We start from the raw sequence: 71,365 nt of genomic DNA, 5'->3' as shown, positions 1-71,365 counted from the left end.
GTACACAAAATAGCTGTATTTCACCTTTTCCTTAAACTCCTGTCGTGGGTGGTAAGGCATGGAGGAGTGATGATATTACAACACCAGACTATTTGCAAACAGAACTCACCACCCCTGCCCTAACAAATGCTTCTGCATGGCGTGAGTTCTACAGAGTAACACTCTCCTCATAAAAGTGTACAGAAAGGAAGTGCAAAAATTCCAAGGCCCAATCCTGACACACACATTGTACTTAGCTCATGTAATGCTTGTATTCCCACAGATATACACACGAGATTTTTCCTCAGAAACAAGGTATAATTGTTTTTCAGATTAATTCTAAAATATAAGTAGTCCCATGCTTACTAAAGGTAGGGGGTACACTTTCAGATTTATGTGATCTCTTAGGGAATGAATGTCCAATGCAGTCACACCTATTTGGTAGCTGCTTCACTTCTCCTAACCCACGGTTAGCCTTTAATTAGTCCTTAACTAGTCATCTGTTGCAGTGGTTAATAAGGTGAATTGCCACTCAGGAGACCTAATTTCCCTCCTGCTTCTTCTGTTGTGTCTATATGGAGAGCAAATTCTTTATACTAAGGATGGTATGGAGTGCATCCACCTATTCCTGGGTTTTGTACCTATTTCCATGGCAGTTCAGGCTGTTCTCCAGGACAAATGAATGTTTTAAATTACTTTTGACTAAAATTTTGGTCCGAACCCAAAGTGCAGCTTATAATCAGGTGTGGCTTATATATGGACAAAGAAGGAAAAGTTGCTCTTTTAGTTTGGAGGACAGGCGTCTACTGAGAAAGGCAGGAGCCTCTCTTTGCAATGGAGAATGTAAACCCCCTCCCTCCACATTATTATAGTTAACTCCTCTTACCCTTTTGCTTCACACACATCTCCTCCCTGTGGAGACTGAGAAACATCACCCCAGCAGGGCAGGGGAAGCATGAAATCACTCCCACATCTCTCTTCTCTTTTTCTTTCACAGGACCTACAAGACACTATGAAGCTTGAAAATTAATGTCAACCACACAAAAATCCCTGGCTTAAAATTTTGCAGGCATTTAAATTTTGCAGTATTAAAATTTTGCAGGGAGTATTATCTGATGAAGGTTGACAATAGAGGAGGGGACCAAACTGGAGCCAGGTACCATCAGAATCTTCCTGGTGGCTAAAAGTTTTGGCCCTGCCTGTCATTTCAGGTGCTATTTCCCTTTCTCCTTGCTTTATGCTGTCCATCAGCATTGTCTGACAGCATGATGTGGTTCATTAAAAAAGGGAGGGATCAGGTGCAAGATGAATTCTCCAAAAGATCTTCCAAACGACCATGTGTAGAGGCACAGAACAGCTTTCTGAAACAGAGTTAATAATTCCAGTTGTTAATAATGCTCCACTCACAGCTGATGCTGTTCCCAGCACCCACAGCCAAGCTGTGCAGATCCCACTTGTTTGCAGGCAGGTTGGGAAGGAGAGAGAAGTGATTCTGAATAATATTTCATGTGACATTTGGCATTTAAGAATATTATGGCATTGTTTTAAAACACTTCATGATTTCTAAGCAATCCTGCCAGAGATTGCATGTATGAAAATGTGCTTATTTGTTTCTATAGGTTGACTTTGCACATGTGATCTCCCCAGCTTTTCAGAGCACTTTTTTGGAACATTGGGACACACCACAGACTTCCCCAAATTAATTGTGCAAAGTGCACAATGTTTTGTAAAACTAGTTCCTAAGTAGATACTCGGTATTGAGTAGGAAAGGTAAGCGATTGGGAAAGCACATGAGTTGCTATTTACAGCAACTGGATTTCAAAAAGTTTTAGCAAGTTACAAGCCCTCTTGAAAACAAGCAGGAAATATTCCACAATATTCCTTCAATTCAATTGTGATTATTAAGTTGGGGTTTTTTAATGACACGGCTTTTAGCAGCTCAGACCACCTGAAGTGGACCCTCTGCTCACTACCCTGGCCAGCAGGGCTGCAGAAACATGGCATGAAGGATGATCAGGGCTCAGGGAGTTTCAGGGATGTGCTTCAAAGAGCTTTTTTATTACTCTGCTCATCATCTTCAGAGCTGTGGGCACTGTGTCAGGCTCTCAGCAAGTGTAGAACGGTGGGAAAAAAAAAAACAAAAAAAAAACAAGGACAAGGACAAGGAAGAGGGAAGATTGTGTCTGTAATTGCTCACCTGCCAAGAGTAGAGTGCCAGAGAACAAATAAAGTACCTTGTTGGACGGACACGATAAAATTATGGAGGTGGGATGTCTTTAAGAGACGATATGCAGCTCGGACTTTGCGTTGGTCCCCTAAAGAATACCTCTGCTGCCAAGAAGAGGTTTCCCTCGCCGCTAGCAGCAAACTAGTGGGCGTAGGCAGAGGCAGAGAGGTACCCTGGTGAGCCTGAGCCTAGTCATGTTCCACCGATTAACGCATACCCAAGGAACTCTGCAAACCCTGCGGCACAAAGCCGTAACAATGAGTGTGGGGGATGTCCACCGATTAGCACCCCGACTCGCTCTGTCCTGGCCAGCTGCACCCGTAAAGCAAAGGAGGAGTACAGAGCATTTAACGGCACTCAGTATGTGAGGTGTAAATAGGGAAAGACAATGATATGCTATAATCTCAAAGCAAGACATGAGAAAGGGCAGTCAGAGACATTTGTTCACAATACCCAGAAGAGAAATGCCAATCGAACACCTCTTCCCACTTGTGGACAATGCAATCGCTCGGTGTGGATAGGGGGAAAACAAAAGTCGGTGTATGTAGCTTATTTTCAGGTGAATGAGTTATGTTATGACAATACCCGATTAAATATGTGTGTCATAGAAGGAAAAATATATTGGGTGGGCAAAAATCTTAAGTTTGAGTATGGATTAATCTCGGACGGTAAACCAATCATCATCGACCTACTTGAAGAAAACGACAAACGGGTTTGTGCCCAATTCAATAACACTTTTTGTTTCTCCAGAAACAAGGAAGGCATGGATCCTGAAATAGCCTTAGAACAGAATGTTGTGTTGAAATTGATTATAGAAAAACTATAAGGGATCTTGCTACAGAAATAAAAAGGGTGGCACATGTCCCAGTCCAAAAGTGGAATTCCATTCTCCAGGCATCTTGGTGAGAACAGTTATTCTCGGGAGCATAGTGGAAAAAAAAATTGTATTCTTTATCCTGTGCTCAGTAGCTGAAGTCATCTTCCTACCATGCTTGATACCTTGTTTCATCAAATTAATACACTCGGTGGTGCAGAGCATGCAAATAGCCGCTATGCCCACATGTGGAAGAGTGAATAGTAAAGCATCCAAATTACTGAAATCGGGAGAAGGAAAGGTTAATACCAGTGCAGTAAAGGCACTTACAAAATTTGAAGAACAAATACGAAAAACTAATCTCCCTTACATAAATTATCGAGAAGAGTCAATGAAGGGATAGAATAGAAGTGATAAATCTGAAGAAAATTTAAAAAGGAACACAAATTAATTTGGTTATATAGAAGGGGAGGGATATATGTTGTTATAATTCGTGTTTATATATAAGAAAGTTGTATAAAATAAATAAAGTAAGAACTTTTTAGCCACTGCCACCCACACCCGAAGCCATGGACAAAGGCCTTAATTAGCATCCCAACAAACCTAGCTCAAGGATCCTGAAACAACCAGACGGGAAAGATCATCGACTGTCAAGTACCCCATATCAGAGCCGATCACCGGCTCCCGTAAGTGAGAAAACAGAACTCCCAAGGAAGTTACACATGAATAGGGAGCAGACACAGCCGTCATCGACGGGCAGGAAGGACTTTTGTCAGGGCAGCACCAAGAAAAGGTTTAATTTGAATATGAGAACCCTCAGCAGAAACAAAGGGAGCTCTCGCCTCAGGCCAGAAAAATCTGTATAAAAACTGGGCATCCCGGGATGGCAACGTGAACACAGCACGATCTGATGCCTGCGTGTGTGACCAGCCCGCACCGAATTCCCGGCCTCGGTGCTGTCCTGTTTAGTTTGAAGCTTCCCAAGACCGTATTTTTGGTTGCTGTTTTACTATTTAATTCGGCTTGACTCGGTTATTATCTAATACAGTGGCTTGGGATTTTTTTTTTTTTTTTAAAGAAATAAGACAGAAAAAGAACAAACCCCAGGAAAACCCCGGAGAAACCGAAAAAGGAAAAAAAAAAAGGTAAATTGCCCGAAATAACAAGGGACAGCCCGCTGGGTTAAATGATAGAACACGGGGAGGGGAGTCCCGATAAGAGAAATAAGTCTAAAGAAAAATTAATCCATTATTGCGTAGAGATTTGGAGAAGAGGGGGGGACAGCTGCGGGTCCCCTGTATCCTCCACTTCCAGAGCGGGGGGGCGGGCAGTAAAGGCGATTTATTTAATTCGGCTTTATTCGGTTATTATCTATAACAACTAATGAATGAGAAGTAAAAACTAGATTTTTTTTTTTTTTTTAGGTATTTTTGTGTGTGTGTTAGCCTATATAGTTGAGAGAGAGTTTAGGGGAGGGTGATAGAGGATATTATATTATAATATCCTTCTAGTACGCTTTATTATTTTATATAATCAGGTATATGCCAAAAGTAACGCATTTTAATTGTATATATACATTTAGTTTTAGTTCCAGTAAAGTATAGATGGTGACCGTGCTCTTTAATAAATAGTGGTATTTATATTTGGTTTTAATTCAGTATTTTATTTTTTGGTGGTATATAGTGTGTTGTTTTATTTTTTGGTGTTATTGACTATGTGCAATTTTGGGTTTGAATGAAGGTTACTTTATGGATGGTTTTGTATTTGAGGTACGATTAATTGAAGTAGGTTTTTAAAATAGACTTTTGATATGTATGATGGGAATTTTGGGTAGGTAGGACCGGCTCTGCTGGTGGAGTTTTGGCTGTGAATTTATTAGATGGCTTTTGTTAGACGCAGTTTTTAATATTTGAAAGTTTTTTTTTTTTTCAATGTAGAGCTTTTAAGATGGTTTTCCATAATATAATGTATAGTTTTGTTTTGTTTATACATGGTGTATGATAAGGTCTTAGTTTTGGTATTGGATAAGGTTTTCTTTGAATTGTGTTTTACTGTTGGTTTTTTTTGGTGGGGTGTTGTTTTTAAAGGATATGTTTATAAGGTTTACGATGGTGTCATGGGCTGTAGCATAAGGCGGAGGATGGGTTTTTAATTATTTTGTGACAGCTTTTATTATTGTGAGTATGTAGCAGTTGTTTTGGTGGGTTTGAGGTCATGTCATAGCTAATTTATTAGGATTTTTTTAATAATATAATTGGAACATTATATATGGGGTGTTATTGTATGTTTATGTTAGTTTATTATTATATCATAGGGGTTTTATTTATTTGGTTTGATTGTATTAGGTGTTTTATAGTTACGGATAATTTGGGAGATACTCTTTATGGTTAAATTTATCTTTTGATTTTGTGTTTATTTATCAGGGGTATTTTTGTTTTGATGGTTTGAGGCATAACGAGTTCATTGAGTTAGGAGTAATTTTAGTTTTGTGTTGTTAAGTTAGGTTTATTTGTGCTATTTTTATTTTTGTAGTTTGATTGATTGATTGATTGATTGGCTGTTTTGGTGTCTTTTATTAGTTTTATTTTAGGGAACATGGATACTTATAGGGTGGATTTTTAAAGTAGGGTTTTGGTTTGTTTTTTGGTTTTGGTTTTTTTTTCCGTGATAGTGTTTTTTTTATTTTCTAGTACTTAAGATTCTTTTAATGATGTTAATTATTTCATTTATTATATGAGGGGTATGTGATTTATGACTTTTTCCATGGGGAACATGTGATATTTCACTTATTACGTAGGGGGGCATGTTTCATATCACCTATTATATATAGGGTGAGCCGTATATCACTTTTTATATTTATTCTGTCCATGTGTGTCTGTTTCTGAGTGTCCGAGTGTGCATGAGTGTGTCTGAGTGTTTCTGAGTGTGCACGTGTCCGGCTATGTCTGTGTGTGTCGAGGTGTTTCCGAGTGTGTGTGAGAACACAGCTGCAGAACACAGCACTGCCAGCACAGTACATTGATTTTTACCATAATGGGAAATACACCTTTGTGTCTGGGCTGCTAAAGGCTTGTTTCAGTTCTCTTGAAGCTACAAGGCATTTGTCATACTGTGTTAGAAACTCTCAGCTGTAAAGTGCCTGTAGGATAAAAGACGTTGCATCTTTGCTCGTTTATAGTTATGGATATAACTCAATTTTTTTGCTTAAAGCTGATTTTAATTGTCAGAAAATCTGATTTTCAGTTGATGAATCTGGGGATGCTTTTATAACTACTGCCTATGTGAGAGCTGCCTCAGCCTGGATGGGTGTGAGGATATCCAGCTGTTCCTCAGGCCTTGGAGCAGGGCAGGGTGCAGAGCTCACGGTAAGTCTTGTTTAAACACTTTTAATATCAAAATAAGTTCAAACAGACTTTGCAGTAATAACATACAAAAGTCCATTGCAAGCCTAGGTGCAAGCTGTCCTTATAAAAATCCACACTGACGGATGTTTTGTCTAACTACTCTGAGGACAGAATGTGTCCAAAGCTTTGCTAACCCCTTGTCTTCTGCTTGGTAGGGCAACGCCTTAGCCTTTAGGAAATACATCCAAAAAAGGGACTCCGCTTTTGCTGTAGTTTTCCTTCCTGTTTTCAGCCGGGCTGGAAGGACGGGCATGGCCTGTACTTATCACACGAAAGTGATGTTCCTAAATTTCTCCAGAAGTTCTGATTAATATTATTACTCATTTTCTGGCAGAAAACACGCTCACTTTGCCTTTCCCACGTTGTTTTCTGGTGCTGCCCTGGTTTTGGGGGTTGGGGGGCTTTGTTCCCCTACTCTTTCTCGCTGTAGCATTTCTACCCATTATCATGCTAAAGAAAGCTCCTCGGGCCGCACCCAGCTCGTAATGGGCCATGGACAAGGTAATGGCCCATGCACAAAGATAATGGCCCATGCACAAAGATAATGGCCCAGGGACCAAGGAGGTGGCGGGGTGGGGATCGCTCTGTGTCACCTGTCCTCGGTGGGGGTCGGCGGGGAAGGCAATGATCCGGGAGTTTGGGAGAACAAGGGTAGATCCAGTCAAGTTTCAGCCGTGCCACATCACCTCGTCTCTTCTTAAGCCAGGCCTACCCTGCTAGGACAGTGTCAGCCTCTGAGTGCAGCTGAAGGATGTGCCCTGAGGCTCCGGGCATTCTTGGGAGATGGTGAGTGGTGAAATTATCAGGGTTTGGCTCGTATGCTACTGAGAGAATGCACTGATGCCTGGTTTTCTTTATTGTAGCTGACTAGGAGACAACAACCCAGTGATGGCAGGAGTTTCCCAGAGGGTGGAACAGCTCTTCTCACCTGATGTGGATTCTAATACCTTGATCTCTGACAGATAAGTGCAGGGGTTCAACCCACAGTGGGGATGGGAATGAGTCTCTGGGTCTGGAATTGTCAGGGGGGATTTTGGGAGTGCCGGGGATGGGTCGGGATCTCTGTGCGGTGATTGCTGGGCAGGCGGGGTCTCTGTGAGGGCCCCTCTGAGACCCCTCCTCAAATGCCCCCATGTCTCTCCCCAGCATCCGTGGGACGCTGCACTCGGTGGATCAGGTGAGTGGGGGGTCCCGGGGGGGTCAATGGGGATTTTCTGACCCCTCTGACCCCCCCCTTGCTCTCTCCCCAGTACCTGAACATCAAATTGATGGACATCAGCGTCATGGACCCCGAGAATACCCGCACATGGTGCGGGGTGGGGGGCTCAGGGGGGTTCTGGAGGTTCTCAGAGGGTTTCAGTGAGTTTTTGGGGGCCGTTCGGGTTCTCAGGGGGTTCTTGGGGGGTCTCAGTGGGATTTTGGGGGGAATTCAGGGGTCTCAGTGTGTTTTTGGGGATCCCACCTGGTTTTTTAGGGGTCTCACTGGGTTTTTTGGGGGCTGTTCAGGGGTCCCACCGGGATTTTGAGGATCCCAGCGGGTTTTGGGGGCCTCATTGAGTTTTTGGGGGCTGTTTGGTGGTCTCAGTGTGTTTTTGGGTATCCCAGCGGAGTTTTAGGGGCCTCAGCAGATTTTTGGAGGGTGTCACCCGGATTTTTGGGGTCTCACCAGGGTTTTTTGGGGCTGTTTGGGGTCTCAGTGAGTTTTTGGGGCCTTTCTGGGGTCTCAGAGGTTTTTGGGCTCTCACCGAATTTCAAGGCCTGCTCTGGGGTCTCATTGAGTTTTTAGGGGCCCTTTGAGGGTCTCAGTGTGTTTTTGGAGGGCCTCACCGAATTTTGGGGGCCACTTGGGGGGGTCTCAATGGGTTTTTGGGGGGGAATTTGGGGGTCTCAGTGTGTTTTTGGTGTCCCACCTGGTTTTTTAGGGGTCTCGCTGGGTTTTTTGGGGGCTGTTCAGGGGTCCAACCGGGATTTTGGGGATCTCAGTGGGTTTTGTGGGTCTCATTGAGTTTTTGGGGGCTGCGTGGGGGTCTCTGTGTGGTTTTGGGTATCCCAGCGGAGTTTTAGGGGCCTCAGCAGATTTTTTGGGGGGGGTCTCACCCGGATTTTTGTGGCCTCACTGAATTTTGGGGCCCCTTCAGGGGTCTCATTGAGTTTTTTGGGCCCCCCTTAGGGGGGGTCTCCCCCTGCCCAGCTGTCGGTCAAGAACCGCTTCATCCGCGGCTCCGTGGTTCGCTACGTGCAGCTCCCGGCTGACCCCTCCCCAAATTCCGGGAGCCCCCTCCACAAATTGGGATTTTCTCCCCCCCCCCCCCAAAGCCCCTCCCCACCCTGAGGGCCTGCTGGGCACCGTGGCTGCAGCCGTGGGCGATGGTCTGGGGGTCAGCCATGCTCAGGAAGCCCTTGAGGTGCCCCCTGCCCCCCACGGGCACCATGGACACCGTGAAGTCCTGGGGAGGGGGTGTGTGGGGGGGGTCAGGACCCCCAGAAACCCACCTGGAACTGCTGCAGACACCGAGGAAACCCCCCCTCCCAAAAAAAAAACCCCAAAAAACCAAAAAAGACTCCCTTACAAAGCCCCCCCCCAAATTTTCCCCAAAGCCCCCCCGCAAATTTCCCCCAAACTTCCCCACAAAGTGCCCCAAATTTTTTCCCCTAAGCCCTCCCAAAGTGCCCCCAAATTCCTCCCAAAGTGCCCCAAATTTTTCCCCTAAAGCCCCCCCAAATTCCCCCAAACCCCCCAGGGCTCTGAACCCCAAAATTTCTTGGGGGTCTGAACCACCCAGAGCTCCCTCAAAGCCCCCTAAAACCCTCCAAATTCCCCAAGATTTCCCCACAAAGCTCCCCAAATTCCCCTAAGATACCCCCAAATTTCCCCCAAACCCCCCAGGGCTCTGAACCACCCAGAGCCCACCCAAACCACCACCAAAGCCCCCCCAAATTGTCCCCAAAATTCTCCAAAGACCCCTGAATTTCCCCCAAGATCTCCCCAAACCCTCTGCAGATCTGAACCCCCAAATTCCCTCCGAAATTCCCTCCAAACCCCACCCAGAGCCCCCCCAACCCCCCCAGGGGATCTGAGCCCCCCCAAACCCTCCAGGGGTCTCACCCTGAAGGCATCAGCCACAGCCTCAGCCCCTCCCAGGTTGGTCCAGGGCGAGATTTCCACAAAAAATTCCCGGCCTGGGGAGGGCAGGGGGCAGTTGGGACCCCCTGGAGGGTCACGGGGGGATTCCCGGGCGTCCCAGACTCACCGGTGAACAGAACGTCCCCCTGGTCCAGCGCCGCCTTCTCGTCCGTCACCGACAGCGCCCGGAGCTCCAGCAACTCCCAGAGCCCCCCCGAGCTCAGGGGGGCAGGGGGAGATGGGGGGTTCGGGGGGGAACATGGGAGCGTGACGGAGGGGTACAGCGGGCACGACCCCCCAGAACCCACAGAGACCCCTGAACACACAGAGATCCTCCAGAGCCCCCCGAGCTGGGGGGGGGAATGGGGGTTCACGGAGGGAGGACACCGGGTTAGAGCCCCACCAAACCCACAGAGTCCCCCCCGGATTCACAGAGACGCCCCAGAGCCCCTCGAGCTGGGGAGGGGGACACGGGGGTCATGAGGGGGTCACACAGGTGGGGGGACAGCGGGCACGACCCCACCACAGAATCCACAGAGACCCCCGGACCCACAGAGCCCCCTGAGCTGGGGATGGGGACAAAGGGTCATGAGGGGGGGATACTGGGCACGACACCCCCCAGAACCCACAGAGACCCCGTAGAGCCCCCCAGTGCACCCCAACCACCCCTGAAATGTGGGATCCAAAAAGAGAGGAAAGAGGGGGCGGGGCTCAGAGGATGTCAGAACGCCCCCCCAGCACTCGGGACCCCCAAAGAACGCCCCCCAAATTCCAACCCCCCTCCCCATCCTCGGAGTCCCAAAGCAGCTCCAGGACCCCCTCGCCCCCCTCACAATTCCAACCCCACCCGGTGTTTCCCCGGTGGTCCTATCCCCCCCAAACCCCCTCCCCTCGCCCCCCTGGGGACCCTCCCCTCAATAATGCCACCGCCCAAACGCCCCCAAGCCCCCTCCCCATTTCACCCGGTTCCTCCTCGCCGCGGGGGGGTCCCGGCAAGGTCAGCAGTGCCATCCCCCCGCTGATAGCACCCCCCAAGCCCCCTCCCAAATCTCCCCCGGGGGGGGGCAGCGCCCGCATCAGGGCGTGCGTGAAGTGCCCGAGGAGCTCAGACAAAGCCGGGACCCCTCCCCAAAATTGGGGACTTCTCCCAAAAAACAGGACCATCCAAAAACGGGACCCCTCCCCACACGGGACCCCTCGGCCGGGCGCGTAGTTTTGGGGTAAAACGCGGCGTTTTTGGGCTGCCCTAGGAGGGTCTCACTGGGACAGAAGAAGCACGAGCGGGAGGGGGGAGGGGGGGGAAAGAAGAAGAAAGGGCGGAGCCTTTGACCGCGGCGCCGTGGGGGAAGGACTGGGGGGCGGGAGGCGTCGCTGATTAACGTGGGCTCATTAGCGATACTTACTGGCGTGCGGTGGCTCCTTGCAAACGTCCATCGTGTACAAAAGTGCACAAAATTTAAAGTGGGACTCCCTCCGAGCCTCCCCAAAAATTAGCCTCCCCCCGAAATCCACAGGCCCAAACCCATAATGCATTGCGGCGGCCCCCTACCCGTAATGCATTGCGGCCGCCTCCTACCCATAATACATTGCGGCCGCCTCCTACCCAGAATGCATTGCGGCCGCCTCCTACCCATAATGCATTGCGGCCCCCGCCTACCCAGAATGCATTGCGGCCCCGCCTACCCAGAATGCATTGCGGCCGCCTCCTACCCATAATGCATTGCGGCCGCCTCCTACCCAGAATGCATTGCGGCCCCCTACCCAGAATGCATTGCGGCCCCGCCTACCCATAATGCATTGCGGCCCCGCCTACCCATAATGCATTGCGGCGGCCCCTACCCATAATGCATTGCGGCCCCGCCTACCCATAATGCATTGCGGCGGCCCCCTACCCATAATGCATTATATATGATAATTAATTGTTCTAATTTTGAAATCAAGGGGGTTTCAGGCAAAAATATGGGAATTAGGAATAACAGTTCTTTTCTATTGAAATTAAAATAGAAATACAGTACTATAAAGAAACAAACCCCAAACCCTGACAAAGTCAGAGTACAACCTGACACCCCGTCAGGCAGGGTGTTGGTAGCAGTCCCATTAAATGGTGGCTGCATCCTCCTGCAGTGACAGATGTGGTTCAGTTGGAGCAGTGCTCCTGTGGAAGGTGCAGTTTCCCTCCAGAGCTTCAGTGGTGATGTGGAGGAATCCGGTTTTCCTCTGGAGTCCAGTGGAGAAAGGGGCTCCCTTAGTGTCCCAAAACCTCTGTTTTTATCTTGGTAAGAAATGTTGGGCTCTTCCCCCTGGCTGGAGTAACTCCCAATGGGATGCAGTAATTTTATCAGTCCCACAGTGGGACTCAATGGCCATTAGCAGAAAATTACTCTCTGGAGGAAGGATGGGTTGTGAAAAGATAAAGAACAATGCCCTGCCTGGTTTCAATGGATGGCCCATTAGCAGAATATCTGCCATGGAGATAAGGATACTGCCCCCACCCTCAACAGATGGTGATGGAATTGATACCTTTTAACACACTCTGTATTGTAACGTGCGGCTTATGATCAGGTGCGGGTTATGTATGGACAAAGAATGAAAAGTTGCTGGCAGCCGGAAGTGAGGCTTATACTCAGTGTGGCTTATAATCGTGAAATTACTGTGTATTTCCCATAAGCATTAGCTCAAGGGACTGTATATGGCAAATTTACAACTCCTTCCATTTATCTATAGAAGGATGATGAGCATGACTGCTTGTAAATAACAGGCTTGAGGATATAAATCGTCTCACTGCTTCCATCCCACTGTCCCAGAGACTCTGAAGCCAAAAACACACAGGTCATTACCATTTAGTTGTTATTTGGCCAAGTTTCAAATAGCACAAATGTGCATTTTCATGTGACAGCTGAGAATCAGCTCAATCTTGTGCTGTGCATGGCAGCAGAGGTCATGGTGGATGAAAGGGAGTCTTTGCAGGTTCTGCATGTGCCCAGGAGACCTCAAGAGATTGATACAAGAGGGGAAGGGATAGTCAGCCTAAATGAAGTTATTGCCCTGTCTTTTCTTCTGAGCTCTGCAGAGCCAGCACCTTGCCCAAGGGGTAAGACAAAGCCATGGCACCAGATAGAGATCATTGGCATCACAAATATGAGGGACCCAAAACAGCAAGACCCACATCCAACTGTACCACAGGTTTCTATTTGATCACAGACATGACGCTCCCTTCCATTCCTCCTTTTGTGGTGACAGCTGTGCAACTTTTACCTCCTTTCCAAATGCATTGAGGCTTAGCACATTGATTTGTGTCAGGAAGAGGGCAGAGCAGACACCACTCCAACTGCGAAGCAGATGCAGGTAACCAGCTGAGTGATGGGTGCTACAGGAACGCTCACAAGTAAACAATAAATCTGTCTGGGCTGTGATGCACATTGCACAGCAACTAATGCTTTCCTCTGCAGAGATGATGCTGAAGAACAGTGTCTGGCTGTGTGCTCAGTGGCGACCTGCCCCTGAACACAGGATAGCTGTGCGGGGCCCCACCGTACTACCCTGACTTTGAAGAATATTATAGTAGCTTTAAAGCTCTCAGATATTAAGAGATCATTACTCACTGTCTCCTCAGAGCTGACAGAGTCCTTGCCCTACGTGTTCTCCATTTAACAAATGTCACTGTTTTACAACACACTTCACTGAGGAACAGAGGAATCTTCCAGTCCAGACAGATTTAAACAGCCAGGAGCGCTTCGCGCTTGCTTGGGAGCAAAGCAACTCTGCAGCCTCAGGTCAGGGTAACAAGCCCGGAGAGAAACTGCCCTAAGCAGAAGGGCTTTGGCTGGCAAACCCTGCCCTCCCTTGCAGCCACTTACAGCAGTGAGGCTGAGATGTGTCCAACATCATGCAGGAAGGCAGCAGCAGATTTAGGGCTCATATATTGCAGCTTCTGCTCAGCTGACCAGCACCATATGGCATGAGGTCTGGATAGGAACTGCAGTCAAGCCTCCGAGGTTGGAGGTGAGAGGGATCTTCCCATCTAGGCAGCACTGGCTCAACCACGCTGTTGTTTCTACTTCTGAGCAGTGGGTGACTGAGCTGACATCAAATCATCACTGTTTCTAGCAAATATGAATGTTTTCCCCATGCTAACCCAGGAGAGAATGTGAAACCCTACCAATTTAGTCAATAGTAATCACAAACCTATATATCAGTAACACTGCAAAGGACAATTAATAATTGTACTTCTGTGAATACAGAAAAAAGTTTTATCATAGCTAAGTAATTTCTTTAAAATCTAAACTCAAGAAGGATAAAATGGCACAGAAAATCTACAGTATCATAAAAGCTTCCATTCCAGTGCACAATGGATTTAATACCATTATCTAAAGATAGCATGTGTTCCTTTTCTTCTGAAATCATCCATTTCTCATCTATGGTTAATTACTTTATATGAGAGATGCTTAAAAATTATTTCCCCCATGTGGAAAGCTTGGATGAAAATGAGAACATTCTGCTTTAGAATCAAAATCCTCAGTAGAGAAGTTGGGTTTTTTCCTTTTTCTTCATCTGTTCACAGCACTGTATTAAAAGTTTTGAGTTTTGGTTTTCTGTAAACATCAGCTTCTCAGGCTTTTTTAAATTTATTTTTTTTAAGAAAGCAAATGCCCTTCATAACTTGCTGTTGTCTATTTCAAAACTAGAATATAGTTGGCATTAGGTCTAACCATGCATTGTGCTGGTCTCAGTGCTACCACAACTGACTAATATCCAAAAGAACTCGGAATTGCTGACAGACACTTTTGTTTTAGTGCCTGACACTGTGTCTTGCATCACTACCACTACCCTAGGCTGTGCCCATTGGAACAAGTGCTGTGGAGGAGAGATGAATTTGCAGAATCAGACTCAGGGACAAGGGTACATGGTATTTTTGAATACATCTCCTTGTCCCTTCAGTATTGTGCCAGAGGCATTTTGGCAGCACTCAGCCCTGGTTTCTGGAGGCAGAGTGATTCTCTGCAACCACAGCATGAACAGACTTTTTCACCTCTTACCCTAGAACCAAACAACCTTCCCCTGGGCCTTATCAGAGCCACCCACTTGTGAAATGGTTGTGCAAAAGGGACCCAAAAGGCAGGAGGAACTTGGATGCTATTCCAGCTCTAATGCAGTAACAGAGGTGCTGCTCAGGAGTGATGTACTATGTGTCCCTCAGTCCCTCCAATATCCCAATTAATACAATTCCATTAACTTCGAAAGGTGTGCTAAGTAGTAATGCTCTGGGCCATTAATTCTGACAACGTCAGCATGCTCTTGCTGTGACATTTGCCTTAATTAGTATTATAACCCACTACCTTGACTGCAAGTTTCACAGGTAATAATTCACACTCAAGTCCCCTATAAACAGAGTTCTGTGTGCTCTTTGCTAGAAACTACACATGGTAAAAAAAAGCACAGAGGTACAGGATTTAAAATGTAAGAGAAAAGAAAAGGGGTTTAAAAGGTGTTGTCAGAGTTATTGTATCTCTTTGAGCCTCAGTTACCCCCTAGGGGTCCAAAATTGCCCATTTATGGTGTTCTTTAGAGATCCACCAAAAGCAATAGACTCAAGAAAGTGTCTCTGCATGGCTTTAGTCTGTAGCAAACTCTAGGCATCTTGTAAAATCTTTATATGGGTTAGACTGAGCTCAAAAGGATTTGGTCTCTTGAAAATTAAAAGCAAGGTCCCCATCTATCCTGAAAACAGTCCCTGAACTACTCAGACTGCTGCCAGAAATCTATTTGACATGTGTGACTTTGGTTCTGCCTCAATGAGAACAAGGTGGTCCCCGGGGGTACAACCCTTAGGGGGTATTTTCAGTTTGGAATGGGCAAGTACATATCCCATAGGAGAACATACACCTGGAAGAGAAAAAATAGAAACGATGCCAACTTTCCCATAATTTCTTCATTTCTGCTGTAATTTAAAACAAAACATTCTTACAGAAGGGAACTGATGATAAATAGTACCCAAGAACATCACTGCAATAAGAAATAGGTGAGAACTACTGACACACAAGGGAACAAGCAGCTAAGGCCTGTCCAGCCACCAGGCACCCACATACAGGGTCTTCACAGTCATCTGCAAAAGTAGCAGCCAGAATTCCCATCTTACCACAAAAACAATTTCCACAGGCCAAAGGATCAGGATACCTACCTTCATGTTAGGATCTATTAGATATATGAGCCTGGCTCACTTTTCCCCACAACTTCTAAAACTTGAGAAGTACTAAGTACTGTAAACAGTCAGCAAAGCAAATACCAGTCTAGGCAGCATTTTTGTGAATGAGCCAACTGGGAGAAACTTAGGAGAGAAAGAGCTGATGATGCCTTGCAACATCCAAGCTTTTGAGAAGGATACAGTTTGGCTAGAAGTATTTGAAGGTCAAGTCTCGCAGAACATGCAGTGTTGCTAAAGGGCCGGATCTCAAGCAAGGCATGCTGGCAAGGCATCAGCACAAGAGGACAATGATGCCAGTGGATACGGCCAAACAGTCATGCAGAAAGATGTAGACTGATGGAAGGACGTGGATATTGAGTAAAGACAGGAAACTTAAACAAAAGATATCAGCTCCTTCAAAGACAGTCTGTTGGGGATTGACTCCAGAAAGTGACAGAGGTTGGGATGCACAGTGTGTCTCCTAAATGCTCTCTCATCCTCCACCCAGACACCACAGATGTTCCTGGTAACAATCCGTCTTTTAGCTAAATGATATAACATGGATGGCTGAGGAAAATGCCAAAAATGTTGTTCCCAGATCACTAATTCCTTGTTTTTCCCACTACGACTGCCAAGAAGAGAGGCACTGTCTGCCAGTTAGAGTTTCTGAAGGCAACACTACTTCAGAAAAAATTCAGATGAGACCAAACAACTCATTTCCTCCCAGGACTTCATTTCCATCACCAGGGAGGAAAATGTAATCCAACTCCACAGGCCTTTGATGCTGAAGTCTGAGGATCCCAGTCTGGTCCCTATTATATTCATGGAAATCAAGGCCTGTTTGTGCCACAGAGCCAGTGACATTTCACCACTGCAGAATTAATAAGGCACCAGATATCACCTTCCCTGGTGTGCATACAGAAAGGAGATGGAAGATATCTTGAATAAATTTGCTGACATTTTCTTTATATGTGAGACTAAGCCAATTGCTAAAAGAAAGGAAGAAAAACTCTTGATGTCAAAGATGTCTGTGCTGGTGCAGGACCTGAAACAGGTCTTCCCCATATTAGACCAGTGAAAATTCACTGGATGAAAGGTTAAGAGAAATGAGTAATGACACCAGTCCTTATCTCTCACCTCTTTGCCACAGAACTTGGATTTCACATTATCAGCACAGTCTCCTGCCTTCCCTCCAGCTTCATGACCTATGAATGACAAGGAGGGAGCATAGCAATGCTTGGAATCAGCCCAGCAATCCTCCACTTCCCTTCCCAGCACACAACCCCAGCACATGAGCTCATCACTCATGGGGTGTTTGGACTGGGGCAGCATCCACCCCACCAGACTGAAACCCCCCACACACCACACACAGCATTCTTCTCCCTTCCCACCAAGACTCTGAGAGCCTCAAAGATTCTGGTCATTCTCTAGCTTTCTGCCAGAAACAAATTGAGGAACAGACCAGAATAAAACACTTACTTGAACCTCACGGAGTGCTATGTTTTGATGATGGGTTTTGCAACCACCAAGGGATCAGTCATAAACATTCATTCTCTCTAATGCAGTCATGAGCAGTTACTCTCAGTGGATCTGAAAAGCAATACAAGACACAGGCCATCAGCAGGTTAAATGAAAAATAAGCAAAAGACATGGGCATAATCCAAATTATTGCTCCAATCCCACTGTGTTCAGTGCTAGAAACAGCTCAAACAGAGGTTCAAGCCACAGGATTTCCAAACAGCTCCCTGACCCTTTGCACTTTAGGAAGGCTGAGACTGTCTTCTGTGGCTTGACTTTTAGTGCCAAAATTTTTAATCTCAGGGGCTGGTCCAAGTCTGTGGACTGTGCATCCTGCAGGATCCAAAAATCTGCTAAAAACCACTCTACCTCTCCTTCCAAGTGCCAGGCCCATTTCCCAGTGGGGCAGGCCATTTGATGCCACTCATGCTTAAAGAGAAAAGGTTGTGCTTCTCCCATCTTCTGCTTGGGAGAGGAGAAAAGTGGAAGCATGTGAGGAGAATTGGCTCACCTCGTTTAATGTGGGACTGACAGGTACCTCAGTAACATCAGTGGGTCAGATCTCTCATGGCTGAGTAGAAAAACCTGTAGCAAATATCTATCCAAGCTCAATAACAGCTCCTGCTCAAAACCACCCATAAGCCTCAGGAACCTCAGCCTGGATTATGATAAAGATGGCAAAGGCCCAACTATACAATTTTCCACCTTTCTGGAAAAATCCTATCTGCTGAGAAGAGAGTCACTAAAAAGTCATTTGTTTCAGACTCACATAGCCATTTCTGGAAGACGTTAGCTCTCATATAAATTAGCCACCATAAAAGAGAGAACCCAACACCAGGAAAGAAAAAAGGAGGAAATAATACAAGAGGTTTTTCTTGGTTCATGACTGGAACAGCTACTGTCATTTAAATTTTATTAGGAAAGATTAAAAGGAGCCTTGGAGTGAAGCTCCTGTGATGAAGTGGCCCCAGGGTCTCTATAACCATGATTGGCACCATACTGATGTGTCAGCCTGACAAAGTTATGATAGTTATTGCACTGGCCCTAAAACAGACCCTTCTGCCTGAGGCAAAATAATAAAAAATGGGGACGAAACCTTCAGAATGCAGGAAAAAATCCACCTGAGCACAGAGATAGACATTTGCCTCAGTTTTATGGGTTTTTTTGGAGGTGACATGAAGTAGACAGTCAATACTGCTAAATCTGTATGTGGATGATTCCTTTTAATAAATATCTTTGTATTCCTGTAAGTGAGGTCTGGTGTATGGTTGGTCCTATGGAAGCAGAGCCCCTAGGACACAGGAGGGAGCAGGATGAGGAGCTTCTCGTTGGTTCACAGCAGCACCTACCTTGCCCATCCTGGCTGTTTCTGGCCCTGCAAACAGGCTCTGTGAGGCAGACTAAGCACTTGCTAAGTTGGGCCTCTGGTTTTATATCCATCTTCACCCTCAGCCACAGCACAGGAGCAACAACAAAGGGTCCTTGGGCTGCTGCCATCACTCTGAGCTGCTCTGCAGTGAGCAGTCACTCAGAAGTCACAAATGCCTGTCTCCACACTGCCAGCCCTCACAGTGCAGGCACAAATATCTCAATTTCTGCAGGTTGCTGCCTTTGAAACCTCTGCCTGCCCTTGAGATGCCTTTTGACACACTCAACAACTCACTTACACCACACACCCAAGCGCTATCTCCAGCCTCAAGAGACACTTCCTGCACAAGCACAGCTAACAAACAGAAGCATAATGAGTCCTTCTCACCACCCTGAAGCTGAAGGTGAGATCCCTTTCTAATAACAGGGTATTTGGAAGGATTTATAAGCTCTGGTTGTCTCAATACACAAATGACAGCATCAATCAGAGACAGACAGCAGAGGAGGAAAGCAATATACCTGTTAAGTGAGGGGAATGCTGATGTAAGGCACAGGCAGCCAGGCTGGGACCGCCAGGAGCTGAGGTTTTTGCCTAAACCTTCCTACCTGACAAGAGGCATAGAACAAGCAGTGAAAGAAAAATTGCATTCTGCATCCCAAGCAGGTTTGGCTTGTATTTTCAGACAGACTGAGTCCCTTTGGTTCCATCCCTTCCTGTCTCAGGGACTCTCTACATGCTGCTTACACAAAGCCACAGGACCTCACAGGCCAAAGAAGAGGCTTCTTTGAGGTCTGTTTACACACAACAGTCCTCACTGCTGTAGACGTGGTAGATGTAGAGTGCAGACCACTGCTAACTGAAACCCCTGTGATTCCTCTGCTTATTTACAGGCCAAACACACCAGGCAAAATCGATTTCTTGTTCAGAGGTTGGAAAACCAGAGGAAGTCAAGTTGCAGTAACTGCTTTCCTTAAAGACGCCTTGAGGAAAGAACAGCACTTACAGGCAACCAAAAGTGGGCAAGCAGATGGTAATCCCACACTGCAGTAAGAACAGCCTGAACAGCACTGCACATGAACTCAGACAGTCTGGGGCACTAAGTTATCTACCAGTGGAGTCAGCTGGCAACCTGCAGTAATCTGCACTAGCCCATCTCCCTTTCTGTCCCTACACATGGGAGGGGGATAGCTGTAGTACTGGTGATGGAGATACTGTACAAGAACAAGGCAGATGGTGCTCTGAAACACGGCACAAGGTTGGAAAGATTGTTTGTTTTCACAATATTTGATCTGCAAAGCCAAAGCAGAAGAGGAGCCTGCCCATCAAGTGGGGTGATTTTAATTCAGATTCAGCCAGAGAGACTTTTTAATTTGAGAATGTCAGGGGTTCAGCTTGCTCTGTGCCCGCCTGGTTATTTCACAGATAATACCTAATACAGTTTGAAAGGAAATTTATGTTCATGTATTTTCAAAGACTTCTAGCAAGACTTTCTGGGCAATGTTCCAAATTTAGAATTTATCTGGAAACTAGAGAAACCTATTGAGTTGGAGTTTAATTGTCCTATTCCATTAGATACTGCACAGATATGAACACACTGCACAGTAAATCCTACATTTCACTCCTGTGGCTCTTCTATTAAAACAAGTATTGGGAAGAAAATGGGTTACAAACCCAATAGAGATTTTTGCAACTTTGAAAAATCTCATTTGAAAATAAAAACAAAGCTTCTCAAATCCTTTCTGAAAGAAATGCTTGTGTTCTCCAGTGGTGAGGAACTATCAATTGTGAAAGGGTAAGACTCTTCAAGTCAAACTTAACTTTTCAGGAGGTCTCTTCCAAGCAGGCTGTTTGGCATGCCATCATCTCTGCTGCTGGAGCTTCTTCACACTGCATAAACATCACAGCTTCAACCAAACAGTGACTTGAACCCGGCTTCCCCAGGGCTAGTGAATATTTCTTTTCTACAAAGTGAAACTGTTTCAATAGAATGAATCGATAAAAACTTGACACAAAAAATCCAGCCTGGTACATAAAATTGAGATACATTCATCCGAACTCACATTCAGCATTCTCTCTCAGCTCCTGCTGTCCTGTTAACTCCCATGATCTGCACTGCAATAGAGCATACAATCATTTCTCTCTATGTCTTTGATCCAAGTAGAGTTTAATCAAAACCACCCCCCTTTTGAGAAGTATTTTCTGAACAAAATTATTTCATCAAAATATTTTCAGCCATTTCAAGTACAGCAGCTCAAAACCATTTGTTGCATTGTGACTGCTCTGCAATTTAGAAAATCAATAGGAAATCTTTGCCTTTGTCACTAGCTACAGTGAGAACCTTTGCCATGCAGACACTCCCCTCTTTTCATGTGCCTTTAACAACACTTCTGGCTCCAGCTTCTCTCTACACCAAGGCACTCTGCAGATACACTCAAGAGCCAAGTCAGCATCTCATTCATGGGACAGATGAGGCAGAATAAAAAGAAGGCTGAAAATACACCTCTCTTGCAGAAGGCAAAGCTGAAGTCTCTGTCACTCTGCAGGGCAAAGTGAGCAAGAAACAAAGACCCTCGCTTTCCTCTGGTGACAGCCCCGGTGAATTACAGCCCCAGGAGGGCAGCTGGGAGTGCAGCAGCACACTGAGAGCACTTGGGCTCACAGAGCAATCTGCCAAATGGCAAGGGATGGAGAACGCCTCCTGTGCTCTGCAAACTGCAGCTGACATTCCTTCCAGATCCCCGCTGCACCCTCCCAGCACGAGAGCCTGCCCTGCACCTGCCGTGTACCAGCACACACCTTGCCAGGGCTGAGCCGGGTTTAGCTTTGCTTTCAGTGCCACTGCCTGGCCAGTCCGGGGACTGGCGTGTGCTCTGCGAGCCTCTCGTCTGCCCGGGGCTGCAGCGGTGTCACTCACTGACTGTCCTACCTGCACAGCTCATCCCGAGTCACTGTTGCGTCAGGGACCACAGGATGCCATCCAGCACGTAGGAGAGAATGCTTTCTCATTGACGTCCCCATTTGAGGGATAAGCCAGGCTTTTAAGATGATGTCTTCCAGATATTTTATCACTTCTGACCCTTACTAATCAAGTCCTTAACAGAAGGACTCCTCAATTTCCCCATCAGCACATTCAAACGTAAACAACTACAGTCATCAAGTCCTGTCCCTCAGTCTCAAACGGAAACAAACAAGCAAACAAAAAAACCAGTGCTTTCCAACACAAAGACCTCACAGTCACCACCAAATCTTGGGGCATAGCTGCAGCAGTTACTCCCTCATCCTCCAGGGCTTTAGGGCTCATTATCACACTAACAGATAGACAGGGTTTGTCTGTTAGGAGCTATTCCCCATAAGACAATCTATCTGCAGTTCAAACAGATTAGAACACAGTAGGGACACAACACAAGTGGAAACAGCTTGAGTCTGGCCGTGCTTGTCTCAGAAAGCAGGGCTCCCTCCCAGTGTCCTGGAGATGCACAAAGCTGTGTGTCAGAGGAGTGTAAAGGATGATGCTGAGCACGTCCTCCTCAGTGAGGAAAGGAAGGCAGCCCCTTCTGGGGGCTTGCTCCGTATCCTAAAGCCCATCTACAGGACACAGACATCAGTTTCAAATAGTTCTATGGAAATTGCTATCACTCCACAGTGTTCTTCACTGAGGTGAGAGGCAAATTCTTTCTGAAGGTGGGAGCAGCAGCAAACGGTAACTCTGAGGTAAGAAAAGTGTCAGGGAGTAATCTCATCAGTCCAGGTTTATCAGGATGAGGAGATGGAGCTTTGAATGATGGCTGAGAAATTATCATAACCCATAAATTAGTCTGACCTTAGACAGTTCAAGGCTTTCTTTCAGTCAGCTCTGAGCCCTTCCCTCCTCCAGGCCACACTACAGGTCCCATTTTCCTCTCAAGAAATTGCAGTGATTTAAACAAACATCACTTTCCATGAAATGTATCGCATTTTATTCTGAGGCTCTCAGAAAAACCCTTCCTTGAAAAAGTTCTCTGTCTTCATTTTTTTGCCCAAAATAATTCACTGAACTCAATCCAGACTCACAAATAATTTTATTCTGCAAAACTGTATTTTTCATTGAATTCGTATTCCTCAAAAGGCATCTCCCCTTATGCTAATCACCTCCACCACTTTCTTCTTTGATGCAGTAAATAATAAAAGACAACAGAACAAGAACAAAACACTCCTTTACTGCTACACAAGTGATTCCATACCCAATTTTTCATGTCATAAACAGACTTCTCAGACTTTCAGAGACATGAAGTTACTCCAGAGAGAAGAAATTACTTGCCTACAGTCACACCAAGCCAATGGCAAGGCAAAAGTGGTCCCTTCCATTACAACTCTTCTTGAACCACAAAACGCCCTAGGGAGGAAGAGATTTATTTCTACAGTTTCCTGTTTTTCAACAGAAGCACTACCACAGTGGTTCCTGCGGGGAATAGTCATTAGCAGAAATGCTCTCTGGTGCCTAAAAGCACCAGATACAACAACTGTATAGTGCAAGATGTCATCCCCACACCTAGTGAGAGAGGTATTGGAGCAGAGGGCTTGCAGTCCTGGAAGATGGCAGAAGGGTGGGATGGGAAGTGTCAGTCCCTTCCAAAGGCACAGAGGCAGTGACTCCATGATATTCATTATGCCTTCCCACAGTAGCATACCCAAAGCTTATGTAGGCCAGACTTTTTTAATCAGTGTATATTAGCCAAGAAATGCAATTCACTTGTGTATATCTCCCATTTCCTCACTGGTTACTTGGTTGCCATGCTCATTGCAGACCATCTCCTTCCATGCAAAATAGCAGTTAACAGGGCAAGCATGTACTGATGAGATTTATTTTTGATCCATCAGATAACAACCACGAAAACCTTTGAATGCTGACCCTGAATAAACGGAGGGAACAAAGATGCAGTGCCCCATGCCTCCTGCTAACTCCTACTGCTCTGTGAAATCTCAGAATGATTGCTAAACCCCGGTCCCCAGAACCCCACCTTTAGTCAATGCTCAGCAATGACTGAGCATCAACACCCTCCTTGAGAGGCACTGAATTCGGGAGGCTCTTAAGTGCAAATAAGATGATCCCTACTGAGCACCTCCACAGACTGTGGGCATGACTGCATAGACACGCACAGGTCCCACCAGTTCCAAGCTCTGGCCTGCCTGGCACAAACCAAATCCTGCCTGGAAGCAGGGAGCAGGGCAAAGCAGCTCTGCCTGCTCTGGCTCAAACCAATCCTGCCTGGAAGCAGGGAGCAGGGCAAAGCAGCTCTGCCTGCTCTGGCTCAAACCAATCCTGCCTGGAAGCAGGGAGCAGGGCAAAGCAGCTCTGCCTGCTCTGGCTCAAACCAATCCTGCCTGGAAGCAGGGAGCAGGGCAGTGCAGCTCTGCCTGCTCTGGTCCCCGCTCGGGGCAGGGTCCGGGAACTCACCCCGCCCTCAGAACGCGTCTGACGGTGCACTGGCTCATCACATCCCTTCGCCCAAGAAAAGCGCCCTTCCCGTGGCTTCCCGACACCAATGAGATTGGTACATCTTCTCTCATGGTTCGCCTTCTCCTGGGCAGAACAAGTCCGAGGAGTCCCGAGGCCACGAGGCCTGCATGGCACACGCTGCCCCGTGCGATGCCGTCCCACGCCACAGCCGGCCCTCAGCGCCTTCTTCCAGAGCTGGCAAAGCACCTGGGACCACGCTGGGCTCTGCTCCGAGCCGAGCGGGTTGGGAAACACCAGCCTGGAAGGGACAAAAGCCCACGTTACCAAGTGAGGAAGGGGAAGGGGGCACAGGTACAAAACACAAAACAACTCTGAGGGGGTTTCTGCATGCCCGCCTCTCCTCCAAGCCGCTGGCGGGCCGGCGGGGCTCCCAGGCTGAGGGAATCTGGTTGTCCCTCGACCACCGACTGCCCTTGGCTGTGCCCTGGCAGCCGCGGTGCGGGTGTTTCCAGCTCGGCTGTGCCCTGGCAGCCGCGGTGCGGGTGTTTGCAGCTCGGCTGTGCCCCCTCAGCCGCGGTGCGGGTGTTTGCAGCTCGGCTGTGCCCCCTCAGCCGTGCCCAGGAGGTGGCGCCGGGCCCTCGGCCATGGCCCTGCCGCCGGCACCTGCGGGCGCGGAGCTCCGGCACACCGGGAAATCCGCCCTGTCCCCGGCGTGTTCCCGGCCTGTCCCCGGCCTCCGGGGGACGGGAACGTCCACAGAAGGGCTGCCCTGCCACGGGAACACGGGGCTCGGCAACGGGTCACCCCGGCAGGGAAACAGCAGGTTTTGTCAGGGCAGCCTGCAGTGGCACGGTTTAACAGAGGCCAGAGGAGAGCCGGACATTTGCTGCTGAAGAAGTTTTGGAGTATCCGGGTGCCAGGACCTGCGGCCAGGAGGGTGTTTATCTTTGCTCTGGGCCGGGCTCTCAGCACTTTCCCTGCTGCTCTCATCAGTTTTCGCTACAAACCATTTAAATGGCTGCTCAGCCATTGCAAAACAACTTCAGTGCCAACGTGGTGCTCTCAGGCTGTGTCAGGAGTTCTGTGAGGGTGACTGTGGGATGAGGTGCTTGCAGCAGATCTTGGGAATTGCCGGAGAAATTTTCTTCTGAAAAGCAATAAAAATGCAGAGCAAAATCACAGAGCCATTAAGGTTCGAAAATACTTTCAAGGTCATCGAGTCCAGCTGTTAACCAAGCACCACTGAATCATGTCCCAAAATGCCACATCCACAAGCCTTTTGAACACTTCCAGGGATGCTGACTTCACCACTTTCCTGGGAAGCCTGTTCCAATGCTTAACCACCTTTCAATGAAGAAATTGTCGCCAGTATCCAACCTAAACCTCCCCTGGCGCAACACAAGGCCATTTCCTCTCATCCTGTCATTTCTTACTTGAGAGGAGAAACCTGGTTACAACCTCCCTTCAGGCTGTTTGCAGAGAGCAAGATGGTCCCCTAGGAGCCTCTTTCTCTCCAGGATAAAGTTAGGGATTTTTACATGTCTGTTCCTTTTGAAGATGTTTTTCTTTCAAGGCTTCTGTTGAAAAAGCAGTCCTTGGGACCCATGGCAATCTCTGAGGAAGGAAATAGTTCCCTTCAGGATTTACTGTCACCTCACCGGTATATAGACATGCATGTGTAAATCAATAGCAAATTCTAATTTCTCAGCAGTGGCAAACATTACAAGATGAACAGAAACATCAAGAGTACTTTTAAAAAGGGAGTTGGAGATCCCAAACATGGCATTCTTCAAATTTGGGCAATTCCTGAGTCTGGCACCCTGAGTGTCAAGGCTTGTTATCCCCAGTGGAGGAGCAAGGCAGAGGAAGGAATTGAGTAGGAATTGGGGAGAAGCAGGGTAGAAATAGAAAAGCTTATAGTCGTAGCTCAGTGTGATCTGGCAGGGAATTGAGCCCACCACATATGGGCACATGCAGCTGCCATGAGTGTTTGTACAATTATTGCCAGAGTTTCCCCAGGAAAAACATGTTTCAAAAACCTCCACTCTTATTTTTCTTTCTTTTTTCTGTCACTGCTAGCAGTCCTCTTTTAGGTGCCCAATTCTCAGTGTCTTGGTTAGAAGATCTGGTGGCACCCAGGAAATCATTAAAAAATCCATTAGTAAAAGGTCTTAGTAAAAAGTCTTGCTCTGGACTGGTCCATGGACTAACTGTGGAAAACCCTCTGAGCTCCCTGAGTTCTAATTGATACCAATACCAGCTCCAATGGGGCTACTTCCCATCCCAAGCCCCAGAGGTTCTGTCCGCTCTCAGTCAAAGGTTGTGGAAAAATGGTCTGGGTTCCTTGGCAAACTGTGGCTGCACAAAAAGAAAAGCATGCAGCATGTAAAAATAACAGATTTGAGAAAATTGTGGGGAGAGGCCCCAAACCAAATAGCTTCAGATTTCCTTGCAAACCACAAGTCTAGGGAGTCAAACTATTCCTGAACACAGCATGATCTTTTGTCTTGCACACAAATGCCACAAACTGCTCCCCCAGTGCCACGTGCTGAAAAAACAGTTTCAAGGAAAGTTATATATGCATGTCACCAGTATTTGACTATAGCTCTTTGGAAAAAGACATGCCCCTGGAAAATTCTGTATCTGGAGGAATTGAAGCTTGAGCAAAGGTTTGCCCAGGGAGGGTACAAACCAAAGTTGGGGGTCAGTCTGGTTAAATAGATTGAACTATTCAGCATGCCAAAGCTTTTGGAAACCTACAAGCACATGAAATACAAGGACATTTACCAATTGAGGTGTCCTGTAATTGCAACATAAAAAAAAAAAAAAGAAAATCTGAGGAGTAGCTCTAGCTCAACCCATGTCCAGGCACCAAAACCTCCAGGAGAAGGGATGCTCCCAGGGTTTTTACTTTCTTCCCACTGACTGTCCAGCTGTGCTAGTACATAGGGATGAATGGTCCTGCTGGTCATCAGTAGAAGATTGAAGTGCAGAAAGACCAAACCACACCAGTAATTCAAAAAAAGCTGAGAACAGGGGCTGTACATGTCATTGTGCATTTACTGAATCCTCCTGGAAATTACTTTTTCATGCCCTGAAGAATGCCACGTGGATATTTGTAAATTCAAGTTGTCATTTTAATCAGATGGAAGTCAGTTAGAATTTTACAAATTATTTAAATAATGGTCAGAATTTAAAATCCATGCTCCTACGCCAGAGCATTTAAAGCCATTGTAAATGAAAAATGAAATTTATCAACCGTTTCTTCCTTGCACTGAACAAGTGGCCTTCACTGAACAACTGCTGCGTAAGAGCTGTCTTTATCTTGCTGAAGCTGAGACCAGAACCTACAGCACCAAATGCTCTTTCTTCAGAGTTATCTGTATCTCAGCACACACACACACACACATACACACACACAAAGGAGAGTTAACAGCAGGCCTTGCCAACGCAGGAGTTTATCTTGACACGGCTAATGCATTACCAGCTAATTCCTGGAAATTCAAAGCAGCCAGGTCTCAGGCCCTGCTCACACGTGTTGCTTGTGATAAGAAGCCACACTTTTGTATTTCTGCATCTGTTTGTTAGCGTGACTGAACAGGTAAGCTGCTTTACTGCTAAAGGTGCCCCGACCATCTCATTTCCTCCCAGCCCCGTGTCAGCCTGCTACTCCAAGGAGATATTTTGGCACTGCTGGTTGCTAGCACACAGCCATCACACTCTAGTCTGGGGGAGACTGCACTGTGGTTGGGGATACATAAATTTTACATTGTCCATACAGGGCTTCACAATTAAATACTTAATTGTATCGTACCCTGAAAGCCCAGATAAAGTAATTTAAGAAAGCATTGCTCTAATTTCCAGTTGTTTCGTTGTTCAAGAACTAGAAATGTTAAAAGCAGGAACGAGGTTTTAGTCAGACAAATGTCTCTCTGCAAATTGACAGAGATACACAATTAGTACTAAACTGTCATTAACCCTGCATACAAGCTTTACAAAGCAGAGTATAAAGTAATCTGAAACTGTGTCCTTGCCAGTTTCATCAAGACTTGCCTTTTCAATACGAAGATACCAATTGTTTGAAACAGCTCCTAATGAGTCATTTTGGGCCACACATAAATTGTTTCTGCCTCAAGGGGTTTGACTGTCAGATGCAACAGCAACAATGATATATTCCTGGTTTGCTTTTTATCACTGATTTTGTGATGTCTCTGTTCAAATCCAGACAAATCAAGGCCTGGGAAATCATTTTGCCAGGGTGGCCCAGGATCAGAGTTAAGATGTTTCTGCGCCTTTCAACACTACCTTGAGCTTTAACACAGCCAGATTCATTTCCTTCAGGACAAATTGGGAGCAATACTTGCCTGTTGCTGGGGTGGGTTAGTCAGCACAGCCTCGCCTAATCCTACTCACCCACCCTTTGTTTGTGACTCAAACATTTACACTTTATGAATTTTTCTTTCCTCATGGACAGTAGTGCTGGAGGCTGGGAGACCGTGCAGTGGGGTGGGTTATGTCCTGACAGGACTGTGAGCTTGGATGTGTGACTAACTCAGACCCAGAGGGAAAAGGGCTACCTGGTGTGGTTCCCAAGGTTTGTCTCCCTCCTAAGATGGTGTTTATGCTTCAAAACTGGCACTTTTTTAGGAAGGCTGGGCCTCATTCCTTTGTCAGAAGAAACATAGTAGTGACGTGAAATACTCTTGCATCGATTGAAACAATATAGGATAGCTACATGAAGAGTAGAGTGAGAGACTCATGGCATAAATACTCTCCTGCATGAGAAGGGAGGAGGGAAGCTCGTGGTAACATGGTGGAAAAGAAAGCTGTGAGGCCAAATGGCCTGATTTCACTGGGCTTGTGGCAGTCTGGGAATGCTGTAGTAGCACAAGCTGATTGGGTGTTAGACTGTGTGAGTCTGTCACCTGAGCAGAGTCCAGCAGTGAGGATCCCTGCTGTTGAGCCACTGCACTACCTTATTGTGGGATGACCAAACTATTTCCCTCCCTGATGAGCACCCTACCAGTATGCCTGTAAACTGGAAAGCTGTGAGAAATGCCAAGGCAAGCAAGCTTGAAATTACAGTTTTCATGTCGCTTGGAAAACAAATTTACCATCTGTGCAGCCCATCCTTCTTGTCAAAGAAGCACAAGGTGAAGAAAACACAGCTGTGAGGCAGCCTCTTGCAGCTGAGCATCTCTATCAGGCGGGAGGTCTCTGTGTGGTGTGAGCTGATGATAAGACCTGGGAGACTTACAGCTACCACACAGCAGGGAGCAGTTTGTAGCCTCAGCACTTCCAGCAACAAATGCACCTGCCTGGGGGGTTACTCTCAAAGTCCCAGGAAGCATCACATCAATCCATCGTTGCCTTCCCACACATACCATGGACACTGGCTCTTTGTCAGTCTCTCATCACAGAGCTGCTCCCACAGAACAGCAGCTGAGGTTAACTGGTAGCAGTCGTTCTCCTGTACAGCACAGACAATCTCACATGTCTTTTTGTTGGGTTTAGGGAGATTTGTGCAGCATGAGCATGTACTGTTTCCACAGTGGAGGAGATTTGGATCAAAGACTCTGATGTAATATGGTAGATTCTTTGGCTCACTCAGCAGCTCTACAGAATTATAAATATAGGTGACACATGATTAAAATTTTAACAAGTTTCTCTCTTGGGGCCCTCAGTTATTCACCTGTGAGTAGCTGTTGTTTCATCACCAGGAGGGAGTCAAATGGAAAGTACAAAGGCAGGGATGGCTTCTAATCTTTAAGTAGTCGGTTTGTTTTACAAATTAATGAGGATAAAAAGTCCCACTAAGCTCAGTACACTTCTTCCAGGTGGTAGTTTCTAAAATGTAGTCATTGTGGAAAGAACTTCTTAAATAGCTTAACGGTCTTACATCCTCAGTTAAACATAGCCACAGACACTGATCATCACTGTCCTTGACAAACACCATTGTTGGTGAAGGCTATGAGACAAGGTCTGGCTTGTAAGGGGAGAAGAAGCTCAAATAAGGGAGTAACACAAGTGTAGCTGATAATCTGCATGGAGTTTTCCCCACCTGCACTCAGGTCACATTTGGCAAAGTTTTGATGACCAGCTTTTCTTAAAACAAGCAGTTATAAAATGTTAGCTAAATGGCAACTTTCACACATGGGGAAGAAAAGAAAAAGAAGAAGCCAAAAGCCCAGGTCATTGTGTGGCATGGGAGTGGAAGTTATTCCACACTGTGTTGGGAGAGGATTTTAAGGCACAAAAACGTTTCCAGCATAATTGCTGAAGGACAGATAATTCCAAAATAGATTGTTGTGCCCTCATTGCAGCAAACTGGCACAAATATGGTTTTATTTGAAAAGGGAATCTCAATCAGACACTGGCCTTTAAAACAGCCTTAGCTTTTAGGAACACTTCACAGTGGGAGATTTTTTAATACTACTATAAACACTTGGATCAAAACTCTGGTAAAAGCCTATTTATGAAAATCTTTTCATAAATTTCTAATGTGCAGAGGTGTAAAAAAGGTATTTGGATAAGGGATGAATTGGTATTTTCATGCTGCAACCAGCTCCCATGTCTCTCTGGGAGCTGTACGTGAGGATGTCCATGAGTATTTATTCTAAAAGTTGTAGCAAGAAAAAGGCACAAGGTAAAGGGGGGGTCTGCAGAGTTTATAGGAAATTCAGCACATCTTAGAAAAGGTAGATCCAATTAGGTGAGCTCAAGTTTAATTCTGCTGGTTGCTAAAAGGAAGCCATTGTGCAACTGTTTTGTAAGAGCACTGAAACTGGTAGAACAAGATACACAGCATGTGGAAGTGAAACTAAAGATATTAAAGAAGAGTTTAGGTTGCTGTTGGGTCTTCTTTAATTACCTTTTTAAGACACTCCACTTTTCTTTAAACTTTAAATAACAGCATGAAGAAGGCCTCATCTCTTAGACGGAGCAAGTAATCCTCTGTCATGCGTAAGCACTTAGGAGAACAAGCCAAGCTGCTCAGCACATGGGAGATGAGAGATGGAGAACAGGTTCTGTAACAAGGGCCCCTGTTCAAAGCGAGTCAAGAGAGGTCTCAGCAGCTAACTCACCAGGTATGTGTTGTACATCAACAAAGCCTTCTCTGTTGAATGAAAGGCTCCTTCATCTTTGCCTCTAACCTCCATTCCTTCCTCACCACAGCAGAGGGATTTGCTTTTGAGAGAAGGAAAATCTGAGAACATACTCATTTCTTCTATGGATTCAGAAAACCACAGAAACAACTAGAGTCCAAGCCCTTGCTGTTCCCAGCAAATGTGGCACTGGTTTTACACAAACCCTGTATGAAGTTGGGATCTCTGCTTTGGAGCTGAGTAGTTCTCCACGTCAACGCAAGCCTTGAGCTCTGAGTCTGCCCTTCAGAAGCTTTTCTCTATCATAAGGCTGTGCAAAGGGGGAAATAAACCCCACAGTAACAGATGCTTTAGAGACTTCCATTACTTCAGCCCCCTCATGCACATATCTGGTAAGCAAGGAGCTGGTGCCTTGGGATGCTACTGCTACCCAGTTAACAACCAGGAAAAGCTGTTACTCTAGTTTCATTGATCAGAGTAATAGCTGAGACACAGAAGCCTTTCTATCCTCTCTCAGATGTGGAAGACTACTTGTATCATATTTGAGGTCTACACTGTGAAAGACATTATAATTTCTCACTTCTTTTCTCCTCATTTCAGCACATCTTCACCTTATTAATGCATTTCCCCTACACCTGTCAAAGCAGCAGGAATATATTCTAACAATATTCAAAACTCTTTTGCCTCATTCTTCTTTTTACATGTCCTCAAAAAGCTGGTCTGAAATCCATAGGTATCAAGACTGTCCTTAGCACCTTATGTGGTTGGCTGAATGACCTCAAAAAGTGGTGAGAGGAGGAATTCATGTGTACTGCAAGCATTCAGCCTAGCAACCATCATGACCCAAGTTATCTTCTCTTTCTTCCTCTGAGCTTCTTCATTTCTGTCCAGTTTATGCATCCTCAGGATTCAACCATCTGCTTGGCTGTGCTCAGAAACCTTCCTGTAGAAATTCTAAAGAAAACAATAAGTGTTGGCCAGAAATGATATGATTTTTGTGGGTCAATGTCTTGAGTACCGAATCAAACTCTTGTCTGAGATTATCTGATCATATTTGGTTTCTCAGAAATCAGTCAAGAAACACCAAAAAAATAATTCTTCTTAAAAATACTGTGGTTCTTAAGGTGATGCACTGTCTGTTAGCACAGAAGTGACTTAGTGAAGTCCTTTAATCTGAAAAATTATTACACCCTCCCTTCAGAAAACCTCAAGTGTATGGCAATCCCAGTGTTTATCGTAGAATACAGTGGTGCCAGAGCTACCCTGAAGAGATGACCCCAGCCTCTCCACATGCCCCAGGGCAGAATTCATTAAAAACAAGAGTAGGACAGAAGTCTTAAAAAAATTAGAAGCTGCCAGGAAAGGTAGGTAGAATTGGTAAACACACATAATCCCTCTTTCAGGAATTAATGAGGATTGACTACTGCAACCTCGACGTAGTTACCAGACTAACTGTGCTTGTACCAGGTGCCATGCAGAGAGAAGGGGCAGATGAACTGTGGCTGCAGTGGTTCTTAGCACTGAAGACTAAAAAATTCTCAAGTTTGCAGCTGCAGTGGGAAGGTATTTTTGATTTATCAGTGTAGGTGATAAGCAGCTGTTCTTCAAATCCAAAACATACACAATAGCTTCATTATAATGTCACAGAAAAATATATAATGTCTCAAAATATTATTCAAATGTATCTGCTTCTTAGAGATACATGCATAAATACTTTAAATCTCTGGATGTAAAGAGAAACTGGATGAAGGAAGTAAGATACAGCCAGATATATTTCAAGTCATTTTGAAAGAGGTACTCAAAGGTTGTAGGAGTTGTAGTAACAACCTACAGATATTATTGATTTTATTACTTTCTAGTTAAATTGATATCACATGAATAAAACTGGTTTTAAGGGAGAAGAATAGAATTTTCAAATCAGGTTCCAAAAAAAGAAAATTGTTTTAAAAACTCAGTGCAATCCCCTTCTCACTCTTGCTATTTGGGAGCAACCTGCAGCAGAAGATCTGAAGGCTCAGCACTGCTCTGGGCACACAGCCCCAGCCTTAAGGGAGGAAATGCCCCCTACAAGTCATAAATGAGACCCTTGCCAAGTCCTTTGCATGAGAAGAGGCTGAATAAGCTCCTTGGCTCACCTGCTGATGTTTGACAGGTGCATGGATAAGGGGGGAGCTGCTCACATACATTTGGGCTGGAAATGGCATGCAGAGCTTTATCCTTTAATGTATTTATGTTATCTTTTCCCCCTTATCTTTCCAATAACTGTTAGAGAATCTTAGGTCCTGTTGTGTTACTTAAAGGGAAGCTTTCCTGAATTATCACAATTGTGCTTTTGACAAAATGTCTGACAGGCCAATAACCACTCTGTACTACATACTTTACAAATGCTTCAATAACATTCTTCCCTTCCTAGAAAGCTTTCAACCCAAAGATCAAATCCCAAAGATAGCACAGGCTTAGTTACAGTCCTGAGACCCAGGAACCTGGAAATCTGCTTTACTCCCTGAGCTATATTTAAGCACCTGTAAACATGTGAGAGCACAGTTACACACAAACTGCACTCAACAGTTTTATCATTGAAGGAGTGATTATAATCCATGAATACATGTGCTCTGTGTGATTTAGATTGTGGCCTTCCACACATCTGCTCGCTCTGTACACCCTGAATGCCCTGCTACTCAGGAAAAACAGCAGCATTCTGGCTGGAATTAGAATTTGGCATCATCCTAAGAGAAGGCTTTGATGCAAATGAGCCACTGGGGACCGAGGGAAGACATTTCAGCTCAGGACACTGCATTATCATAGACTCCTTTATTTAGCACACAGGGCTGCTCCTTAGTGCTAAGGAGCAACATCTTAGCTCCTCACACTGCTGTAGCTGACTATCAGCAGCACATGCCAACAGCCAGGGACTCTGCTAGAGTGTCCACACCAACAGCTGGGATCTATGAGAGACCTCAATCCCCTTTCCCTCAAGAGTTTCAAATGTCTTGCAGGGGTAAGACATGCTTACATAGCATCCTTCCTCAAGGTTGTGCATTAGCCCTTTTCTAACACCTGCTCACCCATGGCTATTAACTTGAGTTCTGTTTCCTTTGAGTACAAACACAAGAACATTTTGCTTCTCATGATACCAACTTTAGGAAGCCAGGTTAAAAAGCTGTGACCTGGTGCAGAGCACAAGGTATGGAAGTACTGAAAAGCAGTGTTTCCCATATTTCATTTAATTTCCCATATTTCACTGGGCTGATAGAGCAGAGTTCAGAGAATAAGCTCCTCTAGTACCATCTATTGTATATATTTACTGACTGTGCAGTTTTTCCTTGTCTGCACAGTCAGGCTGACATACAGGATTCAATCCTCACAGTTTAGACACAGAGCTGTGACCCAATCACTGCAATCCAGCAAAGGAGACTTCTGTGCAAGACTGAACAGACTTATCTTGTCAGAACTCACCCTATAGACATTTGCTACTGTTACAAAACTCTGAAGTAGTAAATTAGAGGATAATATTTGGAGTCTGATCCTCAGCTCTCCAGGTCTTGAAGTATAATTTCAAATGTGGAAAAAATAAGACCTTTTCTTGTCTAATATAGTATTATTTCCCACTGGCATTTGGATGTAATCTGTAATAAACATTCAGTTGCACCACCATAAATTTTTTGCAAGTTCTTACTAAGGGTCACTCAGTGTAACAAAAGCAGCAAATATTTCAGTCTTGTAGACAGGATGGAGAGTCTTTACTAGCTACTATTTCACTGCTCTATTTCTTTGCCTGACCCCTTCATTGACATGACTACTTTAGGTAGAAAATTGAATTCTTAACCAGTAAAAACAGAATCTGATGCATGAAAATGATAAACATTTGCTTTATTAAATTACTTTTATACTTCTACAAAGAAATTTTCTGATTTCATTACAGAATTAAATGAAGGAAATTCATTGCTGTCTCTGCAGTTACCTAAATTTAGATACAAAAAGGTTGTAAAAAGACCGCCCTATTCAAGTTACATAAAACAGGCAGAGAATAGTCAAGTTCTCTGAGGAATCTTGAGGCTCAGAAATATAAAGTCCCATTATACAATGAAATTAAGAATTCAGCAATGTGTTGAACAATTGTAAACTGTAACTGCACTAGTGGACCACATTATTCAGCAGTTTCCTTAAAGGTATGGACTGTGAACTGAACAAAAAGTGTAGCTGACACAGCAGACCTCATTTAGTTGTTCTCCCTTTCACTCCCTCCAAGTCAAAGTAGTGAGATCAGCATTTAAATGATAGGAAGGAAACTTGCCTCCATAAATATCAGAAATTTCTCCATTCCATAGCTATTTATATAAAGTAACTAGCTGTTACAAATCAGTTTCAAGTAAAACAGGTGGCTGAGGCAAAAATAATCAAAATCAGATCATACACAATTTTACTGTAAATACAGTAATTTGAAAGATAAACACATAACCATAGCACTGACAGGATACCAATGCTGCTGTATTATAGACATGATGTGTCAGTAGAAAATTAGGATGTCTATTATCAAAAATTGAGGACATTCATTCCAGTCTCTGGTAATCTAATCTTAGTGCAAAACAGATGCTAAGACATATTTAGCAAAAAAGGTGATACATTTAAGGCCAAAAAGTTGTTCAGTCGTCACTATCGCTTCCAGATTCACTCAGCTGCAAGTCATTTCCTGGAAGAGAAAGAGTCAATAAATTAGTCATTTTCAAGGAAATCTTCTTTCAAGATATTCCCTTTCCCAAATAAGGCCTAGAAAAGCTAATAGCAAACAGGTAAGGGGGGGCTGGACTAGATTATCTTTCAAGTCTCTTCTAACCCAAAACTATTCTATGATAAAAGAATAAATAGATATAGAACCAAACTCCCAGTGATAGAACCTTAGAGAGATCACTTTTCTACATTTTAAAATCTAGGCAAGGATGCCATTAGCATATCTACACAAGGGCATTATTTAACATCACCAGATCACAAAAGACAACACCTAGCTATCTCTGCCACCCACATTTTCATGCTTCACAAGTGGAAAAATGCTGGTGAATGCAGTTTTATGAAAAACAAGTCGTTGGGGTTTTTTTGAAACACGTCTGAATGCTACTCAGCTGTGCTTGAAAACAAAGTGGTGTCTCAATCAAGAGCAGCTCTTTGACATACCACTTAAAGATGTATCAGTGACCTACTATTTCAAACTGGTTTTGGAACAAGTGAGCAAACAAAACATCAAAAGAAATTTTACACAGCACTTTAATTTGGTGGCTCTCTATATATGTATTTCAAAATGAGGAAGTAAAAAGACTACACTGTGCTTGCTGTGGATGTCCATAAGCTCAGGGGGTGGGAGGAAGGGAATCTTCCCAGGATGACAGATAACTAACAAAAAATACAGCAGCATGCTCTACACAATCTACATCATATCTAGCAACTTCCCACACATTTTTAAGAGTCTGTTCCAACTGGTATGCTTTTACCCACACCTCCCTTGCCAAACAACCATTACAAAAGAAAAAACCAATCATCTCAGGCTGGGCAGATTCTTCTTCTAAAAACAGAAGAAAAATCACTGAAACTGAGAAAACCAAGTCAACACACTATTTTCACATGCCCTTCCCTCAGCTGCAGCACCCTTCACAGATCCCTTTTGCAGATGGGTGAAAAAGTAACCTCAAGTGGGTAAACCCCACAAGACACTCAGATTTGATCTTTTGTTCTCAGTCATATCATTTCTGCCAGAACAGTGGAGTCTTTAACATAGCTGTATTTAGCCTTCCTTTGTTTTCCACTATGTCATCAATAAAGCTTAGTAAGTGGTACATGCTTCTCTGCAACAACAAAAACACTTTATATAAGAAAAGAATAGTAAAGATGGTTGTTTCCAGCAATCTTGAAAGTATTACTGTATACAATTTTTTTTGTTTCCAATACACTATATGGAGAAAAAATGTACAGCTATATTATTTTAAGATTAAATTTAAAGAGCAATTTAGAAAGAACAAAATCAAGTTACTTGTCAATAATTATTCAGAACAATGTATCGTAAAAGATCTTTCAAGACAGAATAGTACTGGTAAATTAAACTCCTGTACTTATCACTCAAAGGAGAATTACAGTGAATTCTTAGAAATCCCAGCCCTGTTATGCACTTTACAGGAGGACAGGGAGTGTGAACAAGAAGATAACCTTCCAAATAGTGTTTCTGCAGCCTTCAAAAGTTATTTCAACATGGTTAATAGAAATTACACAAACCCTGTAACACCAGCCAAAAATACCAATGCTTGTGAAAACCAGCAGATGGGAAAGCAAGAACTCCAAGTTCGAGTCAGAATTAATATGTTAGGATTTACTTCAGGCTAAACTCTCTGCCTCATTTTTGCAACCCTATCTCCAAGAAAACACCTTCAGAGAGGGCAAAATAGCACAATCTAGAGCTGGGGGCTTTCAGATGGATTTGGTGCAAAAACAGAAAGCTCACTTAATGAGGACCCTGAAGAAACATCTAGACTATTGTGCTTATGAGGCAGCAATAACATGAGGGAGAACTGTTGAATTGTTTTCATGGTGTCAGTTGCTTATTAGCAATATTAATTGGAGAAATAGATTGCATTGCAAATTGCATTTCCTATGTTTTTAAATCAGTAAATGTAATATATTCAACTGAATTCTTGCTAGTTATAGGGGACAAGGAAACTCATAGGAGTGATGACTGTTTTACAGATCTTAGTGGTAACACCAACACCAAACTAATATAAGAGAAAATTATTACTTGTCAAAGTAAACCAGCTATGTTTGTACCAGCACCAAGCATCAAAAGAAGTGAAGTTGTGCTGAACACTAAGTACCTAACACAAGGCCACAGAATAGCCCGTCTATGCTGAGTTTTTGTTGGAAAGTTACTTTGTTTAACATAACCCTTGTTTAAACAAAAAGTAGACATAAAGCAACATATGATCAAATATTCATGAAGAACAGATTCATTAGTGCTACCATTTACAGACTTTGTTATAAGGCAAGTTGTGAACCTATATAATCAGCTGCTCAAGGTAGAAAGGGGAAGAAGCAGTATTTTGGGAGTGAGGAGCAGTCTTGAGCTCCAGATTCCTGAAGAGGTAGATATATATCTGACAGAAGTATTTCATTACCATGCTCTAGACAACATCTCCTCCATTTTCCAAGTTCTACAAAATCTCAGCTGTATAATTTCTACATGCAAGATAAAACTCTGCTCTCTAAGCTTCCCCCAACCTTCTCCCTGCACACAGAAAGTCAAAGAAAAACTTCAGTAATGACCTGGTATGGCCCTGATTCTACAGAGGTGCACAAAACTAGTCACAGACATAAGCGCACACACCTCAAAGCAAGATTAGACAAGCAAGAAGCTTGTGCTGACATTTGTTGATTCAATATTTTATTTTTGCAAAACCTTATTTGAGATGGAAGAAATGACTGTACAAAATCTGTCTGAGAACTCTTGCCATTCAAAGTAGAACAATGTACTATCCATTTTGTTTCTCCAGGTTTCACTGTCCTGCCAAATGCCCTCAGCAGCAGAGTTAGAGAAGAGCAAACTCCTTGGAAGTAGATGGTTTGATCTTTAATGACTGGAGGTGTCTTGTAACTGCACTGGAAGTTGGGGATGGAATTATTTTAAGCAGTAACACATCTTTAACCACAGTAGAAGTAAATGGCAATAATCTCAAGAGCAAGGCAAACTCAGAGGCCTAAGGTTGCAGGCAGAGGTTCTATGCCTGTCAACATGGCTCTCAAGCAACATCAAGCCACCAACTTCCCCTGATACAGTCCTGATGTTGTCATGGTTTAAGCACCAGTTTCTCCCTATGCTGGAACTGGTGGATTTGGCCACCTCTACTTGTATTTCTCACTGGAAGCTTTGCCACCTGAGATTCTGTCATTGGGGATAAAGCTTTATCAAATTCTCATAACAGTTTTATTTGAAGTGGAGAATAAGTAGCACTCAAGTTACGCAACTTGTAAACATGAAGACGTTGTTCTCTGCAGTGACAGTAAAATGAAAGCAGCATTTAGTTCTCTGCACATGAAGTCACAGGACTTTTCAGTCTGATCTTATCTGTTAGTGCAGTACATAATTAAATATCAATGCAGATTATTTAAGTATTTCAGTACTAGCTTAAAAAAAGAGAAAAAAAGAGAACTGTCATTCATGCTACCCACTAAGAGCTGAAATAAAAGTAGATCTGCCAGAGTGTAAAATTTCAGTATAACAAGTTTACATATAAATGATAAACCATAACTATCTTCAGCTGCAAACCAGGGTTGATGGAAATCTCTTAATCCAAGACCTGGCAGCTAAGCAGCTAATTTAATATGTAATAATTTTGGAAGTTATCACAGCTGAATACTCGCTTCTATGTCTGAGTACTCCTGTAGGTGTGAACTTAAGTTTCTCTACCTAGTGGGATTTTTTTTTATGAGAGAATTTTCCAAGTGCAGCAACCCCTCTTGAACATCACAGCTACTCTTCAAATAACATTTTTAGTTGCCTGAATGTGTGGAATAAGATAATATCACCTGAAAGCAAATCACCTCCTTCCATATTTGCAAAGGACAGTTTTGCCATGTTGGCTAGTGGAACACTGCCATGAATAATTGTAATTGACACAGCTAAGAATACACCATCTTTTCTGTAACTGAGAGTACTGCAACCATAGTATCCTTCCCATAGTTCTATCCAAGAAATTATAAGCATATGTTTAGGGAGTGCCCTGTTAGTTCACGTATTTTCAATACAAAATTACTGTTCTCCAGTCCTAATGTATAGAACTGGGAGGAAGCCAGAACAACTTAGGAAATATTTCCAACTGCTTCAGCTTTAATTTAATATCTCTGTGAACCACGAACCTTCTAGCCCAGTGTCTAATTCAGCCTGCTGCTGAACAATCAAACCCTAGCATCACTTCCCACAGTTTTAATTATAACAGAGACATACTTAAAAACAATATGGTTTCCTTTCAGAATCTTGATGTCTGGAATTGTGCACTAAGAAAAGAACAGCCTTTGTACTTACGTAGTGTATTCATCATATGACCACTGCTCTCTTGGGATCTGTTATGACTGGCATCTTTGTCAGGAACAGCCTGTTGTGGTATGGCAGACACAGTAGGCTGAGGCTGCAAATATGGCATTGACATAGGAAGAGGGGGCTTCATTTCTTCATCTTCAGAATCACTAGAACTATTTTCACTACTTGATGAAGAGGACGAAGAACTTTTAGAGTCAGATGAACTGTCAGAGCTACTCAGCTGGTCCATGATACTGGCTTCTGCTTTTAGCTCTGCAAACAATATGATTCAGTTTACATTCATCATAATTGAAATATAAGGGGTGGGGGGGGAAGGGGAAAAAAAAAAAAATCAACAGACATCATACACACACTACAGCAACTTTAAAAAATCCCAGACCAAACCCACCAAAGCTCTCCAGAACAAAGAAAAGGGTACGAGTATCCAGTCTGTCATGTGGTTTTCTATTCTCATAGCTTGAGCACTTTCTCCCTTTCAAGCCAAGTGTTAGAACAAGGGTGACTGTGAACACAAATGCTTATCCCCACATTCCATGGGGTAATGCATCCCACACAGCCTTTAATTTCTGCATCTATCAGAAAGTGTTCTGTGTTTTCCTTAGCACCCCAAATATGGCTTTCACTGACTAAAAGCTGCAGTTACAATCCACAGATCAGTCATTACAAGATGTATGCAGCTGCACCCAAAATACCTTCCAGCAATTCAGCATTACAATGAATACACTTGTTTGGACCATGTGACATTCTGCTCAAAATCAAGTTAAGCATGAAGAATATCCAAAAGAACCATCCAAAGTTTATATTAGGAGGATTTCCCCAAATCCTTGCTCCATTATAGATACAGAGGTGTGAATAATGCTGCACAGTGTGCATTTCTGACATAAGTCAAACATACAGAGGAAATTAATCTTTGCAAAAGGGCACACATATTAATTGTGCAAAACATGAGTGCTGAGAGAAGTGTGAAACAGACCTCTGAATCATGGTGGAGGGAGGAGTTGAGGAGTTATAGTTCATCACTATACAAGACTGTAACTGCCTAGACATTTGTTAAGATGTCTTACAAGCTCTTAGAATACTTCGGGAACAGCTTTGATATATCAGACACAATAAAGCAAGTAGGAGAGTAGCTCATCTCTCTTCAAATTTACCCCATGCAGAACAGATTGAAGGTGAAAGTCACCAAGCTGCAAGACAGTGCAAAGCTTAAGAGAAGAAGGGAGAAGAAAAAAAGATTAATCTTCAACACAAACTTCCATGAAACAGACTCTAAGTTATCAAAAGCCAGTCTAAAGGAAAGGCCATCTTTATCAAAGGCCAGTCTAAAAGAAAACTGGCATCTAAAATAGTGCAGCTAAGGCTACAGGGACAAATTAACCCAATGCTAGGAAAAAAAAGAAAGAACAATGGAAGACTGGACTACTCAAACATAAGGAAAAAAAGAAGGGGAGCAGAAAGAAAATAAGAATTGGAAGCATATAAGCACCCTTCTTTTACTAAGGAATAAGAAGAGAACATCATCTACCACACATCTGGAGCTGCAAGACACCTAACTGAAAGACACCACTCAAGTCCTAAGCATTCAATTCCACTTCCTCCTAAGCTATGTCTAACATAAGAAAAAATGTAAGTGAATGGTCAATAGCAAAAGCTGAGAAATAAGATCTCCACAGTGAATTTTGATATAATTTAATCAGATAATTTAAATTAAGTAATTTTAACCAGTGAAGGAAGAGCTGTACATATACTAGAGGATAATGGCAGAATGAGCTTCCCCTCCACCCCAGAAAACAAAGTTAGTAACAAATTCCAGGTAGTGTACTTAAGCAGGAATAGTCAGTTACACAATGGGATGAAGAATGATTAAGCAAGGCAACACTTGTGAAGAGTCTGAGGGTTACAGTGGATCCCTGCACACTGTTCTACCACACCATGCTGTGCGGAAATGACTTGATACTGTTTGGTCTTGTGATACTATAGACATGATACTATTTGTTCTTTGTGTATAAAGATGAATAGTGCCTGTAAGGCAGCCTTCTTGCTCATGTCAGTACTGCTAAATCCTCAGTGGATGTATTTAGGGACTATACTTTCAGAAGGTTTTGGATTCATTGCGAGAGAGCTAAAGGAAATTGACAACAAATCAGGGATTTAGAAAGGAAACTTCTACTGAAAGATTGAACCAACTGGCATCAATTTGTATAAAGAATGAGAAAGACAGAGGAGTTTGAGTCTGTGAAGGACTGCTCAAAAGCAGCACAGTAACCTGCTCTGTACTTGCATGATAAATATGAAAGTACTAACAGGCTTGCTATCAGACTGTTTATATGGGAGAACCTGAACAGTAAGAGAGCAAAGCCCTGGAATGGCTTGCCAGCAAGTACAAGGATCTGTCAGTGGAAGGTTCTGAGAACAGGTTAAAAGTTACATCAGAGATCTGACTTGAAGACAGAAGGATGAACTAGATGACTTTGTAATTTCTACCATCCTTTTCAATTTTTCAGCATTTTAAATAGTACTTAAAATTGGACTGGCACTACACAAGAGTTTGGTACATTGGCAGTCACTTTGGAGACTTTCAGTGTTTGATACCACACTCCCCCCAAAAGAACAGATCACCTAGAAAAGGCATAATTTTATTTCATGTGCTCAAGTTTTCCTTCCTCTTTGCAACCTTAGATAAATTCTAGTACTGTTCTGTAATATAGATTGCTGGTCAGAGCTTGAGACAAAAATGGAAACAAAAACCATCTTCATAATGATACATCTAAAAAAAATCTGTTTAAAGGAATTCAGAACAACTTAGGAAGCAGATGTCAGTTCCAGTCAATGAAACTGCCACCTGTCAGCATTTCTGTAGCAAGTAATTACCACCTGCCACCTTCCTTGTCCTCCCAAAGGAAATAAGGCCTCCTATTAAGTGAAATATGAGTGTCACACCAAACCAGAGTCTCTCAAGGAAACAGTACATAGTACTGCTCAAGGGTTGATTTATGCAAGTTTTTAGCTGTCTTTCATTAGAACCTCATCTTCCACAAGGCTCTATCTGGTAATTTAAAGTGTATGTTGAGTTGTAAAGTACTGTAACACATTTGCTGAATGCACAGAAAGAAAAAGGAGCAACGTCAAAATGGAAGTGACTTAGTACCACAATACAACCAACCATATAATTGATTAAAGTAGCAGTGGAAGACAGAGTCAAGGAGACAGCAGCAGGACCCATGGCATTATTAAGCATAATGGTTCAGCTGGTTTTTTACTATAGCAAACTACAAACACTGCTTTTTTTACCCACTTGAGCCAGGGTGGTCATTTCCATATCAGAATAAAGTTGCTTTACTTAAACAGCTTCTAGTGTGAAACTCAAATAACACAAACAAAAACAACCTATACACGAAAAACCTCTTAAAAACTAATTGTTAACAGCAAAGTGCCTGAAACTTATGTGCCAGTGGAGCTTACCCCGTTCAATATCATCCATAGGAGAAGGTGGAAATGTTTTTTCTTTTGATGGAGAGTTTTTAATGTTGTTTGGAGCCTTTGTTGCATTTCGCATTTGTTGCTGTTGCTGCTCAATGCGAGACTGGACTTTACTACTTCCTTCAGCTCTGTGTGTAAAAGGAAAAGATTTTTAATTACTAGAAGGCAAGATGCAAGGAAAAAGGCAAGAACACAGGGGATATAGCACCATGGAATCATTTCTCATCCCTTTCTAAATAGCATTAGATTCTTAGGTAAGTTATTATACTAATACACATAATATATTAGTATTATACTATCAATATTGTATATATATGTGTTTAAATTATTTTTTTAATACAGTGCTAATAACTTTGTAACACTTTGTCAGTTGATTTGTTTTTATACCTTGCTACCCAGGATCACTTAATAATTCTGCTGGAAGTTACTTATATGGACTCAGCAGGAGAAAGAAAATATTAAACTTGTTATGAGAAAAACAGTAATTTTAAATTTACTGAGACCTGTCACAAAATTTTCTTTTTTTAATTTCCTCATTTACAAGTCTGAAGACAGTAGGCAAGCTACTAGCCAAACAGATTTTTTCTCCCTCTAAACTCACCAGAAAGTAGTTACTATTTCTTTCAATAATATGACGTGTTTTGGTTAACAAAGAAATAAATTTCCATTTCTTCTGCAGTCACAACTCAAAAGATGTTAAGTCAGTTTGCTGAGAAATCAGGCCAATTACTTTCTAAAATTATGTTTTTCTAGAAATAGTAATATGTAATAATATATATCAATTTAGACCCATTAATAAATTGATTTTCACAATGAATAAAGCACAGTTGTTTCTCCTGTAAATCACCCACCTGGTTTTTTTCACAGTGATGTTGCTACTAAGTTTCTCTAGGCGACATTCTCCAGTGTCATGGTTGATAATTAAGATACATTCTTTTAGGTAAGGCTTCTTTGAGCCCTTGAACACAGTCACTGGTGGAGTTGAGCCCTATTAAAGCAGAAGTCCAGTAAGTGCAACTCCTTTTTTCTCCATTTTTCTTAGAAACAGCAATCCATCAGCGGTGACAAATTCACTGCAAGTGATCATTTCTAGCCATTAAAAATGCTATTGGTTAATTCAAATTAGATTCACAGCAGGCATGTCTAAAAACAGCTGGTGTTTGACTGGAATGGGACTTTACTCACTTAGCTTAGTTTGAAATGGATTAACTGCTTCTTTCCCAACGACAGCAGGCTCTCTCTAGGACTCCTCTCACCAAAAGGGGTTTCAGTTCCCATATCAGCAGAGCAGTAAAGCATGGCAGGTAGTAAATTTTCCCTTTCCAGTCTTTCCTGCTTTAGAACTGCACTAGAGCAATAAATACCAAGAGGAAACTTGCACTGCCAACATACACATGAAGCTTTTCTGTGTACGCAACACTTCTGGGTCATCCTACAGCATATTTCCAGTGCAGCAAATACACTTAAAGTTACAGTGCAGCTGTTCAACCTTTGTGTCTTTTGTAATCTTACATTCTTATAGCAATTGTTTTTCTACTCTAAAAATCACCCAGGCAGCTCTGAAACAGCACTAAAACTTTATACCTTCCATAGTCAGGATATATACTTAGGACAACAAAATAAATCATTCCCTTGAGCCTGCCACTCTTCAGCCACATGAACTCACCTCAATATTTGGCAGTGTTATCGTCACCTGTTCACCTTTGCCAACTTCAAGGTCTCCTTCACAGGACATATCAATAGATGCAGGCTTAAAGTCATCTAAATATAAAAACAAACTACATTATTTACAGGCTTTTCATTAATCTATAAATGCAGGCACCACTTAATTGCAGTTGGAGGCTATTAAGTAAAAGCCTTTTTTGCTAGTGTATCATCTACCATTCCCCTGAGCAGATCATTCCATAAGTCAATAGAATTCAAAGTTAAGCTGCTTTTCTCAGGATTCATTATAAGTGTTTAAATCTTTTGGTTAAAATTAGAAAAACACCTTTAGGTTTTAATGGATAAAAAGGCTGAACAAGCTGTGTTATATTTCAAAAGGTAAATTCTCATGTAATTATTTTCAGAAGAATCAATAAATAGTTCTTGAAAATGTTGATCCCTAACATGGGAGATGTACACAAGTGACTGAAAATGCAAAGAACAACATTAAACCTCAATATGCATTTCTCTGTTTCTGACTTTACTGTAACAAGCATGTCAGAACCTGACAAAAACTTGGTGTTTCAGTATAGTTATTTTTGTTAAAAGTGAAATACCTTCCCAATTTAACGTCGTTTTACATTGGTTTTTTTTCAGCTTCTAAAGTACTGGTTAAAGAAAAGTTTTGAACAAAAGAGGATATCGATTTTTGGTCCTTTTCAAAACTCCAAGATACAGCAAACGTGTTCAGGCATCAGCACAGCAGCTCTGTTACATACCATTACCTACAAAGTATTATTTCCACCACAAATAAACTGGGAAAAGCTACAGCCCAAACTCTGCCTGTGCCGATGCAGGGAGACAGGAGGCATCAGAGGTTCTCCAAGGCCTGTGATAACATCCGTGGGCTTGAGCCGCGGCTCCAGGTAAGGCAGGGCCAGTCTCGCACCCCGGGATGCCGTGCCCTGCCTCGCACGCTCCTCACCTCGCTGCCTGCCCCATCTCACGCTGCTGGTCACTGCTGGCGGCGTTCCTGCAGCTGGGGAGCTTCCCAGTTCCCTAACTGGGCCTGCAGCCACGGGCCAGGCGGCACAGACCGCAGCTGGGAAGCACGGCTGCAGCCAGCACACCAGCCGGGCAGGAAAGCCAGGCGAGGAGCTGCTGGGCAGGGCTGTGTGCGCAGCAGGAGACTCGCGGCTCAGACACAGGTGACAGCCCCTGCTAACCTTGGTTAGAGCAAACCCCTAAGTACCGTCTTACAGGAATAAGTTCCAAAGTTTCTCAGAGAATCAGAGAATATTTGCTTTAATATATGACCGCTAGGCTGTTAATACTTGAGAAAATGAAGATATTGATACTTCCAATCTTAACTTCTAACCAACAGCTGTTTTCCCTTTTATTTAACTGTTCTAAAAAGTCAGGTGCCAGAGGATATTTCTTCTCCATGTGCATTTGATAGAACTGATGAATGTGCCAGTTTCTATGCCTCATTTGTTGGAAAGGAAGAGAGATTTCAAAACAGATTTCAGAATAAACCATCAAATTACAAGAGTCAGCATGAAACTCTAAGGGTAGGAGGTACCAGACGCGGTTGTAAACCCTCTTTAAAATTAGGGTAAATTTCAAATTTCAACATTTGCTTAAATCCATTTATAGCTTTTTTCCCCTCTCCTCCGCTTCCACAGTTGAAGACAATCTGCCCAAGTGCCGTTCCCTTTGCTCACAGAGAGCACATTACCCATTTTGCACACAGGACACTCTCCAGAGAACATACGCGAGACTGAATCTTGGGGATATCAGTCTATAAATAACCAGACAACAAAACCAGAAGCTGCAGTCCTAAATTACCAAGGACTATAATCCTGGGAGCACTTGTTTCCTAGCTACCCTCAGAATCTTTGAGCACACACCTCTCTAGATAGTAATTATGTACTCAGGGAGGGTGTACTGGCTCCGTCATTAACACTGACTGCCTTTAACCTTTGATTGCTGAATTGTACGGAACTTCTGAAAACTGAGTGCAAGGAAAGAAGACAGAGCCAGAGCTTCAGCTTAGCTCGGTTTCCAGCAGAACCGCAGGGAGACACTATGGAAAAGGCATAGAAAGCGAAGTTAGTGCCAGCGGATAGCGAGGGGCAGCTGTAGGATACAATGGCCGTACGTGCTCCCAGCACGGACTGAAACCGGCACTGCTCCCGAAATCCCGGACCAGCACTCCACGGCACTAGCGCCCAGCTGCGCCCCAGAATGCCGGGACAGAGGCAGTCATCAGCATAGCTACAGCCACCCCCGTCCTTCAGGGGACTGCGGGGACCGCCGAACCCCTCCCGACCCCCGCAGCCCCCGGGAGCTGCCCCGACCCCAGCACTCACAGCGGACGGTGTGGAAGGCGCAGCGCGGCTGCTTCTCGAAGCTCTCTCCCAGCTTTAGCACCCGCGCCTTGGGATCGTAGAGCGACGGGACCGCTCCGTTCATCGCGGCAGCGCCTCACACCATGGCGGGCCCCGGGGCCGCCGCCGCCGCCCGCACCGAGCATCCCTCACGCCGCCCGGGCCGGCGGGGCCCGCCCAAGCAGGCTCCGATAGGCCGTGACGGGCAGAGCCCCGCCTGCCCCGAGCGGGACTGGTCGGGGAGCGCGTCCGTCTGAGGATGCCCGCCAGTGGGGCGGCGGCGGCGCCGGCCCGCACGCGGATATGCAAATGCACCCTCCTCCCGCAGGGGAGAGCGCTGGTTGGCGGAGAGAGGCCGCGACCACACAGCTGTGAGGGGAGGGGGGCGTGGGGGAGCCGTCGCGTTGGAGACGGCGGGATCGGCGTTCCGATCCCCCCTCCCTCCCCCCGCAGTCGGGGAGCCCCCGCGCGGCGGTGAGAGCGGCGGGGAGCGCGTGTGGGGCCCCTCAGAGCGCCCCGAGAGGGCCCCGCGGCCTGGGGGCTTCGCGGCACCGGCGCCGCCGCTCCCGGGGACTGTGGGGGCACAGCGGTGACGCCGGTGGGAGAGGGCAGCGCTCCCTCTGCCCTTTCCCCCGCTCTGGGTGAGGTGAGGCCGCTCCCGCTGCCCGCCACGTGGGGCCGCGCTCAGGCTGCCCGGCCGGAGGTGCGCCCTGCCGGCAGAGCCGGTCCGGCCGCCCGCGGCCTCGGCGGGGAGCGCGAGTGGGGCGCCCTCCATGTTTGTTTCCTTTCTCAGGGGGAGCCCTGCGGCCCTAGGCTTCCAGCTGGCGGTGCAGGAGCTGGGATGAAGTGGTGGCGTGGGGACCGCGCGCCTTAACGTAGAAAGGAAAGGCTGGGATCGATGGTGGTGTGCGCCTCTGGTTGTTCCCTATGGCAGCCGCGGACCCCCAGGTCCTGGCCTTGGCTGCTCAGATCACTGAGAGCAGAGAACAGGACATCCCCCTGCTGCTGCTGAAGTTAAAGGGTAATTAATGCCGTTCCTACAATAAAAGGATGAGCTATTGAAGTATGGTCAGTCCTTTTCCCGTCTGCCTTTTTAAATACAGAAGGTTTTTCTGAAACTCTCTAAGGAATGTTGGTACAGCAGCTTTTCCTGAGAGTGGCATTTGATTTGACAAAAATCAGGAGGAGGAGCTGAGGAACAAATGAACAGAATTTTTTTCTGCCTTTCAGCTGTCACCCTGATAATGTGGCCCTTTTCCCTGCTGATACAGGCAGAGATCTTACACTTGGTCAAATAATTTCTCCAGTGCTTTTTGGGCAGAGAGCCAGGGTGGTTGTCAGTATTCAGTTTTTAAATCTTAACATAAAAACAAGACCATGAGCTCCTGTGTGGCTTCCCTGTCTTTCCTTCTGCTATACAGCCACTGCTCATAGGAACAGCTGAAACAAGTCAGGTCTTGTTCTAAATTGGGATGTAATTATAAGGAAGCTATATGTTTCCCAGTGGTTGTGGTTTTATCTAGCCTAGGAAATTCATACAAATGGTTCATATCCCAGGTAATGTATGTTTTGCTACTAAATATGTAGAGAGAAAATGGAAACCTAAGTTTAGCTATCCTTCCCAATTGTCATATAATCTTACAAATGAGTTGTAGCTCTAACAGCAGAAATTGCTGACAAAATATTTAATGCTGTTCTTAGCACTTTTACAATTACTTTAATCCTGGATCCCCCCTCTGTGTACATATACTCTTCTTACATTTTAGAAAAAGAAAAAAACCTTGCACATCAGAATCTGATGTTCCTCTTTGTCTCTCTCCTACTTTCTTCCCACAGGAATTTTAAGTAGTCCTTCCTTAGGATGTGAAGAATCAAATAAAATTAAGCAAGATATATACGATTATGGTCTTACTCAGTACTGCTTGCTGATCCTTAAACAAGACCATTCTCAGCTGCAGGGAGCCTGGGCTACTGCTGCCCAGCTAGCAGAGATACTAAGGTAACAAAAAAGCTAAGAAGTTCTCTTCCAGTTTTCTTTCTGTCCTTTCATCTTTCTCTTTCTCTTTTCAAGCTCTAATATATTGGCTCCCTTCCAGAACAAGGCTTGTTGCTCAGGAAAGGCCAGGGTTAAAGTGCAGGGAGCAGTCAAGAGCAGAGGGGTCAGGCATAGCCTAATTGGTCCTTTTAAATTCATTTGCATTGTTTTTCATTGAGCTGGGGGAACTGTATGGTGGGAATAGGGTTTGTGTTGGCTTTACCTTTTTTTTTGTGGATAGTACTCACCAGTGCAACAGTCCTTACCCAATAATTACATAATTTTGAATTGTGGTTATTTTAGAATTGTTATTTTGTTTGCTTAGATTTCATCTTGCAAAGAGCTTCATCCTGATTGACTCACTACTTGGCTTGACTGTACTAAAATATTTATTTAATATCCCCATTTTAAGTATCTATTTACATTTTTAAATATAATAGATGACACATTTCATGCAGACTAGGTAACCAGATGTAATGATATTGTGAGAATGGCATTGTAAATATGAAAACTTTAAACTCAAATCCCCAGTGGTCCAATCTCAATTTTAAATGTCAGGAAAAATAATGCATTTTAAATTTTCCTCAAGTTGTACTTAGTTTTGGCTTAACTAGAGAGTAAAATTCTAAGGCATGAAGTAATTATGTGACCATCTCTAATTTATGCCATATCTGCAGTATGAATTTTTAATGTGAGGAATTTCAGTAAGAGATGCAAGAGTTATCGCCAGAGTAGTGTAATACTTAAATCATCCCCCATAAGCTGTTTCAGTTGCAGAGAATACTGAAATTTATTTTAGCTGTAAAAATGTCCTTTTGTAGCTAGATTAATCTCAGCTTCACGCCTAGAATTTGTTTTCCAGCTTTACATGTGTGCATTCCCGAAAAGCTAACATAGCCTAGATAAGATATCAGAAAGCAAAATTCATGAAAAGTAAGGAAGACTCTTTTGTTGCACTGGTATCAGTGCCAAATGCAGAATTGAAACAACTTACCAGTTCTAAAACATGCAGTTTCTTGTAAAAAGTCTTCCAGAAACAATCGACGTGTGGTGGTGAGTGAAATAAGAGAGCTGAGATCTGAGGAACTGATTTCTAGCCCACATGCCTTCCTCAGCTCCAGAAAAGTTGTACACAGGTATATTCACAGCTATATTTTTTATACATATTTTCACAGTGCATCCCCTTCATCATCAGGCTTCCTTTATCAGCTTTTTTTCTACCCCTCTGTTTTACCTTTTTTAAAATCTTTTTTATGACCGTAAGGGCCCTTCCCTAGAATATAGAACAAGCCTGAACAGATTCTATGAAGCTGAAGGAGAAAGGACCTTAGTTTTGTTTTTAATTGAGAAATGCCATAATAAATAGTAATATGGTCTCCAACCTGTGAGTGGTTGCTCTTCTTGGAGGCAGCCACCTTGGAGGCAGTCACAGCAGTGAGCTGTTGTTCAGGGAGGAATTGTCCCATGCCACTGAAGCATTTCTCCGATGATGTGACATTCATTCAAAGTTGTTCAAACAGTCCTTGGACTATTCACGTTGATTTTTTTTCCCTTTTTTTTTTTTTTTTTTTTACTTCATTTCAGTCATTGTTGTGTAGGGCTAGAGGTGAAAGAAGATCCTGAGGAATTTTACAAGAAGTTTCTTCCTTCAGCTATAGACAGCCTGCTGGTTTTGGGAAAACGCTTGCAAGCACGATTTATCCGAGCAATCAAGGTATTTAAGTTGCCTAGTTAAAAGAGCAGAAAATGCCTGCAAACTTTCCAAGGTCATGTATTGAATAAACAGGATATTATTCTAGGGACATGGTATTATGAAAATTTATTTTCCAGAAATTGCAGTGGTTTTTCTTATGCCTCCAAGCTCTGAAGCTGAAATCTGTCATTGTGCAGCATTTGCTCCATGACTTGTGCTGTGCAAAGCCACTCTGTTACCATAGGCCTGTTAAGATAGTTTGGCTACTACTTTTGACAAGTTTTAAAGGTAGAGGGAAGGAATGTAATTAGAAGAAGGATTGAAGAATTAGAGCAGTATAAGAGAAAAAAAAGCCCTACAAAAGACAGCATCCCAGTCATTAATGTCTTTTTTAACTTTGCATATCATTAGTTCAGCCTTTGTAATGTATGTAGTTCTCACTAATTTTATTCAGCTTTACAAAAATGGTTTAGGAAGTCTTAAGGTTTTAAATCAGATTTGTTGAAGTTTGTTTTGTCATTCAGTTTCTATTGAATAATTGGCAAAAAATTCCAAGAATGCTCACTGCTTCTGAACTTGCACATGGAGAATGCCAAAGGCAGACTTCATGAATTTATAGATTTAAACACTCTCTCACATTTTCCTCCTTTTTTGCAGTGAAGAAGGGTTTTGCTCAGTGAGGTTCCCTCATGCTTCTGCAGTATTCTGAGCTCTAGAATCAGAAGGAAACAAAACTCAACAAACAAAAACCTACGAGTAATTTAAATAACCATTGGATTCTGACAGTTTCTTTTAATATCCCATTTCTCCATGCTATCTCATTTCTTGGCTCACTGGCTTCTTGCACTTAGCCGGAGTTTTCCTGCAAAGTGTTGTGATAGACGCCACAGACAATAAACTCTCAGAAAGCATCAGTGCAGTAACATAGTTTCTGCTGGTCCAGTACTTGAGAAGTGCATTTAGTGCTTAAGAAGGAAGCTTCCTAAATGACATCCCAGGAGACTCTTATCCACAATATGTAATTTCCCCCATACTTTCTTATTTTGTCAGCCTACATGCTACTTGAGTCATGCTTGTGGGCAAAGATTTCTTTTGAATGCAAATGCAGTCTGCATTATAATTAGTACTTCAGCTTTTAAACTTTGTGGTCTCAGAGGTGACTGGGCACCCAGACTTGATGCTTGCTCAGTGGAATTTTGGAAATCCCACTCTACCACTGGAGATTTGAAATTTATTCTGCTCTCTTTTGCTTTTTGTACAAGTTTTTGAAGTCAAGGGAAGTGGTGAAATAGCTTTCAGAAACGGACATGTTGCCAAAACACAAAGCAGATAATATTACAGCGTAACATATTAGTTATTTTGTATCTCTCCTTGTCAGTGCGGACCAAATACAAAGTTAAACCTTGACTGAGGGCTGGGGCTCCAGCAGGGATCTAGGAATAGGCTTCCCAGGGTTTCATTTATAGAGGCTTGATTAATGTGGAATATATGACCATGTGCTTTGTAACAACATTTGTCGGCAGTGTGGTACTATCAAAAACCCTTTTGCTGTTCCACACACCAAAATTCCAGATTTGGCTCACACTTGGAATACATGGAATGTGCATCTCTATGTGGATTCACAAACTAAAACCTGAATTCCTACTGATCATAGGGGAGCACTGGAGCACCTCTACAGTGAAGAAGGGCTGAGAGAGGGATGGGGTTGTTCAGCATGAATAAGTCTCTGAGGAGAACTTACAGTAGTTTCACGAATACAAGCCGCACGGATTATAAGCCGCACCCCCGGTGCCTCGACAATGTTGCTGTCTTTGTCAATAGATAAGCCGCACCCCGAATATTAGCCGCACTTTCGTTCGTCGCGAGAATCCGTGCGCAGCTTTCACAAATTGGCCAATTAGTAACAGGATCGCGGCATAGCGGGCTTTACTGGCTTGGGGCGGGGCCAGGCAGGCTCGGCCCGCTCATGGTTGCCGACGGGGCCGGGTGGCCCAGCTCAGCGCCACGGCTCGGCGGGGCTGGCCGGGTGGTGCTGCCGCCGCCGCCGGGCTCGCTGGCCCCCCTCTCCCGTCAGCACCGCCCCGCTGCCGCGTTCGCTTGCCTGGCCGGCGGGCTGCCGCCGCCGCCGGGCTCGCCGCTCGCCCCGCGCCTCGCTCGCCCCACGCCGCGCCTCGCTCGCCCCGCGCCGCGTTCGCTCGCCCCGCGCCGCGTTCGCTCGCCCCGCGCCGCGTTCGCTCGCCCCGCGCCGCGTTCGCTCGCCCCGCGCCGCGTTCGCTCGCCCCGCGCCGCGTTCGCTCGCCCCGCGCCGCGTTCGCTCGCCCCGCGCCGCGTTCGCTCGCCCCGCGCCGCGTTCGCTCGCCCCGCCGGCAGGGCTGCCGCCGCCACCAGGCTCGCCGGCCGCCCCCTCCCGTCTGCACCGCCGCCGCGTTTCCTCGCCCTGGCCGGCACTGCAGGCCCCCGCACCGCCGGGCTCCCCCACGCTGCTGGCCCCGATTCTGCTGGGCTTCCCCCGCTGCCAGGCAGCCCCACCCGCCGGCCTTCCTGCTTCTGCCATGCTCCCCTGCACTGCTAGCCCCAGTTCTCCCAGGCTCCCCCGCCCTACTGACCCGGCTCTGCCGCCCCCCTGCCCCGCCCTGCTGGCTCAGGCTCTGCCGCCCGCCCCCCACACTGCTGGCCCCGCCTCTGCCAGGCTTTCCCACCTCTGCCGGGGCCGGCCGGGCTCCAGCTTGGCTTGGGGCTGCCGCGGGCTCTCACTTCCGTGTTGGCAGCTTTTAGAATTTTGTTAATGTATTAGCCGCCCCGGAATATTGGCCGCACTTGTGGGTTTCCACCAAAATTTTGGTCAAATTGGTGCGGCTTGTATTCGTGAAATTACTGTATATCACCTGCCAGTACCTAAAGGGGCTACAAGAAAGCTGGAGAAGGGACTTTTTACAAGGACATGTAATGACAGAATAAGGGGTAATGGCTTTACACTGAAAGAGGGAGGTTTAAATTAGGTATTGAGAAGACATTCTGTGCTGTCAGAGTAAAACACTGGGACAGGCTGCCTAGACAAGCTGTGAATGCTCTATTCAGGTCTAGGCTCCATGAAGCTCTGAGAAATTTGGTCGACTGGAAGGTGTCTCAGCCTATGGCAGTGAGGCTGGAACAAGATGGACTTTAGGTCCTTTCCAACCCTACCATTCTATGATTGATTCTATGTTTTTTTCCAGTCCAGTGCTATCACAGGCAAGCACATGATGTAGTCTGTTTGGCAAACAGATCAAATTTCAGCTTCATAGTGGTTTGGTGTTTGCTCCCGGACCTCCAACTAGGAGGTGCTTCTGAAGCTTCACCATACCAGTTATCAGGAACCTTTTTCATTTTGACTGTGTCCTTGGTCACTTTGTACCTTTTTTTATCCCCCCCCACCCTTTTCTTTAAAGTAATATATTTCCCACTTAGTGCATTAAATCTGTGATACATATTTGCTGAGCTATTATTTGTCTTATCCCTCCTATGCTATCAAATATTTTAAAGGAGTAAACAAGATTTCTCTCTCCTTGTTGTGATTTTTTTCTCAAATGGATGCTTTTATTTTTTTAGTATGTTCAGATCTTCTTGATAGACCTCTGGCCTCCAAGGTCTCATAGGTTTTTTTACTAATTTCTACAGTTTCACCAACCTCATTTAGAAATTTGGTGGAGTTTGGTATCCAGATTCCTGAGGCATACAAACTTTCCCATGACATCAAGATGAAGTCCTTAGTGAAGATCATACACATGTTTTACCTACTTCTCTTTTGTTTAGGAGAAAGAAAAACAAGACTTTTTGCACTGGTTCCAAATAGTAACTGATGCCATCTGCTGGCTGTTCGGTGGGCACATTCAACTAGCAGCATGTGGTAAGGGAAATGTCAACCCACAGAACACCTGAACATTTATTTATGACAACTACAAGTATCAAAATTCACTCTTAGCTAATCTCCACCTAGTCTTCTCAATTGGAGTAGATGGTTGAGATTGCAGCTCAACAACAATATCTAAAATGGTAGACATGTGCTAAAGGGGAATACTCAAGAGTTCCCTTTCTCATCTTTCAGAGATAAATATTTAAAGTGTCATCCTGTAATTTCTCTTTGTAAGTCTGTACCTTTCAAAAATCAGTTGGGTTTTTTTTCCAGTAGGAGACAAGTGATCTTTTCCTGTGTGTGATTACAATATACAGAAGTTTGACCAGAGTACATTGCTCGCCCTGATGAGTATACAGAATTGAAAACAGATTTCTCAAGTTTTTGACATGACAGGAAATGTTACAAATATCTAGCAAACTTCACTATGTATTTCTGATCAAAATAAGCTTTCATTTAAACTGGTGTTAATCACATTGATTCTGAAAAGCTAAATTTGGTTTAGTTTCTAGTGTTAGACAAAAAACTATGGATCATAAGATGTGTAACTAAAAACACACATGGTCAGAAAAATTACTGAATACCTAGCCAGTGTTACAATGAGATAAAAAAGACATCAGTGCACTTGCATTAAACAACCTGGGGTATCAAACGGTAAAGGTTGAGGTACTTAACCTTTTTGGATGTTGTTGCCCCAATGTTAATTCCACTGTTGTTTTAAGAAAAGGGTACTGTTGTAAAATAAAGGAGTTTAAAGCTTTCATTCCCTTGCAACATCAGTGCCTGAGGGATGTCCAAAGGATTCAGCATATTTTTTGAAGGCCAAAGTAGTTTAGTTATGTCAGTAAATTTCAGTGTGAGAATTATAAATGAGGGAGTTTGTTCCAGAAACAGTGTCTGGTTTTACTTGCTGTGGCTTATGATGAAGTTTATTTGTTTTATGGTGTTTTCAAGTCTGGTTCTGATTGCATGATTTCTTGTTTGCTTGTTTTTGGTTTTCTTTGCAGTACTACAAAATGATTGCTTCCTGCAGTTGTTAATAACAGATGATGTTGAAACAGCAATTATAATGATGTCTGTGTTACACAACATTTTGAGGATCAATAGGTTAGTTGTTTTCATATCATTATTTTTCTTAATAATAAATATAAAATGTAGTTCATTATTGCCTGGTAAAATAAAATCTTTTCATATGCAAGCATTGTTGTGCTTTATTGTTTGGTTTTTTTTTTCCCCTAGTCTTTGTGGTAGAAATTGAAAATATTTAAATTGAGGGAGTGGTAACTGGTTAATTGAAACAGTAGTACTGCCTGGATCAAATTCATGGTCCAGCTAGCTGGGCATCTTGGTTTGCTGTATATAGCCTGACATAGCTAAAAATAAGTCACTGTTAAAAAGCTCGTGTATTTTAATTAACATTTCTGTCTCCTTTCCCCTTTTTTTTTCTTTATTCTGTTTAAAGTTCTGTCTTGCTTCAAGTTGAAGAAGAGACCCTTCACTCTGTTTTGGATGAACTTGTTTATAAGCTTTCCTCTACCACCAATCCTGCTGTAGGAAGTGCTGCCACAAAACTGCTGTTGTTAGTTGCAAAATTGTGCAAACAGCTTGTGCAGTTATTCACAGCTCGCTACAAAGGTTTGTAAATATGCATGGGACCAATCACTGAGCCTCCTCTTACATTCCCAGTGAAAATAAAAAGAGAGATTTCTCATTGTGGTTCAGTAACTCTCCAGTACAGGTGGAAACTGCAGTGCCATGTTGCTTTGTAGTTTGTTTTTTTTTTCCTTTTATTCATTTTCATTGCAGTTTAAGGTACTGCACCTCTTTCTTTTTCCTATGTTTATTTTCCTCTATGTACTGAGGACTCTGTATGTGGCAACTTGTCTTTTAAAGCTGTTGTTTGTCACTTCCAACCTGATGGGCTTTTACTTCTTTCTGTTTCCATGTGCAGGTTGGTTGTTGAGGGATCCACTGGCAGGGTGTCTGTACTGCCACAGTCAGAAAGCCCTGTGTCACATCTGCCACAGTCCTAAGGGTCACTAATCCGGAGCATTACAGTTTTACTTAGAGGGAACTGCTGACCCTGGCTGTTTCAGGGACTGCTCATCTGATGGAGGGCTGTTAAGTTATCCAGGAGCTGACTGTCTTTTGATATCCAAGTAATTGAAATGAACTCTTTCCAAGAATTCATGGAATTAGTTTATAATTTTTTCTTGATGCCTTCAGATGATGAGGCTGAGTATGTGTATAATTTGTGTTATTCATTCTTTAATGAGGTGTCCTATCTAATGTTTCTGTCTCTAGCCTAGCAGGGAGCTCCAGGAAACCCAGGGAGACTGAGGAACAGGCATAATGTTGGCCATGTCTTTTGTGGTCTGGATGTTATTGTTGGTCAAAACGACTTGTAAGCAGCCACAGTCCTTTGAGAAAAAGAACAGTAAAAAGAGGGAGTGCAAGGCAAAATGTCCAATTCTCATTTTCTCATTACTACTTATTATACGGTACCAGCCAGATAAATTTTTAGACCAGATGAACAACTTTGCCACCCTTTTGCCTACAGAATTGAGAGAAGGGATTCCTTGTAGTATGGAATTAAGTATAGAGTGCCTGGTATCACATTGTGGATTTTTGGGAAGTTGCCATGGTCTGATCATCCCAGCTGTAGAATGCTGGCTTGTTTGGAGAGGGGCAGATCTCCCTCAAAGGACGCTTTATTTTGCTCTAGAATCACAGTATGCCACAGTCATTTAGAAACTGTTGATCTCTCTCCTGTACATGTTTCCTCTTTCCACTAAGAAAAAAAGAAAATAGAGTTTTTTTTCCTACTTCTTTGAGGCATAAAAGCAACAAAGAAAGCATTACAGCGTTTCTACAATTTGACCATTTCACTGAAGTCCCTTGGCTTCACAGTGGCTCAGAGCTGTTGGCAGTGTGAGGTGCTTTGGTGTGAGCTTTGCCAGTGAAGGCAGCCTGCTGGAGGTCAGGGCATCTGTAAGACCAGCACAGTCCCTATGTCAGGTTTCCTGGAGGGCCTGGCCTTTTGTCCTGCATGGGTTGACACATCTGTGAGGCACACTGGAGGTACTCCCTGTCAGCAGCCAAAAGGTGCATATGGCTGTAGTTGTACTGAGATTGGCAAGTGGTTGTGTCAGACCCACAGCACTTCTGTGAGGGAGCTCTCTTGTGTAGCCTGGCTCCCTGCTATTGCAGCTCAGCCAGCCTTGGGGCACCCATTGACTCCATTTACTCCTGCCTGTCTCTCACCTGAAGTGTTTAACTGTCATTGTTTTTCTAAAATGGTGCATGTGGTGCCACAGAGGTGCCATTTCTGTGTGCTCCAGATCCTGTAAGTACTGTGAGTGTTGGAGTCTCCCAGTTGTGAGAAGATAGTTTGTAAGGATAGTGCAGAAGGCAATTTTCCTCAATAAATTACAGATGCACTGATTGGACAATGATTTGAAGATGGAAACATTACTTGATTCTGCAGTTCTTCAGGAGGCAAATGTGCAGGCTTCCTGCCCTCCTTCCTCTTCCCTCCAACTCTCTGCAGAGCCCTTAGGCTCTGGGATTTGTCAGATACAAACATTTTAGTTCATGTTACTGTCTACTTGCATAGGGGGTGTGTGTGTTGTGGGGGAAGCACTGAGGTGCTTTTTAGCTACTGCAAACCCAAAATTGTCTCATGGATTGGATACACATGCACTCACAGTTAAACTACACAGTGCAAATAAGACATCAAACAATTCCAGTCAGAAATAAATAATTTTTATTACAAAAATATGGAAGAGTATTAACAAGACCCAGCACTTGTGTAGTGCTTTGAATTCTTTTTAGCACCTTACAGTTACTGATAAGACCCTGAAAGTACACTGATAATTTGACTGTCAGTGATGTAAACACAATACTGACTTGGACATACAAAATCACTGGATAATATTTTTCTGTGATAGTTGGAGCACCAGATATTCTTTGACAAGATTATGCATTGACACTCAAAGATGGCTGATGGTCTTCAGTTCTCACATTCCTTTGCACATAGAATCAAATTTGATTTGTTGATTTGCAGTTTGTTACTTTGAAAGTCTGAAAAGAAAAATCCATGTTAGTGAATTAGCTTCTTCCCTTTCTCTTAGGATTAAAAGGGCTTTTAAGTAAACAGTGGACTGGCAAAGGATTTGACAGGGAGGTCAATCAACTCTTGGACCTGCTGTATTTGGAACAATCCAGTGGAAAAGGAGGAATGCAGGTGATGAAGTTTAATGTGACTTTCAGATGTGAAATGCTATTTACATGTGATTTGTGTATGTTTGTAATGGACTTACTATATCACTTTGTAGATATTTTTCAAAACCTGTGTTATTATTTCACTATGTTAATTTTTAATTGCCTTTTTGACTTTATTTTATTGTGGTTTTTTTAAAGCATCAAGATATTGCTTAGTCATTAAGATATGGGACTGTGACTTAAGAGATTAACTTTCTGTGCAGATTCACTATAGATTTCAACATAACCATGGGGGAAAATAATTAATTTTTTGCTAATTATAAAATTAACTGCATCTGCTTTTCTCACATCAGTGTTACAAATTTAGATCTCTGAATTCTAGGCAGCATTTACATAGAACTAAGTCATATACAGAAAATGTGCAGTAAGAACACCACCTGGACTGTGTTCCAAATAAAAGAGACAATGTTTGTTTCATGAGCATCTTTAAAAAATTTTACATGCAGGTTTCTCAGAGACAATACTTCAATGAAAATCAGTTATGTTTGCAGAGACCTGCTTTCATCTTCAACAGTGCAGGGTGTTTTTTGTGGTTTTTTTTTTTTTAATGTATTTGAGAATAGAATCTATTATTTTTCATGTTTGCATTTCAGTGACTTCTGATCTTACTGCAAATGTAACATTTTTCCTGCTGCTCTTTCTCCAAGTCTTTCTGTCCTCTCTAGTGTAGGTGTTTTGATAGAATCACCATTTGAAATATCAACTGCTTCAGGTGTTTTAAATACAAATTTCTAATATATATATATTTATTTGTGCTGTGGATTCGTTTGTTTACCGCAGAGAGCATCAATACAGGTGATCAGATTAGCTGCTTTTGGGGTAAGTATAGAGTTCATGATAATAACTGTATTGCAAGACCTTAAATTTCCCAATTTGATGCATTTGAAAACCGATGGGGTTTGGCCAAATGTTGAGATTTTCCAATTATGCATGCGGTAATAAAGTGTTTTTATATGCATGGAAAATATTCTACCAACTGTTTTATTGATTTCAGAAGCAGCATCAAGCAGCTTGTATAATCCAGGCAGCATGGCGTGGATTTCAGACAAGGAAAAGGCTGAAAAAGCTACCCCAAGCAGTGGTTACTTTACAGAGAAGCTTCAGGTAAACAGTGTGACTTTGTGAAAAACAGTAAAGAATAGGGTCTGGTATGAAGGTTTGGGATGGGCTGGGTTTTCTCAAGTCACAAAGGAGGAGGAAAAGTTCAGGTCATCTAATTCAGTGTGCTGTTTGAAGCAGGCCCTGCCTCAAAATGGGATCTGGATGCTCAGGGCCACATCCAGTTTTAGAGGTCTCCAAGGATGGAGATCCTACCATCTAACTTGATCCTTTTCCTTCTGTTGGATGATTTGCCTTGTGAAGAATTATTCCATTACAGGCAGTGGGAATTTCCTTGTTGCACTCTTTATCACCTCTTGTGTCTTGTGTTTTTTCTGAGCACCCCTATGAGTCTGGCTGTGTCTGCTCAATAATGCTTCTTTAGGTAATGAGAGACAGATTTGCCTTCCTTTAGGCTGAACACACCTTACATTCCATGGCCCTAGTTGTCTCTGGACAGTCTCTATTCCTCCCATTTGTCAGCATTGCTTTTCCATTGGGGGTCCCAGTAGAGCATGCCCAATGCTCCAGGTGTGCCAAGTAAAGCCAAATAATCTTCTCACTGGCTGTAGCCTTTGTTCCTGCAAGGCCTGGCTACTGGCTCATGTCCATCCTGTCCCCTCTTTTCATTGGGGTTGCTGTCTGGGTAATTGGTGTCCAGCCTGTGCAGGTTCATGAGGTTATTTAGTACCAGCTGTAGAATTTCCCATTAGAACTTCATTTTTATTGAACCATTTTCTGTGTTTTGTGGAGGTTTCTCTGAATGTCAGCCCTGCCCTGCATGGGAGACTGTGATGACAGCCTTGGTAAAATCAAGGAAAATGACATCCACTGCTTTCCCCTCATCCACAGAGCCAGTCATCACAGAAAACGCAATCAAGCTGATCAAACGTGATTTGCCTGTGATAAATCTGTGCTGGCTGTTCCCATTCACCTTCCTGTCCTTCCTGGTTATAGCTTCCCTGAGAATTTGTTCCCATGTCCCAGGCCCTAAATTTGGGCTGACCAAGTGTCCCTTCGTCTTGAAGATGCATTTTTCCAGCCAGCTGTTACTTCTGGAACATAAAGGTGATGTAATGCCAATGTGAGCCTTTTCACTACAGACTTCTTTAGCAGAAACATCCAAACAATGTGCTTTTTCAGCAGTACCAGACTGCCACTTCTGGTGCCAAAAGCTCCAACTGTCCCTTTCCAAGCTGCCAGGCTTCTTAATGAAAAAAACTTAGTTCTGTGGTGCTTTCATGTTTTCTCTAAAAATTTTTGGCACATGGAAGACTGAAAGTGTGGCATGGGATTGTACTAAATAGCACTAGAAGATGATGTACTGGTGGTAGGAGAGTTAACTGGTGCACAGTTAACTTGACACAAAATTGCTCTGTAAATTACATTGGAGCTATCCTGGAGCTTCCACATGCCGGAGTGCTGCAGAAACCAAGGCTCATAGTGCTTCCTCAGTGTAGTGCTTTCAAGACCTTGTTCTTCATTAATTTTTAAATCTTTGGCTCTCAGAAGTAGAGTTACTTCAGTGACCTAGAAATAGTATCCTCTGTCTTGGAGCAGCAGAGAAAGAGGAAGCTATGTAAATAATGCTCGTCTCACTTGAATTAGATTGTAGCAGTAATGTTAGCACATGTTAGGCTAGCTGTTCTGAGAATTTTAGTTTTAATTTAACATTGGTTAAAGGGTGTAAATCAAGTGCAGACTCCATAGCAAGTTTTTTCAAACTTCTTTTTTTGCACATTGATCATTACTGTGGCAAAAGCAGATCTTACAAATCATTGTGAAATCTCATTGCATTGTGACCAAATTATTACAAAGCAAACAACTATGTTTTATTGTCTAGACTGGCCTTAAGAGGATGTTGGACTATCTAAGGTGTAATCTTTAAGTTCTGCAAGATTTGTGGGAGCAAGCAGTGTGTCTGTTGAGGGCTACTAGTCACTGCACTTTTGTGCTGCAGTCAGACATCCTTGTCACTCCTTTTTACTCCACTATACACTTCAAGCTGGTATTTCTTCCCTCATAAAGCACCTTGCAAGCCTGCAAGCCAAACTTAAATTTGGATGATGGGCTAAGATGTAACATGGAAAAGCAGCAAGGAAAGGATGGTGAGACAATCAGCAAGCTGCTTGACTCTCTTGTGTCGTATTTTCAATATTGTAAGCATTAGTGTGTGCCTTTTAAGCAGCTTTCAAGTAATTTAAATGGACTTTTGAAATGGTTAGTTTAATATTGAGAGGATGGAAACATTAATATCCTTACAGTTGTATGTTTTTATGGCTCACTCAGTCCCAGTGTACTGAGCAAATACAGTAACTGTACGGTGCCAGCGTTGGTTTTCTTCTGTCTATGTCAAAGCATTACACTGAAAGGTAGTGTTTGGAATACTGTAAACATGACTTTAGAAGACCTTTTAAGAGGACTTTTTAATTTTTAGCAATCAGGTTCTGGTTGTGTTCACAGATGTATTTTAGAACAAGTGTGGTTAAATACTGCCAAATTAAAACTCCAAACTTTGCTCACCTGCAGCTGCAGAGGAAGATATGAAACTCTGCAATTTATAAACTTTTGAAATTGTGATTTTAGAAATGTCTCCTCAGTGAATGTTAAAGCCTGTAGTCTCTCCTTGAAGCTAGCTCACTATTACATAGCTAATTGTAGGGCATTTAAAATGGCAATAATTTTTATTAATAATGCATCAAAAATGAAACAATTTTACATTTCTAAAGAGAGGACCAGAGGGAGGCTGCTCTGTGCCACGAACTGCAGAAGGAAGCTTGGATCTTACTCTGTATATGTTTTACTTTAGTTCAGAGGCAGTTCCCTGTCACAGTGTGGTCTTATGCAAGCAAATATATCTCAACATTAGGAGAAACAGAGCACAAATGTTTTGCAGACTACATAGGAAAGAATCAGTATTAAAGAATCATTTAAATATGTGACAGACACTCTTGGTTTCACAGATGTACATCTGAGAAGTTCATGAAACATTTTTGTAGTTTTCATCCTGGTGAAGCTGATAGAAATTGATTGGCAAAATATTAAGTTTTATCAAGAAAATATGATCAAAACTTTTGTTTGATCCTGTGACTTCATTTGCCTTAGAAATATAATATTTTGATTAAAATATTAATTACCTGAATTAAAAATGTAAAAATTTACAGCTCTAATTTGCAGAAATGTGTGGGCTGAAAACCTTTAGTTTCCTTAAACCATTTGGATATAATCATATGTATCATGATCTGTCTCTGTAGATAGGTGTGTGGGCACACCTCTAGTCTGCATTACAGTTGTAAAAGGATTATGGTCTGTCAGATTGTGGTGGAGGCTTTTTTATCTGTTAAGATCTGATCTTTAAATCCAGAGCATCTCTTTTACACAACAGCTTCCATCCCAATCTCTTCCAAACAAGTTTTGTCTGTAAAGTGAAAGTATGGTTGGTGGAAATACTATACTAGTGATGGGAAACACAAATAGCTCATTAGTACTGTGAGTCTGAAGGTATGTGCCATGCAGCAATAGCACTGGTGGACATTAGTTCTAGTCTGTGGATATTTTCCTTCTCTGGCATCACCTATACCTCTGCTTTATCCATTGGTTTTCTTTCCTAGAGCTGAAAGTACTTCTTTCATTGTCCCCAGAAAAGTGCTAGAGGAGAGCAGAACTCTGGGCTGTGGGCCCAGTGAGGGTACTCAAGTGGGGAAGTGGTTTTGCTGCAGTAGGATCAGAGAAGTCCCCTTGTTGTGTGGTAAAGTTGTACATTCTCAGGTCTCAAGCTGCTAGGAGTTTGGGTCCACTGGGATGAGAAGGGGCTGTGAAGGGAGGGGGAGCTTCAGCTTGCACCTCCTCATACTTCACTGAGACCATGGCCAAGTGCTCAGTAATTATTCGTATTGCTACATCAGTATATTAAGTATTTAATATTAGTGTCTATATTGATATGTTGCTGTGTATTTCTTTGATGTACGTGTTGTTATTATTAAATGCTCCCGAGCCAGTTGCAGGGTTTTCAACTGTTTCATCTATGAAACTTCTGCTGCAGGTTTTTCAGTGCACAGCAAGGCAACTTCATAACATCAAATCTAGAACAGATCAAGAAGAATTTGCAAGAGAATTCTTTCCTAGTGCTCTCTAACAAAGTTGATGAACCAAATGTGTCAGTCTGCATTTCCTGAAGAAAAAAAATGCTTCCAAAATTAAGAAGTGAGGCTTGGTAGCCAACATTCTGATCTACTCTTGCAGTCAGTACAAAAATAATTACATGTACTGTGGGAAGCAGGTGCTGTGCATGCTGATGGATGGACTGGAAAAGGTGCATACTGGAGCAGATGGCTAAATGTTGCTTTACCTCTTCAGCAGATGATGGAATCAAAATTTTTGTTCCAATTCATTCTGGCTGTGAATGTCCTACATGAAGCATCATTCCCTTCAGAGTCCTTACAATTTTATCCTAAGTAAATTTTTTACTTTGGTTTCATAGAGTGGTTCAGAGTTTTTCGTGGCTATAGACAGTGTAGTAATTTGTTTGTTTGCAGAAGACTTACTGCTTGGTGTCATTCTGCAGCCAACAGCTGGCATAGCAGATTGTTTTGTGGATTTTCTTTCTCAATGCTGGACTACTTAACACAAAGAGACACTTTAAAGAAATACACGACTTAAGGTAATTGTTAATGTCTTTCTGTATTGCAGAGCTAAACGGGAACAGGAGCTGCAGCATTTAACAAAACAGAAGGAAGAGGAAGCTCTAAAACTGCAAATGCAACTTCAGAGACAGAGGGCCATGAGACTCTTCCATGAACGACAGCTGGCCTCACTGGAAGTTGTCCATGCCAGTATGATTTATATTAAACTATAGCAGAAGATTAAAGTGTCTGGGTCTCCTTAGGAACAATTCCCCCAAATCTATTTCCCAATCTTGCATGTCTATTTGCACTGTAGTCTTACTGTCTCTTCTCCTGACCCAATTATCTGAAAGAGAATATGCTAATTCCCCCAGGGCTCAGCAACTACTGATCAAGATCTGCTGCCTTCAAAATGGTGCAGGAGAAAGAGAGAACCAGTTTTCATGTGTTACAGAGCTCTGTTGCAGCTATGATCTGCAAGGCCAGACCCACAGCTAGGAGACCTTGGGGGAAGAGGGGCTTTTAACTTTTTAACCCAAGTTTTTTTGGTACTATCAAGTTTGAGGATTAACAATGTAAATTGTTAAGAGAACCTAACTCACAGTCTTGTAACTGTGGAGTTTTGTTACCTTTGTAGGTCAGTTGAATAAATACATGCAGGAAATGGAAGAGAAATCAGCATTAACTATCCAGAGATTCTGGCGAGGGTATAGAGCAAGAAGAATTTTTCATCAGCAGAAACAATCTCTTAAGGAGTATAAGGCAGCTATCATCATTCAGAGAGCAGTAAGTATTTATACTTTATTCTAACAGTAGATAGGACTGAGTGGATTATTGTGAAGCCTCATAAAAATCTGTTTATTCTCTTACTGTCAATGTAGCCATAATTTATTAAAAAATTACTCAGGGGTGATAGTCTAGAGCCACAAGTGGCTTTAAAGGGTTAAACCTTGTATAGGCTACAGAGCCTAATACAGTCTTGTAACTAAAATATAAAAGCTGTATCTTTGAAACCCGGGATTGGAATGTCACCATACTACAGATGAGTCAGTAACTTACTATGAGTGTTGTTACTTACTATTTAGTGTTTATGCTGACCTTGTATGTTGTCTTTTCAACATCATAGCTGCATTTAGGCTTTAACAGATGCAGCACTGAAACACTTTCACTGATTGTTTACAAAGAAAGTGGGAAGACAAACTTCCTCTCTGTGATTGTCATATTCTCATATGTTCCTTACAAAGGCTTGTAAATTCTTGGAGAAACGAAGGAGGAGGAGACCTCTCTCTCCTTGGAAAGCACCCAAGGGACTGACTGATGAGCAGAGACTAGCTTTGCAGCAGAAGGTGGATGACTACATCAAATTGCATCCGGTCTGTTTCTTAGTCATTTCATAATTTGCATTAATGTTGCAATATAAAATACTGTAGGGATGAAATATATTCAGCTTCATAAATTATGATCAAGGTAATCCATTTGAGGTATGTGTGTATTAACCCTGCTTGTTTGACAGCAAGGCACTAGGATATTGGGGATTTCAACCATTAATCTAATAAAAAGTGTCAAAGCAAACTGTAATTGGCAAATTTATATACATGATGATGGATAATTTTGAAGAGAGTTGCAGAGGAAGCAAAATTATGAAGTTACCAATTATGAACAGCATTTGCATTCCTTGTTTAGGCATTATTCTGCCCTGAGAAGTTTTAAAATAACCAGCTCCTAATGGTAACAAACTTATTTTCCTCCAGGCTTCCCAAATGTCAGAAGAAACAAGTAAGGAATTGCATATGCAGGCTCAGGCAAAGCTGGCACAGTTCCTGTTGAGGAGCAGGCTGGATCAGAGAGCAGCACAGCGGAGAGAGGCTTTACTGGCTCAGGTCAACACTGATGTGGAGCTGCTAATGAGTATGTGACTGCTCTGCTCATGGCTTTGATTACCATTTGGATTAAACCAATTAAGAGGGAAAATTAGAGTGAGCAGTAGTAAAGCCTCATTTCAAAACTGAAATATCTTTCTTCCTTTGCCATATGCCTTATCTTGAGATCCAGGCTTTGTTAGAGATTATCCAAGTGCTGCTGTAGGTTAAGGATAAACACCTGTTTTTCAAGGAATATCTTATTCTTCTGCTGAAAGTATCTCTCTGATAGGTTCACAAGAAAAGCAATAGCCCTATAACAGGCATTAGAATTTCTTCAAAGGGGGTCTCACACAACCTATTCACCCACATTTGTTGTGCTTTGGTTTGTTTTCTTGTGTTGTAAGTAAGCTGCTGGTTAAAAGATTCTCACCCCTTCCAGATAGAGAGGGAAATCTTTGAGCTGTGAATTCCATGTTTTCATTTTCTCTGGCCTGGCTTTAAGTGAAACAGAATTCACTACTGTGCTATCCTAATTCCAGACAAGTGGCTGTATAAAAGAGCAAGAGTAGCAAACTGCAGCCACCAGAGAGCACCCAAGCCAGGCAGAATTCAGCAAGTTACTGAATTCCATTATTTAGTCTGTCACGTGCTGTGTCACTGCAGCTCATCACTCCCCGAGCAGGCAAATCAGCAACACACTCTTACACTGTGCTGGGTCCCCCAAGCAGGGAAACCACAGTGCTGCTACACCAGAGCAGTGGGAACATCGTGCTGATGTCACCCTGCACCAGGAGTGCTGATCCACAGCAGTGGCCAGGAGATCCTCTCATGTTATATTTCCACAAGAAGTCATTTTGGTGGACGCCACCACTGCACCTGAAAGAAATAGTTAGTTCATCTTTCCCATTTCTTCTTTCTACCCCTTTACCTATTTTAATTTTTTTTTAGATTAGCCTTTATTTGGATTGCCTCTCCAATAAGATTTGATCTATCATGTAGTCATAAAATTACAATGCCAGCACAGGGAAAGGAGTGACCTAGGAAGTGGGAGGGTTGTGTTCTTTTTTTTTTTTAATACTCATGGAACCACAAACAAAATACAGAAAACTATTCTCCTTGTTCTTGCAGATGCTCCAGGTTTAGCAGAGGCCACAGAAAAAGATCTTGGTGCCTTTATGAGTCGATCAATCCCTGTAGCTGCCAAGGCAAGACAAACCCACAACACTATGCTAAAATACACTCGTTGGCCTTGGTGGAAGAAGCTTGGAGATGAATTTGTGGAGTATGATGTAATTCCTGATGATGCCATAAACACGGAACTGGAATCTCTCTTTATTGGAGGAAGGAAATCCTTTTAGGTAACAAGCAGAAGAATTTCATATTTAACCAAACTCATATCTAGCTCTATGCACTCACTTGTGTATGTTTTTAAGGAAGGAAAACATTTGAAGAAGACCAAGGCCTTATTTTAGTGCATTTTACTTAGTAAGATTCCCTTCCTGTACATCAACAGTTGGATCCTATTGATTGTGCTGTTGCAAATAGGATTTAAATACTGTAACTGTAAATGAAGGTATTTTGTAATTTGTATCACTTTAAAAGTAAGTTCATAACCTTTGGCTTTTCTTCACACTTATTATTCACATTGGGATACATAAAGAATCTGGCCATTGTAAAAGCCTGGGATTTTATAGCAAAACATTTTATCAGGTGATATGTTTTGAAATAAAGATGTGTCCAGAACAAACCAAGACAGCAATAGCAAATCATGCAAATGCAAGGAAGGCTGGGTGCTTTCTCTGTATTCCTCCCAGACTACCTGTCCCTGCTTCCACCCTCTGAAGGTTTCCTTTTGTTTGAGTTTGTCCAGGAGCTCTTTTCTGATCCAGGAAGGATTCTTGGTGTTTAGCCTGACTTCCTTTTTGTTAGAATGCATTTCTCCCGAGCTTAGAGAAGGTGATTCTTGAATATTAACCAGGTTTTTTGGGCCCTCCAGGGCTTTATCCCAGGGTACTCCACCAAGCAGATCCCTGAAGAAGCCAATCTGCTCTCCTGACCTCCAGAGTAGTGAGCTTGCTGTGCAGCTTCCTCAGCACCCCTGAACTCCACCATTCCATGGTTACTGCAGCCAAGGCTGCCCTTGGGCTTCGCATTCCCAACCAGCCCTGCCTTGTTAATGAGGATAATGTCCAGCATCGCTAGACCTCTCCTTGTTGGTTCCTCTATGTCTTGAAGAAGGAAGTAATCAGCAGTGTATTCTGGGAACCTCCTGGGTTGCCTGTCCCCTCTGTGTTGACCCTCTAACAGGTATTGGGGTGGGTGAAGTCCTGTGTGAGGATCAGGACTTGTGAATGTGAGGCTGTTCCTATCTGTATGTACAGGATATTATGAGCGCAGTCTTCTGGTTTGGGCAGTCTGAAGCAAACCTCTACTATAATGTCACCAGTCCCTGCCCTCCCTTTAATCCTGACCCATAAACTCTCAGCCAGTGTGACCATCTAGACCATCAGCTCTGTCTTCTTAAAACAAGCAGAAGTTACTTCATCCAGAAAGATCTCCAGCACAGAGTTTCTGCAGTCACTGTGACCTGGAGTACCTACAGCCAAGAGCTGAAGGGTGCTGCCTACTGATGTGTCTGGAATTGAAATTTGAGACTGTGCTAATGCCATAGCTCCCTGTGCTATTTTTCAGGTGAAAGGCCAGAATCTTCAAAGTTAGATCTTGCCTCACTGCAAAGGAGGAAAAAGTGCAGTGGTTTCTGCTGGTTCTATGTGGGCAGCAGTATTGGTTCAGCATGTTTGTTTTCCATTCTCTCTGGAAGGCTTTGGGTTTTAATTTTAGTGGAGATGAATGGAAAACAAATAAATAGAAACAGTGGGCGGAAGACCAAGCCCATTCAGATGCAGCTGATACATGGAAATTAATAACTGGATGGCTGCCAGGAGGAAGAGCTGTGCTCTATGTTAACTTTTTTTCACAGAGTTGTGATTTGGAATGCACTGAATTGGCTCACAAATCCTTTCTTGGACAGTTAACTGATGGAACAATCCATTAAGTATTTGCTAGGGCAATTGCAGGTGTCTCTTGAGTTACATATTATTCTGCACAGCTCTGCTGTGTTAGTTTTGAGCCATGCCCATAACAAGACAGGTGCCCTACAGCTACAAAAGCAGAGGTCTGGGGGCAGTCACCAAGTGCTCCAGGGAAGAGAAGCTATCACTCAGCAGCCAAGCTCTGGCACTGAACACATCTCTGGATGAACTGCAGCAAGCCAGCTTTTCCCTCCTATATACCTGAGTCCTCTGTGCATGTCATCATCCCCTCAGCCGTGCAGCCTCTGGCCCAAACTATTTTGATGCAGAAACCTCTGCTCTTAGGTTTATTCCTAATAATCCTTATTCTAACAACTCCTTAGTGCAGGGAGAAGGTCACAAAAGGGCTCTGCTGAATGTATCTTGCATAAAGAGCTTGCCCCCATGGCCAGTGTTAAATATCAAGTGAATTAGAGAGCCATCTTCCCAAAATGCCACTTATTGTAATGGCCTCTGCCACTTGCTGCCAGTGGAGTGGATAATGAACTCCCTCTCTCGAATATGCAATTTGCTAAAGTGAACAGAGAACCTAGCAGAAGATGCTATTTTGCTGGAGGAATTCAAGTTGCTGGTCCAGCAGCACAAATTCCTCTGCCCCACCACAGCTGTGATAGAAATACTTTGTTTTACTTTCTGCTTGTGACCAGGAGATTGCAATCACATCCATTGTACAGACCAGGGAAACTGAGGCAAGAGAGCCATGAGGGAACATGCCTATGACCATCTATAGCTGTATACCATCACTTGTTCTTGTTTCTGTCCCAGGCAGAGCAAGCTAGAAAGAGGCCACATGCTGGGCTGGAGCTGGGAGATGTTCTTGGATGCCAATTGCTGTGGCCAATTCAGAGCTTGGGCCCAGTAAAAGAGATTCCCAAACTCCTCTGATGCTCTTCTTGGCTCACAGTGGGAGGGATTTGGCATAGTTTGACTCATGCTCTTTTCAAGTCTTCCTGCACCATGTACAGGACACATTGCTGGCATTTTATTTCACTGCAGCTCCTTCTGGAATAAAACACTCCTACCTTAATAATGGGAGCAGATATA

The 71,365-nt window shown here is 43.5% G+C and overlaps 2 protein-coding genes across 3 annotated transcripts; one reads left to right on the top strand and one right to left on the bottom strand.

Moving 5' to 3' along the window:
- Positions 1–35,012: 35,012 nt before the first annotated feature.
- EAF2 (ELL associated factor 2) lies at positions 35,013–47,898 on the bottom strand. Its single transcript, XM_033065259.2, has 6 exons — positions 47,726–47,898; positions 45,376–45,470; positions 44,561–44,697; positions 43,692–43,837; positions 40,215–40,481; positions 35,013–35,849 (listed from the first exon to the last, which is right to left on the bottom strand). Exons 1-6 carry the CDS (start codon positions 47,826–47,828, stop codon positions 35,803–35,805), a joined length of 795 nt encoding a protein of 264 aa, XP_032921150.1. The 5' UTR covers positions 47,829–47,898; the 3' UTR covers positions 35,013–35,802.
- Positions 47,899–48,094: 196 nt separating this feature from the next.
- IQCB1 (IQ motif containing B1) lies at positions 48,095–69,009 on the top strand. Of its 2 annotated transcripts, none has more exons than XM_033065408.2 (14): positions 48,095–48,217; positions 48,537–48,764; positions 49,580–49,742; positions 51,363–51,492; positions 55,264–55,357; positions 56,371–56,470; positions 56,826–56,998; positions 59,497–59,609; positions 60,642–60,751; positions 65,435–65,577; positions 66,005–66,153; positions 66,612–66,740; positions 67,119–67,275; positions 68,358–69,009. In XM_033065408.2, exons 2-14 carry the CDS (start codon positions 48,671–48,673, stop codon positions 68,585–68,587), a joined length of 1,785 nt encoding a protein of 594 aa, XP_032921299.1. In that variant the 5' UTR covers positions 48,095–48,217; positions 48,537–48,670; the 3' UTR covers positions 68,588–69,009. The 2 variants fall into 2 exon arrangements, with proteins under 2 accessions (XP_032921299.1, XP_032921298.1); XM_033065407.2 differs by lacking the exon at positions 48,095–48,217 and adding an exon at positions 48,267–48,389.
- The last annotated feature ends 2,356 nt before the right edge of the window (positions 69,010–71,365 follow it).

This window comes from Catharus ustulatus, chromosome 7, assembly GCF_009819885.2.
Source record: "Catharus ustulatus isolate bCatUst1 chromosome 7, bCatUst1.pri.v2, whole genome shotgun sequence".
NCBI classification, from domain to species: Eukaryota; Metazoa; Chordata; class Aves; order Passeriformes; family Turdidae; genus Catharus; species Catharus ustulatus.
The sequence above is the reverse complement of the archived record's forward strand: the minus strand, read 5'-3'. Positions and strand labels throughout refer to the sequence as shown.

Coding starts and splice junctions, on each gene's coding strand:
- EAF2 (XM_033065259.2), bottom strand. CDS start 47,828: ATGAACGGAGCGGTCCCGTCGCTCTACGATCCCAAGGCGCGGGTGCTA. Junction 44,698..45,375: donor TAACACTGCCAAATATTGAG/GTGAGTTCATGT, acceptor CTGCTTTAATAG/GGCTCAACTCCACCAGTGAC. Junction 40,482..43,691: donor TATGGATGATATTGAACGGG/GTAAGCTCCACT, acceptor TATTGTTTGCAG/AGCTAAAAGCAGAAGCCAGT.
- IQCB1 (XM_033065408.2), top strand. CDS start 48,671: ATGGCAGCCGCGGACCCCCAGGTCCTGGCCTTGGCTGCTCAGATCACT. Junction 66,154..66,611: donor CTATCATCATTCAGAGAGCA/GTAAGTATTTAT, acceptor TTCCTTACAAAG/GCTTGTAAATTCTTGGAGAA. Junction 66,741..67,118: donor ACTACATCAAATTGCATCCG/GTCTGTTTCTTA, acceptor ATTTTCCTCCAG/GCTTCCCAAATGTCAGAAGA.